Consider the following 60,948-nt stretch of genomic DNA (forward strand, 5'->3'; position numbering starts at 1 on the left):
TGATTTATTACCGTTTCGACTGGCTTGCTTCCCTTTCTGTTTTCTATAAGAGTTGGACAGGATGTGGCACTACACTTTGATATTGATCTGAGCTGATTGTTTATGTATCCATCTCCCGTCAAGCCTAGGAAATTTCTACCAAATCCAGCAGTGAAAGCATGAGGAATTTGGCAGAGAAAAAAGGAAGCTGCCACCACACTAAATTTCAAATGCCAGGTCAAACTTTGAAATATCTATGTAAAGTGACAAAAATACAGTACATTTCCTAATGTTGTCAGTATGACTAACTTTTACATCAGATGCCCCCTCAGTTATTTTCAGCATGGTTTGAAATGAATTAGTCTGTTAGATTGATTTGATGTGTCATTATAATTTCTGCATAAATGCAAACATGTAATTTAAAATATAATTGGTTCCTTACCTGCAGTGCACACCCCCATGTCCAGGAAAATCCCAACAGATAATACAAAGAAGCCAAACAGCATCCTGATCCCGATTTGCATCCTACAAGTTATATATAAAAAAAAACAAATCACATGGATGAACTTTAAAACATATATTAAGACCTTTCTTTGTACAAATGTAAATAAATCAAATTTTAAATAGTGCCACCAACAATCACTGAGCAGAGTACATATGATGGATGTCCGTACTACCCGACAAGAGTCCAAGATGTGGCTGCAGGATTGACACGTCAGACTTCAGACAGACCTCAGTGAGCTCAATTGTGATGCAGTATGAGCTCAAGTTTTTCAGATTCAAATGTGTTAAGACAGCCAGCAAAGATTTTTGTGGGTGGAGAAAGTCGAAGAATTTTGAAGGGGTGGGAAGAAGCAGCATGAGGTGCCAACATATAGCTTCCATCGTGGAACAAAATGTGGACTTTTATATTAAAAATGATTTTGAAGAATATCTCAATAATATGAATAATATTATCTTGTTACAGAACAGTCACATTAAATTTATACTGCAGTGAAGCTGAGTATTAAGTTTTATGATATTTACATTACATGTTGACTATGTGAAGCTCCTGAAGCTGGAAGCAGCCGACAAACACTAGAAAGCTATACATAAAGTTTATTTAGAAAAAAGGCATTATTAAAGTGTTGCAACTAGTGCAATGAATTACATATACATGAATAAATGATATAGACTAAAAGAATGGATAATGTTCCTTTGGAGGTGTAAGGGCCAGCTCAGTATAAGAGGGTTAATGAACTGTAACATCAGTGTCTGCAGCATGACAGCACTCTCTGCTCTTTAGTTGGACTTTAAAAAGAAATATCAGACCTCAGAATTAAATAACTGGATACAGATTTTGTTAGGCCCTGACAGTTATGGAAGTAAATCTGTCATCTGACTTTGAAATTAAAAAGCCATTGAATTTCTAGCACTGAAAATGTATCCATAGAAGTTATGTAGCTGAATGTTTGGATTCTGAAATTAAATCTTTATTTTTCAATGTTCAAAAAATTCAAGGCGAAAAAATTAAACATTAAAAATGTTGTCCAAATTCAGGTGCAAAATACAATGTATGCAATTCAATGTTAAAAAAAATCCAAGTTAAAAAATCCAAAGTGCAAAGTTTAATGTATAAAATTCAGTGTTGTCAGAGGAGGAAACACACCGCCGCCAGACGCTCGCAGCTGCCCGGGTACTGTCATCAGTGGGAGCCGTTATTCCCCTAACAGCAGCAGCTGTGCTCAGCCTCTCTTGTCAAATTCACAAGCATGTTACTGATGATTTTCAAGCTGCATCTCATCTCATCATCTACTGTGGCGGATATGATTTTGCACAATGCATTACAACCACGTTACAAAAATAAATTGCCACTTGAGCTCACACAGGGATCAGTGCAGGTTACGTATTAATAAACTACGTCAGCATCCAGGTAACAGTTTGTATTGGGTTGATCTGAAACAACTGGTTACCTTGATCTCATCTTATCATCATCGGCTCTTTGCTAAGAGTGAAGGGAACCAATTTGTACTTGAGAGCCGTTCTTTGTAACATTGCCCAAATTTTGCCTGCCCTAGATCAGCAGCGCCGGGTAAACGCTCACATGAGCACTTTGTGACACCTCCTCCTGTGGCTGTGAGAGCTGTTATACTGCAAACAGACCAAACACGCTTCTATTTACACTTTATCCAACATGTGAGACAGGCAGGAATGTGTGCACAATGTCTGATTGAGTTTCGCACATAAATAGTTAACCCAACCTTTTAAAAAAAGTATTGAATAAGAACGATGAGACGTTTTTTGAAAGGCTCTTGGAGAGGAATGGAGCAATGAGATGAGGCTCCAAGCAAAGAGTCATAATTCCCATAACTTGCACTTTGGATCGGTCTTATCCACATGACAGTGTATGTTTTGATGAATTATCTAATTTTCTAATGCAAACCAAATAGCAAGCATAATGACAAGGCATACTAACAAGCTTGTTCAGTCCATTAACTTTCATTTTTATTGGACCATTAACAATGTAGAGAACAAATAGGCTATATGGATGCAGGTTAAAACCAAAACAAAATAGAGAGAAATGTCAGGATCCCTGTCCTGTCAGGCCTCTCCCTCTTCCTTTTGTGTGGGTTTGCCTCCCTCTGTCTGTTTTTCCCTGTTTGTGTCTTTCCCATATGTTTATCTGTCGGAGATGGTAGGCGTGGTTTCGGCCAGCTGTGGCACATTCCCTCATCAGCACCTGCTGGTTAAAAAGCCGGATGTGGCTCACATTCAGCGCCAGACCTGCTTTCCTGTCTGAACCCTCGCCTGCTTGTCTACCACCCGTTCATGTTTTTCCCCTGATCCCCGCGTTGCTACTTCTTCACCTGCACCTGGACCTCATTTTGTTTTTCCCCGTTCCCTGGACACTGTTTGTTTGTTGTTTTGTGATTAAACACTCATTTACGTTTGGCAACAGAAATGGTTTCTATAGTGAGAGAGACTGAATTAGTTGAAGTGTGTGTTCAGCAAAAACTTTAAAGCTCCTGTAGTGAAACTATCGACATAAACAAGTGAGTCAGTGATCAGCTCATTAGTTTGAGCTAGATCATGAAAGCGATAATATATTTAAATTCCACAAAAGTCTGCTGGCATTGTGAAAATGTAGTATGTCAGCATTCTCCATCAAACCAGAAGAAACCGATCAGTTAGCTAAACTTCAAATGTACATTAAAGGAAGGAAATAAAAAGCTGGATGAGCTTCTGGATGAAACCCAGATAAAACAGAAGTTATTGTACTTGGCCCCGAAGGCCTCCGAAACTCAATAGCTAAAGACATTGTTACTCTGGATGATGTTGTGGTGTCCTCCAGCACCACAGTAAGGAATCTGGGTGTTATTTTTGATCAGGATATGTCCTTCGATTCTCACATAAAACTAACAACAAGGACTGCATATTTTCACCTGCGTAATATTACGAAAATTAGGAACTTTGTGTCTCAGAAAGATGCAGAAACTAATCCATGCATTTGTTACTTCTAGGCTGGACTACTGCAACTCCTTATTATCAGGCTGCTCCGATAAGTCTGTTAAGAGTCTCCAGTTGGAGCAGCAGCTCGTGTACAAACTAAAACAAATCGAAGAGAACATATTTCTCCTTCAGCTACCAAGCTCCTCTCCTGTGGAACCGACTCCCAAGTGTTGTTCGGGAGGCAGACACTGTCCCCATATTTAAGAGTAAACTTAAAACTTTCCTCTTTGATAAAGCTTACAGCTAGGGCTAACGAGCCCTTAGCAATGTTGTTATTTTTAAGCTGATGTTGTTCTGCTTAATTATGCTGCTATAGGCCTAGTCTGCCGGGGGATAATAGTTTCCCTGATACACTGAGCTTCTCTCCTCTCTGTCTGTATCATTCATGTGTAACCAGATGGTTTATATTCTGTATACATTATAGTTATCTGGTGTCCCTCAGTCTGTTTATTTCACAACATTCATTACGATCGCGGCAGGCGTGCAACACACCCCTTACCGCAGTGACGTGCAGTGAGGCTTGGGGCTGGGGAGGCACTGACTCACAAGTCAGATTTACAAACATACAGTAGGATGCCAATAGGATAGGATGAGAGAATAGGAGAGAATAGGAGCGAATAGGATGCTGAAAACCATTTTAAAACACAGCATTTTCCCTGTGGATTTATGTCAAATCAATAAGATGTAAATATTACACACAGACGTATGCTTTTATTTCATAAAAGTGTCCTCAACCATCATATTGGAAACATACACAGACATGGGAACAAGCACGCGCCATTTGCACGCGCTCAATCCAGTTTGTGAGTGATTGCGCAATCTGGAGGGAGGCTAGGCTGCCCATGCCTCACCTCTCGTCTCTGAAGAGACTGTTTATTTAAGATTACTGTTTATTTAACAGAATTTTCTGCAATTTTTACTATAAAAATGGTCAAAATACATTAAGAACCACACCAAAATCATAGTCCAGAGGACAAATATTAATACTTGTGTTATTTTAGTATTTCGTTTCTTTTTCCTCTAATGATGACAGCAGTCAGGGGAGGCTGTGCGGGGCGGTTTATACTGATGTGTGCGGGACTCAGGTAACCAGTGCTATAAGCTAAATACTATTGTGTCTGCTAGTGTGGTTAGATGTTGTCACTAACAGTTGACTTTGTTTTCTTTTAAAGCTTGTCTGGTGTTAGGCTGCTGTTTGCCCTGCCTTGCTTCTTACTACTCTTCTTTCTTTGTTTGCCTTGCCTTGCTAATTGGGAAACAGTTGTTCCGTCTTCGTATTGACGCTCTCTTAATCTCTGAAGTGTAGTTGAGTTCACTTGTGCTCCGCCCCAATCTACACGTCAGTGGGGGTGGGAGGGGTTACTACAGCAACTATAGTGGAGGACCTGCCACATTTATACCTCTTTTTTTTCCCCTTCCGTTTTGATTTGCAGTGATTTGTGAAAAAATATATTGTTTTGTTTCTTGTTTCTTTTGAATTATTTGAGTGCAGGGACCTCTGCCAGAGCTAGCCGTGGTGTACTGCCTTATACTTACTGACTGAACCACTGTATTGGTGTAGGTGGAACATCACTTGTTAGAGATTAAAGAAAATAATTATATAAATGTTTTAGACATAACTTGATAAATTAAATTGTTTCATTGTGAGTAATAAAGGTTGTTAATTATTGTACATCGTGCCTGTATTCATTTGTGTAGGAACCTGTGTATGGGTGGTTTTTGGGAAACCCTCAGAGAAATTAAGTTAAAGGAGTATACTCTTTAGGTGCAAGTCCTAAGGTGGCATCGTCGGTGTTGTATTGATTCTCTAGATCTGCCACTCACAGTTCAACTGGTATCGTCACACATGACTCATCAATGCATGTTACTAATTCAACTTCTAACCACCTATCTTTTGAATGGAGGACAACCCGCTCTTCCTCTGAGCACCCTTCTCTAATGTTAAGTCCCCTTATCATAAACATAGACATAACTACTGTATATCATGTTGTTTTATATATGCACTTGACTGAAAGATTACAGGCCGGTGGCACTGACCTCTCACATTATCACGGTCATGGAGAGACTGGTCCTGGCACACCTCAAACCGCTGGTATGTCCATCGCAAGACACACTGCAGTTTGCACATCAGCCCCATGTTGGGGTTGATGATGCAATTATCTACCTGCTCCAGCACCCTTAACATGATCCAGCCCAGACTGCTGAAGGCCAAACTGGAGAACACGCAGGTTGCGGCTCCCCTCATCACTTGGCAGACCGCAGTTTGTGAGATTACGTAACTGTGTGTCTGGTCGTTTGATCAGTAACATCGGGGCCCCCCAGGGAACTGTACTGTCCCCCTTCCTCTTCACCGCATACACATCTGACTTTCAGTACTGCACTCAGTCTTGTCATCTGCAGAAATTCTCTGATGACACGGCCATTGTGGGGTGCGTTGTGGGTGCGGGGGGGCAGAGTACAGGGTCCTGGTTGACCGCTTTGTGAAGTGGTGTGGGAAGGATGTGGACTTAGTGGACTCTTATAAGTACCAGGGTGTCACACTGGACAAAAAAACTGGACTGGTCCACCAACATACAAGCCATCTACAAGAAGGGCCTGAGCCGGCTTTACTTCCTGAGGAGGCTCAGGTCCTTTAATTCCGGCAACGAGATCCTGCAGATGTTCTATCAGTCTGTGGATGCAAGCACCATCTTCTTTGCTGCGTTGTCCTGGAGCGAGGGCATTAAGGCAAAGGACACCAACAGACTGAACAAACTGATTAGGATGGCAGAGTCTGTTGTTGACTCCCTTGTCACCCTGGAGGAGGTGGTGGAGGAAAGTATGCTGGCAAACTGCTAGCAATCATGGAGAATCCCTTTCACCCCCTCCACAAGACACTGGAGTCTTGCACATTGCATTCTTGCACATTCTCTGTCCACATATTCATAGTATAGTATTTATGGTATGCATACAGTGTTTAGTTATGGTTTTTGGTATCAGTATGTATATAATACACTCATATAACCATCAAACCATTAGTATCTTATTTTAACCATCATCCTGCCCCTGCACCTTACTATTTATCTATCTTGCCTTATCGCGTGATTATGTCTAAGTGCCCATGTTCCGTTCTGTTTTTACTTATTTCTTATACCCACATATTCTTATTTTTGTCTTATTTTTATTCTATTGTATTGTATCCTATTCAGTTGTACCAGATTGCTGCAACAAAATAATTTCCCTTCGGAATGAATAAAGGAATTATCTATCTACATAGCATATACAGTATATATAGTAAAGGGCCTTTGGGTTTTGTTAAACTAGAACTATTTACAAGGAAAATAATGAATTTCTGCAGAAATTACAAGCAATATAATTTAACAGCTACAGAGTTTACGGATAAATCAAATATAACGTGTGAATGGGACTCATTACGCTATTTCTAAAATCCATTCTAATTGTATGCAAATGTAAAAAAAATAAACTAACGTGCGCATGAGCATTGTATTACGATTGTCTATGTGGTTATTACATTTGGACAATCGTTTGAATCACAATGTTTCCTTAGAGATATCAGGTGTAAAACAGGTAGAATATGGATAAAATAAACGAAGACGAGACCATAAGGCGCGCAATACATGTCTCGTTGTTTTTGTCACCGCTTCCTCCTGTCGTCCTCCCCACAGTGAGTCCGGTGAACTCGCTTTATCCCAGTGACCAATCATAAACAAAAGCGCGGTAGGCGCGAGGTGAAGCGGCGACATACAATTGGCTGAGGTGTTTTTTTCCAAAGGGGCGTTATTTTTCATGTCATCTTGACTGAATATTTTGCCTCATCCAAGGGACATTAAATGTGATATCTTCGGGATTTTGCTTCCCTCAAATCTGGAACCGGCATCGTTTGAAAGGTTCAAACCACCACTACGAAACCGGGTCGAGTTCGTGTGTTTGAGCGAAGTCACGGCGGAGAACTGGGGCGCTGAAAATGACGCTGTCGCTCATGAAATCACCGGCGAGCTAAGCTAATGGGGCTAGCATGTCCGCTTTGGGCTATAGTCTGTCACTAGCTGACATTTAGCGCTAGGTGCAGTTATTTTGTTGGGCACTCGCACTGCAGAGGACGATTTCACAAGGTAAACCACTCTGATACGTTTAGCACTTTCCGCGTTGCTTAGGAAACCTGCCGTTGCGTTGCTTAGGAAACCTGTCCTTCTGTTTTTCGACTTGTGTGTGTCCTGTCCGACCGAGTAACGTTATCGCAATCTTTTTTGCAGGGGTCTGGAGTACAAAAGCAGCAGCCGAAACAGTGCGGTTTCGTGCTCTAATGTATACATGCAAGTAATGTATGCGTTTAGGCACGTTGCATATAGTGCGTCTGCTTTTTGGTTACTGTTGGCATGGGTAATTGGGTTTGCTAATCAACTTGCAATCCAAACGTTGTCTCTGCTGTTGTGCGCTTAAAATGGCTGACAGATGTTAGATACTCGGGTTGGTATTTAGCGCTCTTCAACCTAACTACGCACAGCAACAGGGAAAAAATAGAGGATACTGGTATTTGATTGGGCTAAGGGGAAAGAGGGACCGTTACAGACTCCTGATTGGACCAATGAAGAGAGAGGTGAGGTGCACGCAAGCAGGGGGCTGTAGTTGTGTTTGTGCAGCAAGAGTACTTGAGGTAACATCCTGTGTTTTCATTACAACAGCACCACAGTTGACCCCTTTTTACCTCGTAACTGTTTTGTCTGCGATTTGAAAAAACAACACAAAAACAAAGATACTTCGAATCTCTCAAAACTGCAAAATAAGATGACATCCTTTTTTATTGGCGGCAGTAAAGGTGTATAATCAGGGTTAGACCAAATACATTAGTCAGACAGATAGAATACTAAACGTAAAAGTACTATTAATTATTCATGGTTATAATAATATTTTATAATTAATTGTTTATGAGATTTTAACCAGTGGTAATTTAGATTTTTTTTTAAATCAAGAAAATATTAAAACATCAATAAAAAGCAGCCTTGATGTGCCTGTGAATGTTCTCATTTGTCCAAGTCATCGTTATCCCCAAAGAAATTTCAGTCAAAAGCAACTGGACTTGGTTATTTGTCTAGGAAGACGTTTCAGCTCGTATCCAAGAGGCTTCATCAGTTCATGTACACATCTGACCAGGCTGGGACTGGTCCAACTACCTGGTGTGAGATCCAGGTATTTAACCTCTCACAAGGCCGATGATGTCACTGGAACCCTTTGTGCTCCAGGTGCCACATATCTGAACCAATGGCTCGGTGTTATTTTGAAGGATCTCAAAGCCTTGTTCTCTACCTCCTTCATGTATATATTAGCCACAATAGGGGATACTGGTGAACTCATGGCACAGCTGGGTTTTGTCTGTAAAACGTGCCATTAAACCAGAAATATGTGGTGTTCAGGCACAAATCCAGAAGTTGGCAAATGTGGTCTGGTTTGAGATTTGTTCGGTTTTGTAAGGAGTTGTCCTGTGTGAGCCGCTCTCTTACTGTGACCAGAGCCTCCATGGTTGGAATACGGGTGAACAAGGAAGTCACGTCATAGGATACAATGGTTTCATCTGGATCCATTTTTTAAGTCTCGGACTTTGTTCACAAAGTCTATGGAGTTTTGAAAAGGGTGTGGGGTGTTGCTCACCAGTGGTGCCAGGATATTGGCTAAATATCCTAAATATGGTTAGACAAGTTCACCAGAGAAGAAGTCAAGGACAACAGTTTGCCTTTCATAGACTGTGACGTCCATATGGAGAATGACAGGAGCCTCCACATTGGGGTATACAGAAAACCCACTCACACAGATCAGTATCTACTGTTTGACTCCCACCACCCCCTGGAACACAAGCTTTGAGTTATCAGAACACTGCAACACAGAGCTGATAACGTACCCACCAGCTCACAGGCCAAAGGGGAAGAACGCAAGCACCTGAGAGGCGCCCTCACAACTTGTGGTTACCCCAGCTGGACCTTTGTGAAGACTGCAGCTGCTTCCAGAAAGAAAATCAAAGTGGTTGAAAAAGAAAACAAAAGATACAACATAGTCATTCCGTATGTGGCTGGGGTATCAGCGAAACCCAGGATGATCTTCAACAAATGCTGCATCCCTGTGTATTTCAAACCCAGTAACACACTCAGATAGAGACTAGTACATACCAAGGACAGAACACCACACACCCACAAAAGAAATCTGGTTTATGCTGTCCAATCCAACGAGGAATGCAAAGATCTCTACATTGGAGAAACAAAACAACCACTACATAAACGCATGGTCCAACACAGGAGAGCTAACTCCTCAGGCCTGGACTCTGCTGCCCATTTACATCTCAAGGAGAACGCCCACTCCTTGAGGACAACAATGTCCACATCCTGGACAGAGAGGACAGATGGTTTGAAAGAGGAGTCAAAGAAGCCATCTTTGCAAAAGTAGAGAAACCATCGCTAAAGAGAGGAGGAGGTCTGAGACACCACTTATTTCCAATTTACAATGCAGCCCTTTCATCCCCTCCCAGGAGATTCAACAATCTAACCTCAAAGAACAACTGTTCACAAAGGGCTTCCTGTGACTCCAACGACTGTTGTCAAGACTCAATAGAGCACTAACAAAGTCGAAACCTACTTCCCACCAACGGGTTCCAGTGACATCATCGGTCTTGTGAAAGGTTAAATACCTGGATCTCCACACCAGATAGTTGGACCAGTCCCAGCCTGGTCAGTTGCGTACATGAACTGATGAAGCCTCTTGGATGAGAGGTGAAACGTCTTCCTAGACGAATAACCAAGTCCAGTTGCTTGCTACTGAAATTGCTTTGGGGAGCCTTAATGTGATATTTGGGAGCCCACATCTGCAGCAAAAGTCCTACAGCTGGATAAAGCCTATGATACTTTATATTGACCATTCAATTAGTGGGTAAATGGTAATATCCTTAAAACTTTTAATGGAATTACATAGACTTAGACTTCTCTTTATTGATCCCTTTGGGATGACTCCCGCAAGGAAATTGAATTTCCAGCAGCTTACAAAAACACATGGGAGGTATAAAAAATACAGTGTAGGAAAACTAATAAACTCTTAGCTAAATAAATACAGAAAGTATAAGAAAACAGTAAAAAAGAAACTAAAGAATACAGGTAAAAAAAAAACAATGTATAAGAATAAATATGTACGACTATATGACAGAAATGAGCAGTAAGAATTAACTTTTGCAAAAAGAAAAGTGTTCAGGTGTGTAAGAGCGGATTATTAATTGCACAGAGGACACTGGTGACCACAGTCTGGTAAAACATCCACAGCAGTTTGCTGCAGATGTTGAAGGACTGCAGTCTCCTCAGGAAGTACAACCTGCTTTGTGTCTTCCTGTACAGGTGGCTGGTGTATGTTGTCCAGTCCAGTTTATTGTCTAGTCCCAGCCCGAGTCCACCGCCTCCACCTCAGCTCCCTTTAGCAGGACTGCAGGACTGGTCGGGGTCTTGGTCTGGACCTCCCAAAATCAATGACCAGCTCCTTCGTCTTGGAGGTGTTGAACTGTAGGTGGTTAGTGTGGCACCAGAGAGCAAATTCCCCCACCAGACTCCGATACTCCTCCTTTCTGTCACCCCCTGTATATGACACAGCTCTGAGTTGTAGCAGAAAACTTTTTTTCGGGCCTGCTGCTTTCCTGGGCCGGAGCTTCATCAGCTGTCCTCTGACCTGGTGTGTGGTGATGTGAGGTGGGGATTGTGGAGGGGGGGAGATGGCCACAGTGGGGGTGGGGGTGAAAAGCGCTGATTAAACCTGTTGAAGAAGTCATTCAGCTGGTCCATCCTCTCTATTGTCCCCCCTGTAGCTCTGGTCTTTATGTTGTGACCTGTGATGGTCCTCACACCTTCCCAGACCTCCCTCATGTTGTTCTCCCTCAGCTTCTCCTCCACCTTTCTCCTGTAGCTGTCCTCAGCTTCCCTAAGAGTGTTTCACCTCCTGCTATGCCGCAAGGAAATTGAATTTCCAGCAGCTTACAAAAACACATGGGTGGTATGAAAAATACAGTGTAGGAAAACTGATAAACTCTTAGCTAAATAAATACAGAAAGTATAAGAAAACAGTAAAAAAGAAACTAAAGAATACAGGTAAAAAAAAAACAATGTATAAGAATAAATATGTACGACTATATGACAGAAATGAGCAGTAAGAATTAACTTTTGCAAAAAGAAAAGTGTTCAGGTGTGTAAGAGCGGATTATTAATTGCACAGAGGACACTGGTGACCACAGTCTGGTAAAACATCCACAGCAGTTTGCTGCAGATGTTGAAGGACTGCAGTCTCCTCAGGAAGTACAACCTGCTTTGTGTCTTCCTGTACAGGTGGCTGGTGTATGTTGTCCAGTCCAGTTTATTGTCTAGTCCCAGCCCGAGTCCACCGCCTCCACCTCAGCTCCCTTTAGCAGGACTGCAGGACTGGTCGGGGTCTTGGTCTGGACCTCCCAAAATCAATGACCAGCTCCTTCGTCTTGGAGGTGTTGAACTGTAGGTGGTTAGTGTGGCACCAGAGAGCAAATTCCCCCACCAGACTCCGATACTCCTCCTTTCTGTCACCCCCTGTATATGACACAGCTCTGAGTTGTAGCAGAAAACTTTTTTTCGGGCCTGCTGCTTTCCTGGGCCGGAGCTTCATCAGCTGTCCTCTGACCTGGTGTGTGGTGATGTGAGGTGGGGATTGTGGAGGGGGGGAGATGGCCACAGTGGGGGTGGGGGTGAAAAGCGCTGATTAAACCTGTTGAAGAAGTCATTCAGCTGGTCCATCCTCTCTATTGTCCCCCCTGTAGCTCTGGTCTTTATGTTGTGACCTGTGATGGTCCTCACACCTTCCCAGACCTCCCTCATGTTGTTCTCCCTCAGCTTCTCCTCCACCTTTCTCCTGTAGCTGTCCTCAGCTTCCCTAAGAGTGTTTCACCTCCTGCTATGCCGCAAGGAAATTGAATTTCCAGCAGCTTACAAAAACACATGGGTGGTATGAAAAATACAGTGTAGGAAAACTGATAAACTCTTAGCTAAATAAATACAGAAAGTATAAGAAAACAGTAAAAAAGAAACTAAAGAATACAGGTAAAAAAACACAGAAAATTAAATCATAAGTTAAATGTAGAGGAAATGTATAAGAATAAATATGTACGACTATATGACAGAAATGAGCAGTAAGAATTAACTTTTGCAAAAAGAAAAGTGTTCAGGTGTGTAAGAGCGGATTATTAATTGCACAGTGAGTGGCTCCCACTCTTTCCCTTCTGTCCCCTTTTTTTCCTCCTCCCCCCGAGTGAAGAGTTGTAGAGGATGACGGCCTGAGGGATATCCTCTGGATGCTGATGACGGTGTGCAGGGGGTGGCTGGCATTGTCCATAATGTCCAGCAGATTGTCCAGTGACCTCTCTGCCACCGTCACCAGTGAGTCCAGTTTCATGCTGACCACAGAGCCGGCCCACCTGATCAGTTTATCCAGTCTGGAGATGTCCTTCTTGGATATGCTGCCCCCCCCCCCCCCCCGGCACACCACAGTGTAGAAGAGGACACTGGTGACCACAGACTGGTAAAACATCCACAGCAGTTTGCTGCAGATGTTGAAGGACTGCAGTCTCCTCAGGAAGTACAACCTGCTTTGTGTCTTCCTGTACAGGTGGCTGGTGTATGTTGTCCAGTCCAGTTTATTGTCTAGTCCCAGCCCGAGTCCACCGCCTCCACCTCAGCTCCCTTTAGCAGGACTGCAGGACTGGTCGGGGTCTTGGTCTGGACCTCCCAAAATCAATGACCAGCTCCTTCGTCTTGGAGGTGTTGAACTGTAGGTGGTTAGTGTGGCACCAGAGAGCAAATTCCCCCACCAGACTCCGATACTCCTCCTTTCTGTCACCCCCTGTATATGACACAGCTCTGAGTTGTAGCAGAAAACCAAGGTGTACAGGGTGAAGAGAAGAGGGGCCAGCCGTGTGGCCTGAGGGGCTCCAGTGCTGTGGTCTGTCAGTGAGGTAGTCTCTGACCCATTCCACCAGATAGGGGTCCATTCCCATCCTGTTCAGTTTGTCCTGAAGTATAGGGGGCTAGATGGTACTAAAGGCACTGGAGAAGTCCAAGAAGAGAATCCTCGCTGTGGCGCTTCCCTTATCCAGATGGGAGTGGACTCAAACGCAAACTGCAGGCGGTACTGGGCGTGTTGTACCTGGGGTCTGAGGAGACTGGGGAAGAGCCGCTCCAACGTCTTTATCAGGTGTGAAGTGAGTGCCACCAGTCGGAAGTAATGCAGCTCGCTGGGCCTGTTCTTCTTGGGAACTGGAACAATGCAGGGTGCCTTCCAGAGGGTAGGCACTTTCCCTAGCTGCAGGCTAAGGTTAAAGATTTGTTGTAGTGGTTCCCCCAGTTCTGCAGCGCAGGTCTTCAGTAGTCTCTGACACATTTTATCCGGGCCTGCTGCTTTCTTGGGCCGGAGCTTCATCAGCTGTCCTCTGACCTGGTGTGTGGTGATGTGAGGTGGGGATTGTGGAGGGGGGGAGATGGCCACAGTGGGGGTGGGGGTGAAAAGCGCTGATTAAACCTGTTGAAGAAGTCATTCAGCTGGTCCATCCTCTCTATTGTCCCCCCTGTAGCTCTGGTCTTTATGTTGTGACCTGTGATGGTCCTCACACCTTCCCAGACCTCCCTCATGTTGTTCTCCCTCAGCTTCTCCTCCACCTTTCTCCTGTAGCTGTCCTCATCTTCCCTAAGAGTGTTTCACCTCCTGCTATGCTGCCTTCATGGCCTCCCTGTCCCTGCTCTTGAAGGCAGCCTTCTTCTTGTTGAGAACAGCCTTAACTTCCTGCGTTACCCATGGCTTGTTATTAGGGTAACAGTGGACAGTCTTGACTGGGGAGACCACGTCTGCAAAGAAGTTCAGGTACTCCGTCAGACAATGTGTCATCCCCTCTATGTCCTCACCGTGCGGGTTGATCAGCACATCCCAGATTGTGGTGTTGTAACAGTCTCTCAGGGCACTTTCCATCTCAGAGGACCACCACCTGATGGTTCGAGTTGTCACCAGCTGTTTTGGAACAGGGGCGTATACAGTGGCTGTAGGTGTTGTTTCTGGTGGGACAGTCTACAACCTGGTGAAAAGTAGTAAAGTCCCCAGAGATGATCATGAATGCCTCAGGGGGCTGTGTCTGCAGCCTTGCAGTGACTGAGTGGATCTTGTCACAGGCAGTGGCTTCGTCCGACATCTGCAGCAAACTGCTGTGGATGTTTTACCAGTCTTTGGTCACCAGTGTCCTCTTCTACACTGTGGTGTGCCGGGGGGGGGGCAGCATATCCAAGAAGGACATCTCCAGACTGGATAAACTGATCAGGTGGGCCGGCTCTGTGGTCAGCATGAAACTGGACTCACTGGTGACGGTGGCAGAGAGGTCACTGGACAATCTGCTGGACATTATGGACAATGCCAGCCACCCCCTGCACACCGTCATCAGCATCCAGAGGATATCCCTCAGGCCGTCATCCTCTACAACTCTTCACTCGGGGGGAGGAGGAAAAAAAGGGGACAGAAGGGAACGAGTGGGAGCCACTCACTGTGCAATTAATAATCCGCTCTTACACACCTGAACACTTTTCTTTTTGCAAAAGTTAATTCTTACTGCTCATTTCTGTCATATAGTCGTACATATTTATTCTTATACATTTCCTCTACATTTAACTTATGATTTAATTTTCTGTGTTTTTTTACCTGTATTCTTTAGTTTCTTTTTTACTGTTTTCTTATACTTTCTGTATTTATTTAGCTAAGAGTTTATCAGTTTTCCTACACTGTATTTTTCATACCACCCATGTGTTTTTGTAAGCTGCTGGAAATTCAATTTCCTTGCGGCATAGCAGGAGGTGAAACACTCTTAGGGAAGCCTAGGACAGCTACAGGAGAAAGGTGGAGGAGAAGCTGAGGGAGAACAACATGAGGGAGGTCTGGGAAGGTGTGAGGACCATCACAGGTCACAACATAAAGACCAGAGCTCTCGGAGAGATGTAAACACAGACGGTAAACACGTGACTGAACTGCCTCGGCAGATAACAGGCCGTAGGCTAGCTGCTCGAGGTCCCGGCAACATGAGACTTTCTTTACTGAGATATGTCCTGGGTTACATTAGCGGTTGTTCACATACTTGATGAGTCCCCCACCTTTGCTTTTTCTGCTCGCTTCTGTGTGTCTCTGTGTCAGCTCTCACGGCAGTGAATCCCAAGACGTCCGCGTTAGCATCCGTTACGAGGTGGTTTAACCACATCTCCATAAAGATGAACAAGCTGCTCTCACAGTAGATCCACTGGTTGTTCAGCGTGGACAGCTCGTCGATCTTGTTCGGCAACGAGTTCACATTCCCCATGATTACGGAGAGAATCAATGCCTTGTAGCGCCTCCGATTCTACGCTCGCTCAGCCTTTAGCTTCGCCCCAGCCTTGCATCCCCTGGGTCTCCTCCTCAGCTCCGCCAGGACGGGTGTTGTATCCCTGCTCGTCCCTATGTGCATATAGCCAGCAGTTCCTCTCTTGAGTAATTGAGAAAACTGGCTCTTTGTTGCATTTTAAAGTTAGAAATATCCATAGGATATATAAAACACAGAATCTCTTCACAAGAAGAGTAAAAAAGTAGAAAGAAATAAGGTAAAAGAGCTAAAAACCGTCTCCTACAGCGCTAGTGCAAAGTGTCCTGTGGACTACATATATTTTCAAATAAAATAGCACAATAATACTACCAACAGTGACAATTAATGTTAATTTATAAATCAACATTTACTGCAAGTTTCACTCGTGGTGTGATGATAACATGGTATCAAAATAGTAAGCCTATCTCAGTAAGAGCTTAGATTTAAGTGACTTGAGACCATGGTTACATGGTATAAAGTAAAAGCAACACAATAACAGCTACTGCAAATCTAATAGATAATTACACAAAGTAGAAAGTGTTGACACACATTGCACTAAATTTTTTTTTTCCCTTTTGTATTTGTTAGGAAGCTGGTGTAAACTCCGATGCGGAAGGTGAGGAGGTGGGAATGTGAGACAGTTGTTAGCGGATTTAACATGGGTAGGGGCCGAGGCAGAGGGAGAGGAAGGGGCAGGGGATCATCTGGCCAGCTGCGGTCCCCCTCGCCCTACAGACTGCAGCTCTCTCCATCCAGGGAGACTTTAACGTACGCTCAGGCACAGAAAATAGTGGAAGTAGATCTTGAAGGAAGGCTCCATCGGATAAACATCACAGATCCTCTGCCAGTTATCACCGAGGATGAGATGATGGCCCAGGACATTGCTGAGTGCAACAGCAACAAGGAGAACAGTGAACAAACGCAGAGTAAAACCAGAACGTGGAGAAAACCCTCAAACAGTAAAAGTAGGAGGAGTGGTAAAAACACATCTCACCAACGGTCTGGCTCCCATCAGCACACAGGACCTACCAATTCCCTCCAGCAACCATCCCACCTGATCCCTTTGCCTGAGCCCATCTTTCGTGTGTTGAGTTCAGTTTGCCCCTCAGAGGCGCTTGCTCTCCCAAAAGCCTACTATCGTTACATAGAAAAGACAATGGAGGAACAGGACAGTGTGGCTGAGTACGACATGGATGAGGAGGACCTCGCCTGGCTGGAGATGGTTAACCAAAAGCGTGTGTCTGACGGCCATGCCTCCGTATCTGCAGACACTTTTGAGCTGCTGATCGACCGCCTAGAGAGGGAATCCATCCTGGAGTCCCGCAGCCAGGCTCTGTCCCAGAGTGCTGTTGACGAGGATGCTTTCTGCTGCGTCTGCCTGGATGACGAATGTCTGAACAGTAATGTCATCCTGTTCTGTGACATCTGCAATCTGGCCGTCCACCAGGAGTGTTACGGTGTGCCCTATGTACCTGAGGGTCAGTGGCTGTGTCGCTGCTGCCTGCAGTCCCCCTCCCGTCCTGTAGACTGTGTGCTCTGTCCTAACCGAGGAGGTGCCTTCAAACAGACAAGTGATGGACGTTGGGCCCATGTTGTCTGTGCCATATGGATCCCAGAGGTGTGCTTTGCCAACACAGTATTTTTGGAGCCTGTTGAGGGGGTCAAGAACATTCCTCCTGCTCGCTGGAAGCTCACCTGCTACTTGTGTAAGCAGAAAGGCAGAGGAGCATCCATTCAGTGCCACAAAGCCAACTGTTACAGGGCCTTTCATGTCACCTGTGCCCAGAAGGCCGGCCTTTTTATGAAGATAGACCCAGTTCGGGAGACAGGTGTCAACGGTACCACCTTCTCTGTGAAGAAGACTGCTTTCTGTGAGCATCATTCTCCAGTAGGGTCTCGGCGGGAGGGGTCTGGAGATGAGTCGGTTGAAGGGAGACTGGTGGGGGGCAGGGGAAACCGTGGTCAAAGGTCTTACACTCAAAGCTCCCCACCACCACCACCACCAAACAAGAAAACTACCAAGGGCCAGAAGAAGAAGAACATGAAGGGGTCTGGTGGGTCGACACGTCGCTCAACTGTGCCCGTGCTGCTCGTGCCTCAGATCCCCTCTCACAGGTGTGATATTTGCATACTGTCCATATTAACATACCCAGCATGGCTTATTAATTTACTGTAGGGTCTGCCGCCTTATAAGAGGTTATTAGTGCCGTTGAAGGGTTTACTGCTACTTAAAATTACCTTACCTTAAGGTCGTAAGTTAATGTTGTTATAATGACCAGAAATACTGCCAAATGTGTTTTAATCTTTAGCTGTTACATCTCCACAGGCTGAACAAGATCTGCACAGGAGTTGAAGTCCAGAGGAAGAATCAGTTCATGCAGAGACTTCATAACTACTGGTTACTGAAGCGACAGTCACGAAATGGAATGCCTTTAATACGCCGACTTCATTCCCATCTACAGGCGCACAGGACTGCAGAGCAGGTGAGAAGAGAGATCATTTACAGTCTGTCCTCTGATAAGAAATCACCACTATTAAAACTGGCATCCACATTGCTTTTGAGTAAATCTGTGTGGTGGAGCATTATAAATTATTAACACCAGCACATTTAGAGTATCAGGCCTTCACCAAACAATAAAGTCTGTTCAGGACAGAGTCATCCAAGTCACTGGAATCAAACCAAACTTCACACCATATTTGTATTCTCACACACTGAAATCGAAACATAAGCCCAGACATTACACTTGCAACGGCTGATTTAAATAGATGGCAGGCTTCCACACAACCCTTCACAGCTCTGTGATCTTTGCTGTAGACCTCTCACTGCTGCAGAGGGCAACCGTTTGTAAAAACATATGGATATTTCTATTAATCTGTTGCTCATTCATATATGGTGGCAGGGGATGCCTTAAGTTGTTTTTAAAGGTGTTTAAACCATAAAGTGTAGATGAAACTACTCATCAATACTCCTCCATCGGTTCTTTATTAATTACTTTAAAATATATATTATTATTATTATTATTATTATTATTAATAAAAAAAACACTAAACAAGATCCAGTTTTATTTATATTTTACATATAGCTAAATGTTAGAACAACAATGATGTTTACAGCAAAATCGATATATACACTCAATAATATTTCACTGGAATCTAGGGCTGGACCCAAATATTCAACTATTGGCATACTCGTTTATTGGCCAGATATTAGATTTTCAATTTTGTTTTACAGGTTTTTGTTAGAATAACAGAATCCTTTAATTAATGGTTTTAATTAAGCCAAAACATGTGTTTCCATTTCAGCTCAGTATAAGAGTCATTCCTGTTTCCTGCATTATGTTGTCATTTACAATCGCTTTTCTCTCCTCTCCTCATTCTGGGGATGGGTGCACAGTAGGGCGCTGCAACTCAGCACTCTGTAAAGTTGTTTTTATTGCAACATTAGCCGCTCTGTTTCAACAATGTTAGGCTTAAAAAAATGTTTAAATTTTTTGCTTGTTCCCCTTTGTGTTCAGAGGGAGCCTGATGAGAAACTGTGTGCTGCAAGAGAGGAGCTACGCTACTGGCAAAAGTTGAGGCAAGACCTGGAAAGAGCCAGGCTTTTGGTTGAACTCATCCGCAAGAGAGAGCGGCTAAAGAGAGAACAGGTGCGTTACAGAGGAAATGTCAGGCAAGCTATAGTGTTAATATTCTTATCTATTAGAGCTCAAACAGTTACTCAAGTAGTTTTAATAGTAGATTAGTTGTTTTTCAAGAAGAATTGCCTGAAATACAGCTTGTAATATTTGCACATTTTTTTGTCATCTTTGATATACTTCTCAGTCATGTTTGACATATGGACCTGTTGATCAGACTAAGCACACAATTTAAATACCTTGGGCTCTGAGAAATTGTGATGGGTGTTAATCATTTAAGAGAAAATAATAAGCAGATACATCGTTCACAATTTACGTAGTATTGATTTGAATCCTGTAGAGTGACCTTGTGTTTCTGCTCCTCTCCCCTGTCCTTTTATGTCATCACTCCTCAGATGAAAATTCAGCAGGCTGCTCTTGAGTTGAAGTTGACCCCTGCATTGGTGCTTCTGCGATCCACCTTGGACCAACTGCAGGAGAAGGACACAGCAAAAATATTCTCTCAACCCGTCAATCTATCAGAGGTCGGTGCAGTTAGAGAACAATCGGCTTAAAATAAACACTTTATGTCAAGCAGCATATTTACTTTAGCGGTGACTAAACTAACGGTCTTATTTTCATGATTCACTGAGGTCCCAGATTACCTAGAGTTTATTTCCCAACCCATGGACTTCTCCACCATGTGTACCAAACTGGAGGGACATGCCTACTGCTCCATCTCAGACCTGGAGAAGGACTTTAATCTCATGATCTCCAACTGCCTCAAGTACAACTCCAAGGACACCATGTTTCACAAGACAGCCTTACAACTGCGGGAGGTGGGTGGAGCCATTCTCCGCCACGCCCACAGGCAGTCCCAGAGTATCGGCCTGGACCCTAGCACCGGCATGCATCTCCCAGAGTCTCCAAACAAACATGGCTTCTACAACTGTACGTGGGATGACGGTGAGTTGATAACGGGAACTAGCTGCCTCTCTGTGATCATAATGTTCATGCCTCATCTGTTCATATGTTTCTCCTTATGCTCTCTACAGTCGACTCTCTCTTGGACCCAGAAAACAGACTGCACTTAACAACAGACGAACAGCTAAAGGCCTTACTGGACAAACTGGACATGGTGGCGTCCATGCGCACCAGTGGTGGTCGAACCAAGCGCATTAGGCTGCTGCGCCGAGAGATCAACACTCTCAGGCAGAAGATGAACCAGCAGCAGCAGCAAAACACTCTGTCTGTGAATGGCAAGGAGGATGAAGGGAAAGAGGAAGAAGAGGAGGAGAAGGAAAAGAAAAAGAAGACAAATATTAATAAAGGACGTTTGAAAGCAGTGTCAAATTCTGGGACAGGTAAAAAAAAAAAATCTATCCTTTATATATATATTTTCTGCCATTCTGCTTTAACTTATAATAACAATGTAGCCAGTAATGGCACTGTTAAAACATTATACAAGTTTTTATGATAGAAAAGCAGAAAATCCTCACATAGGAGAAGCTGCAGCCAGTGAATGTTTTGAGATCATAAGATTCACTGACTTAAATAAATGTATCTTTGATCCAGATGACTCTCCACCTGAGTTAGAACTTACCGGCCCGGTATCATCGCCGCTGCCAGGAGACGCTCCTCTTGAACCCCCTGTCTTGGGCATCGTACCTGGAGGGCGAAGGTCTCCCGGACGCTCCTACAAGCGTCAGAGGTCATCCCGCAGTGGAAGCAAGAGTCAAGGTGAAGATGAAGCTGAAGTGGGTGAAACGGCATCTTCACAACAGGAGGCTGTTCACGAGGTTACTCCGCTAGGAACACCCCCGACTCTGCCTTTGGTTGGAGTTGGCCGTCGTACGTCTGTTTTGTTTAAAAAAGCTAAAAATGGGGCACGAATGGTAAAAAACAAGTCCCCACCACAACAGAATGGGAAAACATCTGAGGGTAAAACCAACGGGTTGGACCACCCAAATTTACCCAGTGTGACCAACATCACCACCTTACCTCCCACTCCAAACGCTTCCCCTACTCCTCCCTCTCCTTCCTCACACCACCTTAGGTCCAGAGGCCCCAGCTCAGAAGGTGAAGCAGACAAACTCCCTCTACCACACAGAGGAGGTAAGGAAAAAATAAATCACTGTATCACAATGAGAGATTCTAGAAAGTCCATGTTTGTCACTATTTAATTTGTGGTCTCCCTAGGCCTGACAAATGGAAAGCACACCTCTACAGACCATGATGATGATGATGATGATGATGACGACGACCAAAAGCTAAAGTGAGTATGGCGTCACAGAGGCAATGGGCCCCATACAAGAACCACTTATACAAAGAGATAGAGGTGTAACGAGCTCTCGTCCAAAGGATCCAACACTAAGAGATAATCATCCACCACTTTACGCTGAAGTCAAGGTAAGAAAATAAATGTAACGTTACTGAGCTGGACCAAAACAGTTTAAACTCGACTGGAGTAGTTCACAATGTGTTTCGGTTTTTCCTTCTGAATCTTGCGGGGATATATAGTAGTTACCTGGATGTAACGCCAGTTCTATGAGTATATATAGAACCCTCTATTTTTAATATAAAGTAAGCTTATATGTTTTATGTGAAGGATGTGACCAAAGTAATGTTTGTGTCTTCCTCCTTCTGTAGTGTCCAATAATAAATTAATAATGATAGACTTATAATCATGAAAATGGTAATATTTCATTGTGACAATAATTCTGATATCAAAATCTCATAGTGTGACATCCCTAGCTGTGTGAAAATCTTTTTTGTGAATTAAACTTTCACACAGGGTGTGTAACAGGTCACTTTTGTATATGGCAATCGAGGGCCATTATGCGAATGATCAAATCTCAGTTTGTCATGAACAGGTGGCATTCACCAGGCTGAAACAAGCTATTTATGACAAGTTTGTGCAGCCGAGAGAGTTTGATGAATCCAACTTGAACATTTGTACAAGCATGCTTCATAGAGGAAAGTAAGAGGTTTAGCCTAAGAATAAACATGTTCTTGTATGAGGCCCATTGACTTTTAAAGTGTTTGCCATTGAATTGTAGCTATAGTCTTGCCATAAATTGTGACTTAAAAATACCCAACCTCTTGTTCTTCTCTCTTTCCTTGTTTACAGCTTTAGTGTCTCCCCACCCAAGCGAAGTCGTGGTAAACCTGCATTGGCAAAAGTTGCGGGCAGTGAGAACGGAGACATCTGTGGGTCTGGTCTGTATGATGCGAAGGCAATCAGAATACAGTAAAATGCTTCAGGTTTTGTGTATTTTATTGGATGCTCAATGTAAGACTCTGCACACAAGTTTTTATGAGCAATAAAGTTTGGACTTTGGAAGAGGTGTCCTGAATACAAATTAATTGGATGTATTGGAATATCCTGTTCACAGGACAGTCTACACTTCTGTCTTTAGATAGTGAGACTGAGCTCAGACCTCTGGACCTAGTTTGGGCCAAATGCAGAGGATATCCATCATACCCAGCCATGGTGAGGATGTTTTTGCACTTTTTGGTGTGTATACTAAGGGCGCACTAACACTTGGCTCAGATGATCCGTGCCATGCATTAACATGATTGTCCCCCCTCCCTCTTCCCCGAGGCCCAGGCCCGCTTGCACTCACATTACTTGAAATGATCTAAACCCTGGCTCGATTGCTTATTGCCATCACCCCTGTGATGTGTGTTTTTGTTGTCAAACTGTTTTTGAATATTTTCAGCTGACCAAATCTGCACGCTCCACCTCCGCGAACCCTTCGCGGTATCTTTTGAAATGTCTGTCGCAGGGAACAGTCGTATATAAATAGTCTCAGGATTGCCGTCAGTGCTCGTACGTGTGCATCCGTGCTTTACTAAAGCCCACCTTTCTTAAACCGAAAGCAGCTGGGGAGAGTGTCATGCCTAGGCGCGGAACAGTTGTTGACTTTAGCTGTCATTCGTGCTTGGGCTCGGTACGAATGGCAAGTGTGAGTGCGCCCTAAGTCTCAGAGCTGACATAAAGAGAAAGGCCTCATTACATCCCATAGAAGGGCGTGATCATTCAATCAAAAATAACTCCAGTAATTCATTGTTACAGATTGTTGACCCAGACATGCCCCAAGAAGGGCTTCTTCACAACGGCATCCCCATTCCAGTGCCTCCCATGGAGGTGCTCAAACTGGGCGAATGGAGAGAAACGGAAGAAGGCCAAAAGCTCTTCTTAGTGCTCTTCTTTGACACTAAAAGAACTTGGTAAGATTCAGACATGCGGCTATAAACGTCATGCTCAATTTTAAAACAATCTGGAGCAGTTTTGTCACTTTGAAAATCGTGTCTCCTGGTTTTTAGGCAATGGCTCCCTCGGAACAAACTGCTGTCGATGGGTTTGGACGACACTGTAGACAAACTGCGCTTAATGGAAGGCAAGAAACCCAGTGTTCGCAAGTCTGTACACACTGCATACGACCGGGCCATGGTTCATTTAAACCATGTGAGAGGAAATGTAAACTTCACTCCCTCCAATTTTATATAAAATTTTAGTCTGGTTATATATATATATGATGCTTCATCAATTCTCTTAAAAAGTTTGGAAAGTAAGACAACAGTTGGTGGCATTTGAAGGTTTTCTGCCTAAAACTGTTGCTGAGATTTATAAAAATGGAGAGGAATAAGTGCTTAAAGACATTTTCCTAGATGAATTTGTTCATTTATTCATGTAATTTTTGTAAAAGATTTTACACAACCACTGTTGCTGTGTTCATATAAAGTATTTATTTTAGGCCAAAGTGAGTCAAGACTTAGATGAAAAAAGTGTAAATATTAAACCGTCAAAGGGATCGTCTTGATTCAAAACCATTTAGATTGTATTTGCCATTGAAATGTCACTGTGTTTAATGAAGTGTGCAAGTCCCACTTAATGTTCACGTCATATCTGGACTCCACAGACGTTTGATTTTACTTTTTTTGCCATCAAAAAATAACCTTACAAGTGGTGGAGCATAACCGTTTCACTCACAGAAAAGTGTGTACCCATTTTCGATAACGATTCTGATAATTGCTCAGTTGATACAACAAGATATAGCCTGGTTTCGCCAGACTAATTCTCAAATGCAGTCTACTATATCTACAACCAATCAGAGCAACAAAACAACACAGTGCTGAGCAACACGCAAGTTAGGGGGGTGCTTGGTCCGTTTTCAAGCAGGAAAAAAAATGTCGTCCAACTTCCTGAAATGGTTGCGCCGCCGAGTTTGAGCCTGGTGCGTTGCACTGGATGGAATTACAGGACGTTGACCCTCCTATGTGTTATTATCGCAAACCCACCCCCATATGACAGATGGTTGTGTTTAATTCTGCAAGGGCCTGCTGGAAATCCAGACGTATCTGCCAGAGCAAATGAAACATGAGCTTGGAGAGTCGTCTGGTTTTCAGGCTAAACAAGATGCCTGTCAAAGAACTATTTGAAATGAATGAAATACTGATATTAGCTACTCGTGCAAACGTTCTTTATCTTTTAGCCCAGCTATGACGCGTTGCAGGTGGGACTTTAGAGGTTTTTACTTATTTTTCCATATTGTGAAACTGTATTATGATACTAGAATGTTGGAGTACCTGGTGCAGCTACTTGGTTAGTGAGATGTGAAGCCACTACAAAAGATGAAGCTGATTATTTTGTGGTTATGACAAAGTCTACTGCGGTCTCTCACTGAAGAACTTGCCATTTGCAGATCTGGCTGAAATGACTTGAAAAGCACAATCGGTCTATTTAAAAAAGAAAACTTGTAGGACCGATGACTCCTGGAGCCATATATGTGGCAAGAGATTGTGTGTTTGTACAGTATATATGAATACAGACTCAGTGTAGTAAAGGTGCATGTGTATAGTTTTGTAAATATGTAAATGTATGTTTATATTGGCTTACATGAAGTAATTTAAGGAATGCAAAAATCAAATTTAGATTTTAATTTATAATTTGTGGCAGTCGAGAGTGTTATTTAAAAAGTAAAATATTTAAAAGATTGATGTATGATGCTAAGTAGCTCTTTGTAATCGTGATGGTATTCACCAACATGTCAGAATATATTCTCTAGAAGTGAGGTGGCACAAGACCTGATCTCTGTAGGCAGAAGTCACCACACTAGTCTACAAGAGTCCATTCTTTTCTTCGGTGGCACAGGAGATTTTTGATCTTGTCATTTGAATTGTACTGCAAGATCTATTATCTCCCTGGGACAATATTTTCTCACACAAGAATAAATGCCGTTTGAAACAACTGCCTGTGTGTGTCTATGTCTATAAACGTTCACCTGCTTAACTCAGTACGTTGTATTATCGATAGTATATTACACATAAAGTGACCAAACTGACCAATCTAGGCAGCGGTAGACCAGCAACTCTCATGTTCCACGGGGTAAAATGACTGGTTTTGTGAATGGAGTCTGGTGGCTTTGACGAGAGCATTAAACTGCTTTAGTTACTCCGCATAAACTTAAACAGGCCCGAGCTTTTGTTTGTTTTTTACCGGCACTTACAGTGTGTTCATCATTACATGTTCTGTATAAAATCTTCACAGCGCATCAGTTTGAGAGTTGGCTGTCGCTTCAGCTGGGGATGTTAAAGGGCTATCGGGCAGCAATATGAGTTGGTGAAGATATTCTAAATATAGCGTAGACCTAACTTATAGATTTGCTTTATGTGAGCTTATTTTAGGTGGCTCAAAAACATTTAGCTGCTGCCCATTTAGCTTTCGTACCGGTCCTCCTGCTTGCTTCTCCAAACTGTGGATGTGCCAACCGCCATCTTCTGTATTACACTGATTATGGCTATGCATCTCATCCAAACTATTCCTTTAAAGTGGCTTTGTCTGTCACATCAGGGACAAGCTCCTCCACATTTTAAAGAAGGAGTGATTATCGGCAAACTAAATATTGCAGGCCCCAAATCATTTAATGATGCAACATTTCAATCAACGTCTTCAAGTTCTTCACCTGACAAAGACCTTGAAGATCGAAGGTTGGAAGTGTGCATTCTGCTTCATCCACACTTGACATCAGCACAACTGCCTGACCCATTTAAACGGCGTGCAGTGTGGCTGAAAAAAAAAATTCACGGCAAGTTCTTAAGTCCTGAATATCTTGTGTTACAGCGAGGGAGATACTGAAAACATAAAGCACTACTAACCAGTGTTTTAGCACACATCACAGTCTGGTCTCTAAACATTATCACAACGACTCTGAAGTTGTACACAGCAAAAAGGCACAGATCTAAGACATTATGTCATTAAGAATATCAATTACATAGTGTAATGGTTGATTTTATGCATCCCTTAATTATAAAATATTATAATACATTATAATGTTCTTGGATGCTTTCTGGAAAGAACAATGCAATAAATTACTAATTATAGTATAGATCCTTGAAAGAAAACCACGTAAATATTAATTCATTTACATTTGGAAACTTTATTCTTCCTATTTGTTGAACTAAATGCTCATTTGTAGACAATTTTCCTGTAATTGCATGTTCAGCTCACCTGCTATACACTTGCTAAGGGACTCAAGGTTAAACAAGCAATTAACTGGAAGTCTACCCACTATCTATTTTTTCTATAATTAGGACCAAATATAAAAAGTCCCAGAAACGTGTCAACTTATTACAGAAATACTAGCCCCTGCAAAATCAAGTCTTACTTCCTGTAACATTAATTAGTCATGTTCTGGTTGATAATAAATTAAGCTATCTTGACTTAATCGGGACAAGGGTAGATTTGTGCAACCTGGGATTTATCTCGTAATACTATAGACATACTCTTAAGACTTGAATTGACAAGAAATTCTTCAAAAGGACACAAAGATGAGGCTACTGTTTATAGAGCATCTTTACAAAACTATTATCCAAAAAGATCCGTTGCCTGAAGTCACATTAAGTGTTGACTGATAATGCATGAGCTCAGTGGCATCTTCTTAGCTTAACTAGATGACAATGAAAACACTAACAGTGACGAGGATGATCATGTGAAGTATTCAGGTGCAACAGGCTGGGATTTCCTACTTGTTTTCTGCACAAAATGTAACATTAATGAAACCTGATCATTTTAATTTGAATAGAAACATCAGTTGGATATGAAGCAACATCATGTTTTCAAGTTCTGTCAGGGATGTTCAACCTAATCCAAAGAGGTTCATGACCCTCTGTGACACATAGTGGCCCATCCCTGTTCTGGCAGTTCCAGTTGTTGTTATTCCAGTTTATATTGAGCCCAAATACACATCATACTTTCATTTGTTGCATATCCTGTTTTGACACAATTGGGATGCTTTTGTTTCATTAAATGATTCTTGTTTAAGAACTAGTCTGAAAAAAGGTAGTTTAAGTTAATTTCACTCCTCATACTGCGATGACTAGTTACAGCATATGAATGAACTGTCATCTGTGCGATACATTCCGTGAGGAAAATTCCTCTGTTGTTGCAGTAATAAAACAATATAAAACATTTAAATATCATTGCTATTATTTCTAACCCAGTTCAATTAAAATGCTGTTTTTGCCCTGTCTGTTTTCTGATTGAAAGCAGTGATGCAATGACATGCTCTCTTGTTAAGGTAAAGAAGTAATACTAACTTGAAAGAGTTTGTTCCTTCATAAATAGTGTAAGACTTTTGTAGTGTTTGATTCCAGTAGTCAATGTTTGTCAAGTCCAACAAGTGTCAAAAGAGGGTTCAAAAATATTTTGGAACCAGTGTACAAACTATTGTTGAATGAGGTGGAGCAACTATTGCAGCGCTAAGAAAGTCCTATAGAAGAGATAAGAAGCCGTTATCTGTGGCGTCTTGCTGGTCAGATTTCCCACCTCGAGAGCTCTTGCTGGGGTTTGGGGTGGTTGAATACTTTGGAGGGTATCTGATGAAGAGACGGTCCTCCTCCTTTTTAATCCACCTTAGAAGCTTTGTGATAGCAGTAATAGCACAGGCCTTTGTCACCAGAGGACTGAAGCAGGTGTACAGCTCAAATTTACTTGTGACCTACAGCAGAGAGGAAAATGGAAATTTTAGATGAAACAATCCATCACTGTCCACATGATAAGAATATTTTTACATCTGGGGAAAAACTCTTATGCATGTATTTACAGGTTTTAATCAAAGGAAAGTCCACAAAAAAATAGACAAACTCCTTTCCTATGCCAATGGATGAGTATGCCTTTTTTTCTGGTGTTCAACATCATGAACGTGACCGTAAACAAAGCAGCATGGAGGCCAGTGTCTTTTACCTATTCAGTCTCTCTTTCAAACTTGGCGCTGACCAATTTGGAATGGTGTCCAAGCGCTGGCTTGGGCAGAGATGGATGGAATTTGTGGCTGAGATGACAAATAGACGGAAGTGACGTGTGTCATAGCAACGCGCCAGAAAAGGGTGGAAAATTTCCGTGTTCACCAGGGTGTCATGTTTCCATCACTGCTGATCAGAGCAGGAGCTGATAAACACCTGCAACTACTGCGGAGGCATTTGTCCTCGGAATAAATGCACATTGTAATGTTTCCAAATAAAGACAAAATTCAGATGTTAATGGGTGTTTTTAACAGGTTTTTTGTCCCGTGGGAAAGGCGATTTGATACTCTCATATCTGTTCATTAAATATGAAGCTACAGCCAGCTATCTAAGCTTAGCATAAAGACGGGAAACTGCTACCCTGGCACTGCCCAAAAGGTAAAAAAAAATAAACCTCACTAATAAACAGGCTATCACTGTGCTCACCAGCCAATAAATAGTCCAGCACATAACTTCCAGTAAAACTACAACAGCTAAATGTTGCCTCTTGTTTCCTGTCTTTATGCAAAGCTAAGATAACCGTCTCATGGACAGATAAGAGGGTGACATCAATTGTCTCATCTAAATTTCTGTAAGAAAGAAAACAAGTGTATTTCCAAAAATGTTTCCAATAAAAATCCTTAGAATATATTCAGACACTCATGTCAAAGATAAGTGAACAATAAAGAATAAACAATAAATAAACAATAAAAGACATTTTCAGAAGTTGTATATAGTGACGGTGATAATGTATCCATAAACACAGCTACATACCCAAGCTAGCAGGGTTTCCCTCTCAGCGACGTGGTAGATAAGCTTGAGGGGTCGTGAGGTGCTGTGGATGCGGCTGTGCATATAACGATAAAGATCCAGCAGTCTCATTTTCTCCTCTTCACTGCTGTACGGGGCCTCCATCTCTGGGCTGCATGCAGCAATAAATTGTAGAGCAAAGGTTACAAACAGAAAAGGGATAAAGTTTCCACCAAGCAAAGATATAGTGACAAAACAAAAGGGCTATAGTGCTGAATTTTTTCATCATTATAACTATTGATTTTTGGTACTGATAAGACAAAGTTGAACAGCCTAACGAAGCATTCTTTTTGCTCTTTGTAACATTATTCTGAACTGAGCCATGTAAATCAAATTATTACGGTTATATAAAGTGCAGAGCTGTGGTTATTTGGCTTTGATTGGTTGCTGGCGTATGTAATAAAACACCTAGTGCTTTCAGTTCAGCTCATTAAGAGAGATATGTGGAGTGAATTGGCAGAATTAGTGGAAAACCATTTGAATTTCTTACTATTTCAATTTCTCTGTGCCCTTGACGCTCATTTCAAAGACCCTTCTCAATGGGAAACTTTCATTTGTAAACACCAACCATATGTATTTTATTCTTAAAGAAAATGAGCTTTCATATTTTCTCCTACACGAGGTATTTACACTTCATGAAATGCATAAATAACGTCAGATACACGACCACACACACCTGGTGAACTGAGTGAGCTGGCGGTAGTTGTCTGGCACGTCAAAGGGCTTGTACATGAAGTGTCTGAGGTCTGAGACGCCCACTTGGCTCACACTGTAAGATTGGACTTTGTCAATAAGGCTCAGGGAGTTCTGAGCCATCATGGCCTCCTCTATCTTCCTCTTGCACTCAGCTACAGCGTAGAAAGCCTCCTTGTCTGTCGACAGCAGCAGCAAGCAAACAGTGCATTCTGGAGGGTCCAGGTAAGAAATGTATGCATAAAAGTAACAGTCAGGATTAAAGAGGGGGAGGCAGATGGGAGTCCAGATCTCCCCCGCTTGAAAGGCAGAGGATGCTCCGATGAGGTTGAGCAGGAGGTGGACATCAGCAGGTTCCAGCCTGGTGTCCTCGATTACTGTCTTTTCTTGGACAATGGTGAGGAGCTGGTTCTTGGCAATGAGGATGGAGAAAACCAGATTTGGGGTGATCGCTTTCTGCAGGATCTGGCTGAGAGAGTCCCTGAGAGAGGAGGCTAAGGGCAAGCAGTGTACTGCTGCTAGCAGGAAGCTGGGGTCAGAATCCACCAGGTTGAGAAGACCGTCCAGGATCTTCTCAGAGCCGGTAAGGAGTCTCCTCAGGTCATAGTTTTTCTTGTGTTCAAAGATGCGAGATATGCTGGCCTGGGTGAGCATGCTGATGATCTGATAGTACACATAGAGGAGCTCTCCGCGCAGCTGCTGCTCAGTCTGACGACTGCTAGAGACGCACACCAGCACTAGGGGCCCTTTCTGTAAGAACACCACGGTGTGCTCAGCTGATGGAAGGAAGAAAAGACATCAGTAAACATTAAGGATAGCCTAATAGTTTCTAAAATGCAGAACTTTAAGTAACTTTGCTTATTTGGTGATTTTTATTTCTAATAGTTTTTCTAGTAGTAATTTCTAAGTGTCAGTTAAATGAGTGTAAATAATGTTTCTAACAATGTCCCCCCATGAACGACAGCTCGAAAGTGTAAGAGGAATTTCCAAAATAAAATCTTGTACTAAATACAATGTGAAAGTAAATCAATTCTGCCCTCTCCTTGCTCATTATCTGTCAATAGCGCAGCACTTTTTATCAATTGGTAATAATCGACTTGTCCTCTATGGAAAGCCAGAGCTGTGGCCACATTTACTGGCCGCTCCTACGCACAATCCTCTGTGAACACTTGCTCTCACTTATGTATATAGAAAATTACGTGTTACAAAAGTTATGCGAAAAAAGGAAAATCACACCTATGCTCTTACCTGAATAGACTGAGCGGATGATATTATCTCCACTTTGAACAAAGGAAACCAGCGCCATCATGACTCCCATTGTAGATGAAAGAGCCTCTTCACTGCCGTATCGGGAATAGATGGGTTTGCCTGCTTCACTCAGCACAAAAACATGCTTCCTGTGCTGCCGCCAGCTCTCAGCTGTCACATCCTCATCACGATGAGACATGAAAGCAGGATATTCCTGGGTGCCTGCCTCCGACAAGGGAGATGACCTTCCTTTCACACCTAGCCCTTGCTCCTCCAGCTTGGCCTTGGCCAGCATTGTAACGACAAACTCCCCAGTGTCACTTCGGTCATTGTCAACAGCAGCATCCTCGGTTCCTCTGTCAGATGGCTGAGTGGACACACTGTTCTGACACTCAGAGTTTTCTGTCTCCTCAGTCTCTAGCTTTGTTACCTGGTTAGAATGGGGCTCTGCATCCAGACTCTTCTCGTCCGCTGAAACATCTGACAGGCCTAGATCTGCAGGCTCCTCTTTGTTAACAGTGGCGCTGATATTTCTCTCCACCGGATCAGGAAACATGTGATTCCCCAAAAGGGAGAGGGAAGTCGCCAAAGTGTCAGCTAAATATGAAATCAACAATTGAATTATGAAACGAATGATACAAATTAAAACGTGAGCTAAAATAATTTGAAAATGAAAGATAAAATAATTTACCAGGTGGATTGCTCTCACAGGGTGGATCACAGATCTTCACTCCCTGTGACCCTCCTTCTTGATGATTGTCTCTCTCCATGATATCATGCCAGTCACTGGAGATAAAAAAAACAAAACCTTCTACGTATAACCAAACAATTCGGAATAAGCAGCTTTATTAAGTCATTTTATCCAGTGGTTGTAGCTGGACCTTGCATACATCCCAGTCTCTTATGAATAGGAGCACTCATACTGAACCAGTCACATGGTTACAGAGGAAAACTGGTTACAGAGAATTACAACTCCAAGATACCAAACACACTCGGGAATTTAACGGTCACAGCAACTCCCAGCAGCCTGGTTTATGTCCCCCTGCAGATAAACGGCAGAGGAAAGTACCTGTTTGACCGCCAGAACCGGCGAACTAGCGTGTGCTAAATGACAGCTTAACTTACTTAAAAGCTTATGTTAGCTCGTCTGCTAACTGGCTCACCGTCAGGAAAGCTTACTTTGCCATTCTGATAGTTATTTCATAGTGAATTCCGATGGAATTGGACTGTGATTACATGGCTAACATTGCCTGCTAGCAAGCGACACACAGATCAATTTCATCATGGCCTTGGCTTAACAGGGTGCATGCGATCAACCGTGGTTAAGCTACGATTAGACATGTAAAGACAAGGAATACAACTTACCAGTTTGTACCCTCGAAACGTTGGGTTGAATGTGTAATTGGCTACATCAACTTTCATCCACAGCCCCGGCTCCAAACAAGCTGTCAGGAATGAGAAGCAGAAAACAAATTCTCCTCTTACGACAGCAGACATCCGGAATCTCTGATGACAAGCCAGACTGACCAATCAGGAGACTCGGTGGCGAGTGCTAGCCCCGCCCCCAGGCTACGTAAAAAAACACACACACACACACACACACACACACACACACACACACACACACACACACACACACACGCATAGCTATATGTACTGTATATACTGTACGTTTTTAACCGTGGCGGACTAAACATCACTTACGCCTCAATAAATAAATGTATATATAAATAAAAGAATAAATAAATAAATATATGCTTTACATTTATAACTACATATTTGTTCACCTACATTTATTTATTCATATATTTCTGTGTCCATATGTTTTTTCAGTCGCTAACAAGCGTTTGTCCAACATTTTCAAAAATCTAAACACAATTTGCATCGTATCGGGCTTTTGAGGCCACACCATTCACACACTTCATGTCGTTTTCACACAATATGATGTCAGTGAACACATTTCCACAATGCTTACATTTTCTTACCTCCCAACAGAATTATGGATTGTTTTTGTATTATTTACGAATGTTAATGCACAACATCCCACAACAGCAAAACCAATACTCCAAACCTGAGATACAGTATGAAAGACATCTGCTTCTCCAATGAAACAAAAATATAAATATATCTATGCTGATAATAAACAAACAATTAATAATTGACACAGCTGACAGTGATGTTTTTGGAAACAGACAAACACTGTAATGTCTGGACATGGAAGAGCAAGGGGCCCAGTGAGAGATGCATTGAGAGGAGCAGGTGCAGTGAGAGGAGCAGGGACAGTGAGAGGACTAGGTGCAGTGAGAGGTGCAGTGAGAGGAGCAGATGCAGTGAGAGGAGCAGGGGCAGTCAGAGGAGTAGGTGCAGCAGGGGAAGTCAGAGGAGTAGGTGCAGTAAGAGGAGCAGGAGCAGTGAGAGATGGTGTGAGAGGAGCAGAAGCAGTGAGAGATGCAGTGAGAGGAGCAGGAGCAGTGAGATATGCAGTGAGAGGAGCAGGAGCAGCAAGAGGAGCATGCGCAGTGAGAGAAGTAGGAGCAGTGAGAGATGCAGTGAGAGGAGCAGGAGCAGTGAGAGAAGTAGGAGCAGTGAGAGATGCAGTGAGAGGAGCAGGAGCAGTGACAGATGCAGTGAGAGTAGCAGATGCAGTGAGAGGAGCAGGCGCAGTGAGAGGAGTAGGAGCAGTGAGAGACGCAGTGAGAGGAGCAGATGCAGTGAGAGGAGAAGGAGCAGCAAGAGGAGCAGGCGCAGTGAGAGAAGTAGGAGCAGTTAAAGATGCAGCGAGAGTGCAGTGAGAGATCCATGAGAGGAGCAGATGCAGTGAGAGATGCAGTGAGAGGAGCAGGTGCAGTGAGAGAAGTAGGAGCAGTGAGAGATGCAGTGAGAGGAGCAGGTGCAGTGTGAGAAGTAGGAGCAGTGAGAGATGCAATGAGAGGAGCAGGTGCAGTGAGAGAAGTCGGAGCAGTGAGAGATGCAGTGAGAGGAGCAGGAGCAGTGACAGATGCAGTGAGAGTAGCAGATGCAGTGAGAGAAGTCGGAGCAGTGAGAGATGCAGTGAGAGGAGCAGGTGCAGTGAGAGAAGTCGGAGCAGTAAGAGATGCACTGAGAGGAGCAGGAGCAGTGACAGATGCAGTGACAGATGCAGTGAGAGTAGCAGATGCTGTGAGAGGAACAGGTGCAGTGAGAGAAGTAGGAGCAGTGAGAGATGCAGTGAGAGGAGCAAGAGCATTGACAAATGCAGTGAGAGGAGCAGATGCAGTGAGAGGAGCAGGCGCAGTGAGAGGAGTAGGAGCAGTGAGAGATGCAGTGAGGGGAGAAGGAGCAGCAAGAGGAGCAGGCGCAGTGAGAAGAGTAGGAGCATTGAGAGATGCAGCGAGAGGAGCAGGAGCAGTGAGGGATGCGGTGAGAGTAGCAGATGCAGTGAGAGGAGCAGGCGCAGTGAGAAGAGTAGGAGCAGTGAGAGATGCAGTGAGAGGAGCAGATGCAGTGAGAGGAGCAGGAGCAGTGAGAGATGCAGTGAAAGTAGCAGATGCAGTGAGAGGATCAGGTGCAGTGAGTAAAGTAGGAGCAGTTAGAGGAGCAGATGCAGTGATAGGAGCAGAAGCAGTTAGAGGAGCAGGAGCAGTGAGAGATGCAGTGAGAGTAGTAGATGCGCTGAGAGGAGCAGGCACAGTGAGAGGAGTAGGAGCAGTGAGAGGAGCAGGAGCAGTGAGAGATGCAGTGAGAGTAGCAGATGCAGTGAGAGGAGCAGATGCAGTGAGGGGCTTAGGAGCAGCGGGTGATGCAGTGAGAGGAGCAGGTGCAGTGAGAGGAGAGATGCCGTGAAAGAAGCAGGTGCAGTGAGAGATGCAATGAGAGGAGCAGATGCAGAGAGAGGAGCAGGAGCAGTGAGAGATGCAGTGAGAGGAGCAGGTGCAGTGAGAGGTGCAGGGGCAGTGAGTGGAGCAGGAGCAGTGTGAGATGCAGTGAGAGGAGTGGATGCAGTGAGAGGTGAAGGGGCAGTGAGGGGTGCAAGAGGAGCAGGTGCAGTGAGAGATGTAGGAGCAGTGAGAGATGCCGTGAGAGAAGCAGGTGCAGTGAGAGATGCAATGAGAGGAGCAGATGCAGAGAGAGGAGCAGGAGCAGTGAGAGATGCAGTGAGAGGAGCAGGTGCAGTGAGAGGTGCAGGGGCAGTGAGTGGAGCAGGAGCAGTGTGAGATGCAGTGAGAGGAGTGGATGCAGTGAGAGGTGAAGGGGCAGTGAGGGGTGCAAGAGGAGCAGGTGCAGTGAGAGATGCAGTGAGAGATGTAGGAGCAGTGAGCGATGCAGTGAGAGGAGCAGGAGCAGTGAGAGATACAGTGAGAGGAGCAGGCCCAAGGAGAGGGCAAGGTAGAGGTGAAAGAATGCGTGGTGGTCACATTTCACAGGTGGCAAGAACAGTACAGTCAGTAATGAAATTCGTGCCGCTATCATTGACCCTGTAATCAACCACAGTCTTTCACTAAGAGAGGCTGGTGAAAGAGTGAAGCCCAATTTGAGGTGGTCAACGATGCCTCCATTATATGCATCTTTCAACAAACCAACAGGTAAGTATTGCATTTTACATGGATTGTTTCTATTCTCACTTAACATGTCAATAAGGCCATACAGTAATGCATATGTTGATTTTTTTTTTTTGTCCCTCTAAAGAATGCAACGTTTTCCCCCCTTTGGGGGAAGAGGAAAGCTCCTCAGTAATGATCAAGAGCTTGCCAGTGTAGAAATGGTTGTTGCAAATAATGCAATAAAACTGCATGAAATTCAAACTAGAATTGTGGAGGACCATGACATATTTGACAATATTAATAACATCAGCCTCACAACCATTACGCGGACCTTGTCCAAACACAGAGTGCAGATGAAGCAGCTCTACACTTTTCCCTTAAAGAGGGACAGTGAGAGAGTCAAGGAGCTATGACGACAATATATCCAGGTAGTACTGTATATTCAATTCAATGTCCAGTTCTATAAACTTTGCACTTTGCACATAGGTAACCTACACAGTAATAGGTTACAGTACAGTATTGTATACAGTAATGATATTTACCTAAACTTTGTTTCACAGAGTTATGGAATTGGAGGCCAACCAGGCCCCTCATGAATTCAAATACATAGATGAAGCAGCAATCTGGCCCAAAGGCGCTGACTTGGACAAAATGTCATTGGAAAAAGGGTCACAGTTAAAGGCCACAGGTTGGACCCTACAATACTGAGTGCCTCTTTGCCTTTTTCAATGATCTCCACCAGCGCCTGGTTTCAGAGCAGGATCAGGGGGGTGACAACATGAGGACCTTTGTGATCACCTGTATTTATTTACACATTAATTTATGCATTTCTGTATTCATTTTATTTATTCCTGTATTTAATTACACATTAATTTATGCATTTCTGTATTCATTTTATTTATTCCTGTATTTATTTACACATTCATTTATGCATTTCTGTATTCATTTTATTTATTCCTGTATTTATTTACACATTCATTTATGCATTTCTGTATTTATTTTATTTATTCCTGTATTTATTTACACATTCATTTATGCATTTCTGTATTTATTTTATTTATTCCTGTATTTATTTACACATTCATTTATGCATTTCTGTATTCATTTTATTTATTCCTGTATTTATTTACACATTCATTTATGCATTTCTGTATTTATTTTATTTATTCCTGTATTTATTTACACATTCATTTATGCATTTCTGTATTTATTTTATTTATTCCTGTATTTATTTACACATTCATTTATGCATTTCTGTATTCATTTTATTTATTCCTGTATTTATTTACACATTCATTTATGCATTTCTGTATTCATTTTATTTATTCCTGTATTTATTTACACATTTTTTTTATATAAAATTCGGGGATACGCTGCGTAACGTAACCTACGTCATGACGTCAGATTCTTCAACCCTCGCCACTGACGCACAACGGTAGAGATGGCGACCAGGATGTCACACAGTACCTAGCCACAGCGATGTTTTTGACATTATCCGTCGGATGAAGAGTTCACCCTTTTCGGCTACACATAAGCTAGATAACCGGACGATATGGAGGAACCCTGGGACTTTGAGTTTATGTCCCGCATCGCCGACAGCTGCTTGTCCTTCCTATCCGAGTTTGTGGACGACTGGCTCGCTAACGATATGAGGGTCTGCATATTCAAAATCTTACTCAGCTGGTTAATTTTCAGTCTCATCGCGATCCACTTTGCATGGAAAGTCTTCGGGAATACAGTGAACGATATGTATTATCTCCAAGGTGAGTTTCCCTCGGCACCATCTCTGTGTTATCACCTGTTGTGACTAACGGCAGCTCGGTTTGCTTCACCTCTTGTCCGTTGGTGTTGACTCGCAGGGACTGGGCAGAACGGGGGCACTCCTGATGCAGCATCTCACCTGAGTGACTGGTAGGTGTTTACATGTATACTTTGTTGTTTCCGAGCATCCATGTTGCTTCACCCAGGTATATTATCCTCCTCACACGTGTCTGGTGCTCTAAACGCGGTATTTGGGGTCCCAGGCACCGTGCACCTTCAGTGCAAAAGCAGGTTTTAGGATCTTTGCCTAGGATTGATTGAGGATCTAATTATTAGGAGAAATAGAAAAGTTGAATGGACACAGTGTGATTATGTTCTCTCAATTGAAGCTGTAACCTGTATTGCCAACTAAACTTGGTGACGTAAAAAGTGTATAATATGTATAGTCAGTGGTGGAAGAAGTACTCAGCGCTTTTACTTAAATAGAAGTAGTAATACCTCACTGTAGAAATACATATATTCAAAATGTTACTTTGGTAAAAGTACAAAAGTATCAGCATTGAAATGCGCTTAAAGCACAGACAGTAAAAGTACTAATTTTGTAGAATGGCCCATTGCAGAATATTATTATATTATAATGCAAATATCACTTTAATATTGCAGCTGGTAAAGGTAGGGTTCATTTTATTTACATTATATATTGCTGTGTAGCTTAATCTGTATCTAAAACCATATATGTTATTTAATTTGTTAATACTATTGTGTGCAAAGTAACTTGTAACCCAAGTTGCCAAATAAATGTTGTAAAGCAAAAAGTACAATATTTATTTTATCCTCAAAATTGTACTTAAAGTGAAATTCCAGCGTAAAATCATCTCAGGGTCTTTTTCAGCAAATAAGCCATAGCTAACAGCCAAATGCAGCTATGATTGATTAGCTCGGGGCAGCACGGTGAAGGCATTAACACGTCTTTTTTAACCAATAATACTGCTCATGATAACACTAAAGAGTCCTTACACATAAACAAAGCACCAACAATGTAGTTAGTGACGCCAGAATTTATTAAAAGAGTGTTTTGAAGACTTACCTACTGGCCCGGTACCAGCTCATCTCGTAGTAAAGTCCAATCAAGTGGATTATCAAAGTCAATCCGAAAAGAAGGAGCCCATTGGTGCTTTGTTTTATGTGTAGGGACTCTTCTCATGCTGCTGCAGAGGTTTGGTGTTATTTTGAGCAATATTAGGGGTTAAAAAAGACGTTTTATTCCCCGTGCTGCCCCAAGCTAATCTGTGTTATTACATTAATCACTGTCAGCGACTCTCCGGAATTTCCCCCGTTAATAGTTGTTCCACAAAAAAAATGTCTTGATGGCTTATTTAAGGAGTGTATTTGCCGAAAAGACTCTGGGATAATTTTACGTCAGAATTGCACTTTAAGTGCAGTACTTGAGTAAATGTACTTTACTTTCCACCTCTGCTTATAGTAATAATAATAATAATAACAATAATAATAATAATAATAATAAAATTGCATTCATGTTGGTGCTTTTTTAAATTGTTTTCTTAATAATGCAATTCTGTGATTCTTCAGGGAAAGCAAAGCAGGGGATGCCCCGAAGACTCATCGAGATTGAGAGGACAATGGTTTTGGACTTTGGTCTTTATCCAAGTGAGAGGTGGACTATGTGATAAGACAATGAATGCACCTTAAATGTTCCTGATAATAAAGCATCTTCAGTGCATTCAAGATGCATGCACCTAATGGCAACTGCCCCTGGGAAACATCTGTTACCATATCAGTGAGACAACAGTGTCACACTGATATAGTGCTGTGAGATATTTATTTTGGTCACTGATATAAAAGGAGCATTGTGTGCACTTAATGGGATATAAAGTGTGCTTGTTTATAGATTACTCTCCCCCTTCGATTCATGTTTCATTCATTTTTTTTATAATCATTAACTCACAGCGAACTCCTGTATCAAAGTGAAAACAAATATCCGCAAATTGACCAAATTAAGTTCAAATATAAAATACAAATTAACTGATGAAGCAAGCACATTCACCCTGTTTATGACATGAAGATCGCCCCTGTCACTCAAAAATGCTTGAGCAGGTTTGCAAAGAATGAGTTAAATGATTACAATATTCAGATTTGCAAAGCTGAAATCAACCTCTCCATATTGGCTCGATTCAACGCCCTAATTTCTGCCAAAGTTCTTGAAGATTAATAATTTTATATTTATGGTCATCAATTTATTTCATTTTGACATTGTGTTGAAAAGCATAGTATCTGTAATTTACTGTGAAATAAAAAAAAAACATTCAAAGGGCTTTGAATGTTTTGTATGCAATGACTGAGTCATACTGTTATAATGGTAAAGACAAGTCAAGAGGACTTGTGTATTTATAGAAATGTGTAAACATGTACACAGTCCCTGTCAAATGAAATAAACAATAAAATCATCTGCATATTTTAGATACCTTGATGTACCTGAAGCTGGGAGACTGCGCAAGTTTTATTTAAATGAGTTGTGTTTGGAAAGACTGAACACATTGACGCCTCTATTAACCAGATTTTTTAGTGATTCAAGATAACAAACTGTTTGTCCCCGGCGAATACCTTAAAGCTGATAAAACTAGTGACATTTATTTTATTTTTTTTATTCCTCTCCTATTTTGTACTTTGTGCTTCTAATTTGATATAGCTTGCTGTCATGTAGATTTACAAATAATTTAACAGGAATGGGACGAAACTGTGTAGAGTTGAAAGGGAAAAAAAGGTACTACAATGCCAAGTCAGAAAAAGACTCATTAAGTCCTTTATTCATCTAGAAATCATTTTATTTTGTGTGCTTTGGAATTATTTTATGTTAATGGGAATTGGTGGAATAATGAGCATATGAACGTCCATCACATTGGTGCAGGTTAGGCCAGGTACAAGTAAGCGCTGCCCAGCAGAAAGACGTGTAAAAAAAGTGAAAGAATCATTGTTGGTAAGGAAGTCGTCGATATCCAGCCCCTGTGCTTGTGCCTCTTCATACAACCTCCCATCAGTGACGGCCCCTGCTGCGTCGGTGGGTCCATCCTGACCGTCAGTTCCACCGCTCAGGAAGACAGGACCATTAGGCGGGAGCTTCAGGCCTCTCAGTTCCACTCCCACTCGCAGAGCCAACTCCTGGTTTCGACCACCTCGACCCTTGCCTGTCAGCTCCACGGTGGGCTCACCTCCGGCTAACAGACACGTGGAACCCCATCCTTCTGTGCGGCCTTCACCCAAGACCTGCATGGTGCGACAGAGGTCCCAGCTCTCCACGCCTACTTCGGGCCCCAGCCTCAGCAGCTCAGCGGCAATCCCTGGAGGAGGCTCCTCTCGAGAACAGGCAAAGCGGGCCAGAAGGCCGTAAAGTCTGGAGACTGACCTTACATCACCGCACACTCCTGGTGCCAACACGACAGGGCGGAAACCTAACTCTCGAGCGCGGAGACCGGCACTCTTGAGGGCAATGCTGTTGGAGCCAATCACGGCGTTGAGAACGTGTCCTGATGTATTGGATTCATCTTTATTCTCCCTCCACCTAGGACTTGGTCTTCCAAGGACATCCTTTACTGAGGCTGGTAGACAGTTCAACAGCTTGTAATGTTCAAGGACTGACAAAACTTCTTCAGGCCACACCTCACTCCACACTGTGGGGCCGCTGGCTATCAAGTCCACGGGGTCCCCGATTACATCGGACAATATCAGTGAAACCACCTGTGAAGTGAAGTGATTACAGGAGTCATCAAAGCACAATGCTGGAATGAGTTCTCCACAATAACAAAAAAAAAAAAAGCAGATTAAAGAAAAGGATGTTACCTGGGCAGGGTGAGCATAATGTGCAAGCCCTCCACCCTTTAAGAAAGACAGGGCGCGTCGCACAGTGTTAAGCTCTTGAATAGTGGCACCAGCACCTGCAAGTTTTCGGGTAACCTCCTGTTTCTCTTGCAATGAGATTGGTGGGATGGGTGCAGGTAAAAGTGCAGAGCCTCCACCTAGACACAGTTTCACCACCTTTTATTTAGAGATTTACATTTCAAGGTATGATTTTGTAAAGAAAAAGCAACACAAGGATTTATTTTATTTACCTGAAATCAGTACAAGAAGCAGGTCTTTCTCTGTCAGTTCACTGGCTAACTGCTTGATCCCTTCGGCTGCCGTCTGGGCATCAGCGTCAGGCAAGTTGTGTTTAGCTCCCTCCATTACTCTGACGCGACTGTTTTCTTTTAACAAGAGACGGCTGTGATGAAGTGAGAAATGTTGTTATGTGGCTTAATACTTGCTTAATACTTAAAGTTGTTTACGACTTGAAGGCTTTTGCTTACTCTTTTCCATGCTGCCGTAATGTCTGCTGGATCCCGTGTGGCACACTTATTATTCCTTTCACTAAATGATCCCCCAGAATCCTCTCAGCCTCAGCAGCCATACCCAGCACAGCCTTCCCAAAGCCCACCAAGTGCAGGTTGTGTTTGAGTGTAAATTTGTGACCATTGATTATGACCGAGTCCCCCTTGCGCTCTATGCTCTGCCGGACCACCGTGTCTGGCTGCACAGCGTCCACTGCAGCTGCAAACACCATGCGTGCCCGTGAGTCCATTGACATTTTTTTGCACAACGTAGGTTTTCTCCTGCCAACGAGGGTCAGAAAAGGCTGAGGCCGAACCAGGGAAAGAAGTCGGGCCATGGACAGTTCAGTGGGTCTAAGCAGAAATTGCCTGAGGGATTAAAAATTCATAGTTTATAAAGAAGGTTTTCACAAAGGATGCATTCAAAAAAAAAAAAAAGACCACATAGATATAATATAAACAATGTGCAGCAGGGAAAAGATTAGTATTTTTTCAGCTGAAGGCCACTTTTACTTGGAAAAATCAGAAGGTTCATGGCAGATTGAGCAAGTCATCATTGCACACACTAACCTCCAAAGAACAAATATTTCTGTAATTCTAAGTGGAAGCATGGAGAACTGAAAATCTTTAGGCATTTATGATGTTTTTGTTAGTGTCAAAGGTCATTGTTGAACTGGATGGTGTAGTGGATACTGAATAAGATGATACAAAGGTCAGGTAGTTGCACAGCTTCAATTACTAACAAGGTGCATTGAAGATTGTAATGCAATACTTCACGTTACTAAGTTGTTTCACTGATTGCACTAGTGTATGGTGCTATGGTTGTATACCAATTTTACTCACATAAATAAATAACTTGATCATGTGTTGCCTTTTAGATTCCTTTTAAAAGGCTTAAAAGAATAGCTTTTGTGTTTAAATGAAACAAAACATTACATAGTTGTTATCATCCTAAGCCAGATACACATTCCGCAATCAAACGGTGCTTTCTTAAGACTCATGCAGCTGCCTACCTGTGAAGGTTGTAAACGGGATATAAAGCCTGTGGATTCCTGTGGAAGCCAGTTATGTGCGCTCCAGCCCAACAGTCAGGCAGTGCAGCAGAAATCTGACCAGAGACTGACTGGAGTTGTGTACCTTGTGTGTAATGATTGACTTGAATGGACCACAGGACACATCAAACCCCTGATCACCCAGCTGTGCATTAGTCTCTGTAGCTCTTTATTTCCCCCCTTCAACACTGAGTGAACAAAAAAAGAGTAGTATCTGACAGACTTTGGAGCCATTCATGCTGCAGCATAGTTCAAAGGGTACACAACCTTAAAGTAGTTTACACTGACTTTACGTGCAAACTAGAATTTTTGGGTCATAAATCATAAATACGTCATAGAGTGTGGTCTATACCTACTCTGTAAAGTGTCCTGAAATAACTTTTGTTATGATTTGGCACTATAAATAAAATTGAATTGAATAGAATAGTCGCAAGTGTTGTTTTCTCCGAGCTGTTACATTACATTTCATTTAGCTGACACTTTTGTCCAAAGCAACTTCCAATAAGTGCATTCAACAATTAGGGAACAAACCAGAAGAGCAAGTTATTAAGTAAGTGCGGTAGCTTCAAATAAGCCAATCTATAGAGTGCTACATATAAGTGCTTTTTTTTTTGTGCTTTTTTTAATCTTCTAAGCCAAGGTGCAGTCTAAAGAGATGCATTTTTAGCCTGCGGCGGAAGACGTGTAGATTTTCTGCCTTCTGAATGTAGATGGGGAGCTCATTCCACCATTTGGGAGCCAGGACGGCAAACAGTCGTGACTCTGTGTTCCTCTCAGTGAGGGAGTGGCAAGCCGATTTGCCGATGCAGAGCGGAGAGGGCAGCCTGGCAGGTAAGGTTTAATCATGTCCTGGATGTAAGCTGGGCCTGATTCGTTAGTAGCACGATAAGGAAGTGCTAGTATATACACACTCAACAAAAATATAAACGCAACACTTTTGTTTTTGCTCCCATTTTTCATGAGATGGACTTAAAGATCTAAAATTCATACCAGATACACAATATTACCATTTCTCTCAAACATAGTTCACAAATCTGTCTAAATGTGTGATAGTGAGCATTTCTGCATTTCTGATTAGTGCACAGGTGTGCCTTAGACTGTCCACAATAAAAGGCCACCCTGAAATGTACAGTACATTTTTTTGCTTTATTGGGGGTCTGGGGACTCAGAACCAGTCAGTATCTGGTGTGACCACCATTTGCCTCATGCAGTGCAACACATCTCCTTCGCATAGAGTTTATCAGATTGTCAATTGTGGCCTGTGGAATATTGGTCCACTCCTCTTCAATGGCTGTGCGAAGTTGCTGGATATTAGTTGGAACTGGTACACGCTGTCGTATACGCCGGTCAAGAGCATCCCAAACATGCTCAATGGGTGACATGTCCGGTGAGTATGCTGGCCATGCAAGAACTGGGACATTTTCAGCTTCCAAGAATTGTGTACAGATCCTTGCAACATGGGGCCGTGCATTATCTTGCTGAAACATGAGGTGATGTTCATGGATATATTGCACAACAATGGGCCTCAGGATCTCATCAAGGTATCTCTGTGCATTCAGAATGCCATCAATAAAATGCACCTGTGTTCTTCATCCATAACAGATTCCTGCCCATACCATAACCCCACCACCACCATGGGCCACTCGATCCACAACATTGCCATCAGCAAAGTGCTCACCCACACGACGCCACACATGTTGTCTGCCATCTGCCCTGAACAATGTAAACCGAGATTCATTCGTGAAGAGAACACCTCTCCAACGTGCCAGAAGCCATCGAATGTGAGCATTCGCCCACTCAAGTCTGTTACGGCGACGAGCTGGAGTCAGGTCAAGACCCCGATGAGGACGACGAGCATGCAGTTGAGCTTCCCTGAGACGGTTTCTGACAGTTTGTGCAGAAATTTTTTGGTTATGCAAACCAATTGTTTCAGCAGCTGTCAATGCTTGTGGCATCTGTGGCATTTTGCTGTGAGACAAAACTGCACATTTCAGGGTGGCCTTTTATTGTGGACAGTCTAAGGCACACCTGTGCACTAATCATTATGTCAGATCAGCATCTGGATGTGGCACACCTGTGAGGTAGGATGGATTATCTCAGCAAAGCAGAAATGCTCACTATCACACATTTAGACAGATTTGTGAATGTTTGAGAGAAATGGTAATATTGTGTATCTGGAATGAATTTTAGATCTTTAAGTCCATCTCATGAAAAATGGGAGCAAAAACAAAAGTGTTGCGTATTTTTGTTGAGTGTATATATATATATATATATATATATATATATATATATATATATATATTACAACAGAACGAAAGAAAAGCGTGACAGCATTTCATTACGTTTTAAAGATGAAGAAATAAAAAAAGAGTAGATGTAAAAAACTGTAATTTAACAGATCAACACAATGCCCACTGGAGTAGGATGATTTACATTAGTCAACTATTGGTGGTTTTGCCATTTAGTTATACTTTGTCATACCCTTTAACATCTCTGGTTGTATGAGGCCATTATGGGCAATGTTTCAAATCGATGAGCAGGACTGCTTTCTAGCAATATATGGATTTGTCACGAATCCCCGGCCATGAGGTCTGTTTGGGTGTTTTTGTTATGTCTTGTGGTGTTTGTCACTTTCCTGACAGTGCTCGGGGGCGTGTCCTTCTTTGGCTGCTCACACACCTGGCTGAGGTCACCCACACACCTGCTCCTCATCAATCCCCTGCAGTACTTAAGGAGCAGCCACACATGCAGTGAACGCCGGATCGTTGTGAAGTATTATGTATGCTACCGCATTTTCCAGCCACTTTTTGGTCGTTGCTACTGTTGGTTGTCTGTCTGCCTCAGCCTGCTGGAGCTGCCCTCTTACAATCCGTGTCTGCAACTAACCGTGTCTCTCTGCCTCAGGAATCATTCCAGGATGTCAGCCCGGGAGCCCAGTCCGCTTAGCTCCGCCGCCTGTGAGCCAGCCACTCTCTGGACCTTCCACACCTCTGGGATCAGAACCTCGCCTGCCAGCTTCTCTGTTCTTCACTATTAGATGAGTCAAAAACAGACTGCCTCATCTGGTTATTTTATTAACAACTTGTCAGTTAATTTCCAGAAAATGTATTATATCATGATGTGTAGGCCGAGTGATAAACCCCCCCCCCCCCCCAAACATATACCAACATAGAAGTTTTTTTTTTCCCTACCACCTCCTTACAGTTTGCAAAATCAAAAAGAAACACATTTGAAACAGTTGTTTGCTATTTATGGCTACATGAAATAAAAACACAGATATTATTTTTCAAGGCAGTCAGGCATGTCCGCGTTGTTATGGTTTCCATGTTTTCTCTCACCAATCAGGAGCTGTTTTTTGGGGGTTTTCGTGACTCAGAAAGTAGAAATGAAACAGTCATCAAAGGATTATTACAGTTTTTGGTGTGTCTTAAAAGCTTGAATTCACAGTTAGACGTGTGTGATTGTTTAAAACCAAAATTATCTATGTTTCAACTCTCAGCTAAAGTTTTAACTATTCAAACAAGGAGCAAAAAAAAGAGCCAGTATCGATGCGTCATAAATATGTCAAATACTCTGTCTGGTTTGTTCACTCATTTCAAGAATGAAGACCTAAAGCTATAGTGGTGGAATGTAGCTACGCACATTTACTTAAGTACTGCAGTTAAAGAGCAATTTGAGGTGCTGGTACTTTACTTATAAAGTATATAAAATTCAATGCACTTAATACAGCTGCTCTTCTTCAATTCAGAGGAGGGCTGCGTTCAATAATGTTGTTGAAGTTAACTTACATGTAGGCTGTGTTGTAATAGGGTGCGCCACACAATATCAAGACAATTTTAAATGGAGATCAAGCAGGGCAATTATAGACCATTCACACAGCTGTTGATGTGTTGAGTTGTTACTAAAATTTAATCATAAGAATTATCATAACATTTACTTTCTGTTATTTTCTTGCTTCATAGGCCTACAGACCTTTTCAACGGAATTCCATTGCTAGGCAACAGCCTTTGTCCTTGTTAACTTCCTGACAGCTGATGTCGTTCACATCCACTGCAACAGGAATCAAACTTGGACACATTAAAATTGTTTAGGTTTACAACTTTGGAAAGGTCTATAGGCCTACGTCTGTGAGGAATAATGTCCCAAGGTCAAAGCGGTTAATCGACTGTTCCCCCAAACTGACTGAACCATGGTCACCGTCCTGAATATATAATTTTTTTATTTTTTTATTATTGTGATGCAAATGCTTTTGTCTATTATAAGTCTGATTTTGCTGCCTAATAAATGTCATATCCATAAGTGTCAGTTCACAAACCGAAGAGACAATTATTTGTTTTATGGTTTAGATGAAGGAATTGAAACAATGTGTGTATCTAATTTAGTTCATAGAAAAGAAAAAAACATTAAGGTGCATTTTCTTTTTCTGTTTACTTTTTAATTAGTTTAGTTCGATTTGTGTGTTTTCATTATTCTTTACGAGGTGATAATCTCCATCTGTTTTTTTATTTTGTTTTTTCCCCCCGTTGCTTCTTTATTAAGTGTCTGATGCTGATGCCTCACGACACTGTCTGCGATGTCTTTTTAAATAAAGAGAAGGGAGGAGCAAACCACCTAAACAAATGCCCCCTGACATTCAACAGAAACACACGGGCTGCTCAGATAAAGTGGTTTCCTACCTCAGACTTTCCTTTCTGTGAGGACTGAACTCCTGCTGTGATTTTCTTCTTCACTTCTGATGCTGTGTCCATTTTGCTGCCTTGGGCAAAAACTGGAAGCTGACAGAAAAATAGAACAGGGAAACAAATGTGACAGAAAGGGCTGGGTTTTCTTCTTCTTCTTCTGATGCTATTATTATTATTATTATTATTATTATTATTGTTGTTGTTGTTGTTGTTGTTGTTGCTTCTTCTTCTGCTGCTGCTGTTGCTGCTTCTTCTTCTACTGCTGTTATTGCTGCTGCTGGTTCTGCTTCTTCTTCTTCTTCTGCTGCTGCTGCTGTTATAGACATAGACATAAAGAGTAGACGCCTCTTCTTCTTCTTTGTGGTTTTACGGCAGCCGGCAACCAAAAGTTGCATTGCTGCCACCTATGGGACTAGTACCTTAGTGCTCTATATTCTATTATACAGCCCAGTGTCTTTTAAGAATCTGAAAAAACTGCTTTTTCCCCTCCTGCTTGATCCCACTTCCAAAATACCTTTAAGAGAAACTTCATTTAATCCAATTTCTTGCAATTCTCTAAGAAGGTCTTGTCTCTGGCGATCATGTTTTCTGCAAGACATCAAAACATGTTGTACTGTTTCAGGTTCCAGACAGGAACACAAGCCACTCTGGTGTTTCCCTAAAATAAACAAGGTGCTGTTCAGATATGTGTGCCCAATTCTCAATCTAGAAATAGTAACCTGTTCCTTCCGTCTTAACCCCCCTCTTTTGCAGATGTTAACTGAATCAGTTACCCTACTAGATAATGAGAACAGGTGCCTGCCTTTGTGTTCTTGCTCCCAGAGCTGCTGCCATTTTAAAATGGTTTCCTGCCAAACTATACTTTTACCCTCTGCCTTTGATAAATGTATGTTGATATCTACAGTTTCCTTAAGAGCAGCTTCCTTGGCCAACTTATCAACCTTTTCATTTGTCGCAATACCGACATGAGCTGGGACCCATAGAAACGATATTTCTACCCCTCTCCTTTTCACATCTCTTATGGCCAGAAGAATGTCATATACTATATCTTGCCGACTCTTTGACGATCCTCTCCCAACACTATTGATCGCTGACACAGAGTCACTGCATATCAACACCTTATGGTTCTGGATCTGCTCTGTCCATTGCACTGCCATCAGGATTGCATATAATTCCACAGTGAACACGCTTAGGAAATTTGAGGTTCTCTTCAAAGCTTGAGCATTCCATCCCTGCACAATAAATGCTGCTCCTGTAACGCCTGTTTCTGGATCCTTTGAGCCATCAGTGAAAATTAATATGTGATCTTGATATTGTTCTATTACATGACACTGGAAGTGATGCACCAAATTTGATTCAGGATTATGTGATTTAATCTCGAGTACCTCTAAGTCGATCTTTGGTACCTCCAGTTCCCATAAAGGTACTGATGGCCACAGTACTCCTGTACAAAAGTTTTTATCATATATGGACATTTCCTGTGCCACTGCCTTCCCGGTCCATCCAAAACATGGGAATCTTGCCACCTCTCTCTCCCAGCTTTCCTGTATTGTTATTTTAACTGGGTGGTCATCCCTTTGACCCATCAAGCTGACCCAATAGTTAGCCTGAAGCTGCTTTCTCCTTAGACAGAGTGGCATTTCTCCTGTTTCTACCTGCAAAGAGCATACTGGAGAGGATCGCACCGCTCCTGTACATATTCTCAGTGCCATAGCTTGGACTTTATCTAATCCAGCTAAAACTGATTTGGCTGCAGATCCATAAACCAAACACCCATATTCAATTCTTGCTCTGATTAAATAAACATAAATTTGCTTCAAAGAAGATATATCTGCTCCCCATACTGTTCCAGCAAGACATCTCATTAAATTCATTACTTTTTTACATTTATCTACTAATTTTGATACATGGTCCCTCCATGTAAGTCCTGCATCAAAAAACACACCAAGAAATTTAAAACTTTTAACCCTCTCCAAATTCCTACCATACAGCTCCAGTTTTATATTTTCATCTATTTTCTTTTGAGTAAAAAACACAACCTTAGTCTTCTCAATAGAGAATCTAAAGCCCCATTTCCTTCCCCAGTTCTCCACTAGTGTTAGAGCTTCCTGTACCTTCTTCAGGGTGTACTTTATATTTTTCCCCCTTTTCCATAAGCTACCATCGTCTGCAAATAATGATTTTCCAATACCTGGCTGAACATTAGCGAAAATGTCATTAATCATGATGTTGAACAGTAATGGACTAATCACACTTCCTTGCGGTGTCCCGTTTTCTACCAAGCACCTTCTAGATGTTTCTTTCCCTATTTTCACCTGAATACTTCTATTATTTAAAAAGTCCATTACCCAGTTAAACATATTTCCTCCAATTCCTAACATATGCATTTTGATTAAAAGGCCCTCTACCCATAGCATATCATACGCTTTTTCCACATCTAAAAATACTGCCACAACAGTCTCTTTCTTTACCTGTGCTTTTCTGATTTCGTCCTCAAGACATATGACTGAATCAATAGTACTTCTCCCCTTTCTAAAACCACTCTGACAACTAGTCATACCCCCCCTCTCTTCAATAAAGTGCATTATCCTTCCATTCACCAACCTTTCCATTAATTTACCTAAGTGAGAAGTTAGAGCTATTGGCCTATAATTAGCTGGATTACTAGCATCCTTTCCTGGTTTTCTTATTGGAACAATAACTGCCTCCTTCCATCCTGTAGGGATCTTTCCTTCTTCCCATACTTTATTAAATAAATTTAAAACCTTCTGAATTCCTGTTTCACTTAAATGTCTTAACATGCAATAACAGATTTCATCTTTACCAGGAGCAGAGTTCTTACACTTATCCAAAGCATTTCTTAACTCTCTCAGTGTGAATGGAACATTATATTTATCCTCTGTTTTGTCTTTCTTTTGAATAATCTCAGTATATAGACTCCTTGTTTCTTCCCTACCCCTTCTTTCTTCTTCTGATAAATTACTTGAACTATGTACCTTACTCAGTGTGTTCACCATCATGTCTGCTTTCTCTAGATTTGATATAGCCAACTGTTCTCCATCTGACAGGATTGGATAATTCCATTCTCTTCTATTACCTTCCATTTTCTTGATCATTCCCCATACATCATTTATATTAATAGCACTTCCAATTGAGGTACAATAATCTCTCCAGTATGTTCTTTTTCTTTGCCTTATAGACCTTCTCACTACTGCCTGTGCTTGTTTATAATCAATCAGATGTTGAAAGTTATGAGTTCTTTTTAGCCTTCTAAATGCTCTGTTCCTTTCCCAAACTGCCTCTTCACATTTAGCATCCCACCATGGAACCACTTTTCTTACTAATTTTCCTGAACTTTTTGGTATTGAAGCCAGTGCAGCCATATAAATACTGTGTCGTAACTCACTTTCATTTCTTTCAACATCATTTGTTTCTTGGATTGAACTAATGTACAAATCACTTTCTTCCTTAAATTTCTTCCACTCTGCTTTTTTGAAAATCCACCTTCCATGGCGATCTTCTGAGCTCAACCTTACATCAATATCCAGTTTACATAGAATTGGATAGTGATCACTTCCAATAGTGCCTTTTCCGTGCACTTCCCATTCACATTTTGGAGCCATTCTACTGGACAGAATTGTGAGGTCTAGTACAGACTCTTTACCAGTTCTAATATCAATCCTAGTGCCTCTACCATCATTCAAACAAACTAAGTTCCTATCATTCATTAAATCTTCAATTACCTGCCCATTGTTGTCCGTCTTCCCCCCTCCCCACAGTGTATTATGGGCATTAAAATCTCCACACCATACAACATTATCTCTATCCTGACCTTCTATTTTCTCTAGTTCATTTAATGCTAGCTTTTTACAAGGGTTATAATAATGAATCACTACTATTTTCTTTTTATCTGCCCATACTTCCACTACCAAATATTCTTGTTCCTTCCCTGTACCCAACACCCTATAGGGAACACCCTTCCTTACAAAGGTAGCACATCCCCCACCACTTTCTTGTTCTCTGTCGTGTCTGATGACAGTATAGTCAGATATAACAAAATCAAATCTAGGTTTTAACCATGTTTCTTGAACACACATTATTTCTGGTTTTATACTCCTACTATCTATAAACTTTTTAAAATCTTGACCATTTGCCAACAGACTCCTTGCGTTCCATTGTAAAATTAACATATCATCCTTTCCCTACTTCCTGGTTTGAGTGCACAGCAAGACAGTCCCTTACTTCTTCCCATTTTAAGTCTATCATGCCCAAATGTTGAGTTGCTGCCTTTGTAATGATTTGAATCCTTTCAGTTTTAGATTTAACCTCAGCTGTTGCATTGATTACTCCAGCAATAAAGATAACCAAGTCCCTCTTTTCCTCCCTCTGCTTTTCCTCCTTCTCTCTGAATTGTTCTTGCCTCTGTATCCACACATTTCCTGTCGGTGTTTCCCCTCTATCATTACCTTCATTCTTATTCTTTGTTTGTTCCACTCTTTTAACTGCTTCGGCATAAGAAACTCTATCCTTCCTTTTCACACTCTGAATCTCAGTCTCCTTTCTCATTACTTCGCACCCCCAGTAGGCCGCACTGTGTCCCCCTCCACAATTACAGCATTTAGGTCTTACCCCCTCTCCACATTCTCCATAGTCATGCTCCCCACCACATTTCGCACATCTTTTTGTCCCTTTACACAGTTTAGCTACATGACCAAACTTCTGGCACTTGTAGCATCTTATTGGCTTATGAGTGAACTCTCTTACCCTGTACCTCATGAATCCAAAGTATAGCTCAGTGGGCAACTCTTTTATACTAAACTGTATCAGAACTGATTCAGATTCTTTTTTCTCAGCTCCCTTGGTTAAGCGCTTTGCACTCTGAACTGCATCACACTTTATTTTTAAGTTCTTTACCAGCTCTTTCATCTCAATTGCCAACGGAATCCCATAAATCACTCCTTTACTCCCTTGTTCACCCACTTTTACCACCTTTACTACCACTGCTCTCCCAATAGCTTGCAGCTTTAGAGCTCTTCCAATCTTCTCTTCAGAGTTGCATCCTATTAACAAATTTCCATCATTTAGAATTCTAGCGTATTTTACCTCGCCAACCTGATTCTTAATTATTTTTGTCAGTTTTATTGGATCTAAATTCTTCACTCCTGGCTCTTCAAACCTCACCACGACATTCAATTTATCCTCACTCTCTTTCACTTCCCTAGTCCGTTTTGCTTTATTTATCCTACTTGTCTGCCAGTGCCCATCGTCTTGATCCACTTCATCCATACTGCAACAACTATCTTCCTGATTTTCTGCCATGGTAGAGAATATGTACAAGCGTATCGTATACCGGACCTATACAGGTCGTCGGCCGATACTCTCGCAAAATACTCTCTCCACTAAATCTACTCTACTTCTACCTATCCTTGAAAAATTATTGTGACTTTTATTTATACAAACAAAGCAAAGCAATGCAAACTTCTTATAATCGCCGAACTCAAACGCATACACCGCTCCTCCCGGAAGTCTGCTACGTTCTCCGTCGAGTAGACGCCTCATCGAACGTTGGGCCTATTGGCGCTGACGAGCGGTGGGGCCGCCATCTTGGACCGGTCGCCCGCTCCACTCAGTGTAAGGACAGGACACGGTTCAGCGTGTTTTAATATTCATAGTGGGATTAACAGTAATATAATATTCTGATATATGATATATGTGATGTATGATAGGTGTTTTACAAACACTATAAATATAAACACAACAATAGAAATCATTTATAGAGTATTAATAGGCTGTATTTCATACATGAATACATAAATCTCTCTCTCACTCACTCTCTTTCTCTCTCTCTCACACACACACATACACACACTCAGAGAAAATTAAAATACATATAAATCAAGAGTATCTTTATATGTCTATGGCTGTTATTGCTGCTGCTGCCTCTTCTTCTTCTGCTGTTATTGCTGCTGCTGCTGCCTCTTCTTCTTCTGCTTTTATTGCTGCTGCTGCCTCTTCTTCTTCTGCTGTTATTGCTGCTGCTGCCTCTTCTTCTTCTGCTGTTATTGCTGCTGCTGCCTCTTCTTCTTCTGCTTTTATTGCTGCTGCTGCCTCTTCTTCTTCTGCTGTTATTGCTGCTGCTGCCTCTTCTTCTTCTGCTGTTATTGCTGCTGCTGCCTCTTCTTCTTCTACTGTTATTGCTGCTGCCTCTTCTTCTTCTGCTGCTGTTATTGCTGCTGCTTCTTCTTCTTCTGCTGCTGCCTCTTCTTCTTCTGCGGCTGCTTCTTCTTCTTCTCTGGATTCCTGGCAGATTGCAAATAACTTTTAGGCGCATTACCGCTGACAAGTGGTGTAGAGTGTGAATTAAATAACATAACTTATATTAATAAAACCAAACAAAGATAAATACAAATAAAATACTAATCATATAAAAACAACATACATCTATCCAAACAAATGAGTTACCCTGGGAATTATTTTGTAGAATATATATTTAATTAAACTACCTTTTCTTTTCTGAGTCGTTCATTAATTTGCCTTACTTCTCCCTCATACCGCTCACAGTGTATATGCCTGTTTTATGTTTGCTGTTTATAAAAAAGTGAGCTGTTTAGACCAGTATGTCCAAATCAATTCTCTTCTTTTCTGTTCTTACACTGCTTTCTTTTAAGCAGATCATAGATGACCAATACTATTGAGGACTAAACATGACTCAAGACTTAATAAATGCATAGATAAATGTATAAATAAATACAGGAATAAATGAATAGAAAATGCTGGATTAAATAAATAAATAAATGCTGAAATAAATAAACCCATGAATACATTTATAAATAAATACATAAAATAATAAATAAATGCTTTACATGTATCTAACCATTTTTGTTCATCTAGATGTATTTATTTCTGGATTTATGTGTCCATTCGTTAATGACGTAGGGGGTCCCATGTATTTATTTAATTCACTATTTATTTATTCATTTATTTCTGCATTTGTTTATTTATTTCTGCATTCATGTATTTATATACATGTATACATTTATTCCAGCATGTATTTATTCATAGATGTTTTCATGCATGTATTGATTTATTCGTTTATTCCAGCATTTACTTCTGTATTTATTGCTATGCCATGATATTGTAAACGAATTTCTTTTCAATAAAGAAAAAAACAACTATCGCGATATTGCGTGGTTCCCTGACCATGCGCGTGTCCGATGTTGAAATCGCGTCCCCGTGGTAACGAAGGCGGTGCTTTTCCCTCCTTCAGAGGAATCACAGGCGGGCTTTCGTATATGGTTTTTGACCTAACTTCTGTAAAAAACAAAAAGAAAAGGCGCTTTTCGCACAGTTGTAGTTCACGTATATAAACCCTGACTTTCACAGGCGACAACTGTCGGCAGATATACGGTAAACGGAGGCCGTGCTCCCCTCGGACACAGACGGAGGCCGCCATGAAGCTGACGGACAATGTGCTGCGGAGCTTCAGAGTCGCTAAAGTGTTCCGAGAAAACTCTGACAAAATCAACTGTTTCGACTTCAGCTCGAACGGAGAAACGATTATATCCAGCAGCGACGACGACTCCTTAGTCTTGTACGACTGCCAGGAGGGAAAGTAAGAATGGTTTTACTTTCATCTTGCCCTTATTGTTGTTGTCGATAAAGCTAACATGCTACATGATATGCTCCCGGGCCTGCTGCACCGCGATCATACTCAGCAGCTAGAAGTGTTACAGTTGTGTGTTTGTGCATCGTTTCTGTAAATGTGCACCATGCGTGTTTAAAAACACATGCAATATTCACTCTGGCACTGTGTCTGTTAGTGTCCTAGGTTAAATTAGGTAGTAAGGTATATGATAACTGGCCAATGTATTTTTACAAGTAGACTTTAATCTGTTTAAATGTTGCAACCAAATAATAGCGACAATAGTGATTGTTAGTGGTGGTGGAACAGGGCTGCTACTAACTCGTCAATTATAATTGATTCATATGTACTTTTAAATTAGTCTGCCCCAACAAAGCCCAAGTGCATTAACTATGAAAAAATGCAAAAATAAATGGCTTTTAAGTTTGTTTACTGTCCCATCAAATGAAAAGTTGGCACATTAATGATGAATAATGGTTGCCATTTAATGCCACCTGGGCTTTGTAGGGCAGCATAGGCATGGTTAGTTGATGCACGTATAGTGAATCCTAAACCTTTTTTTTTTTTTTTACATTTGTACCATTCACTAATCACCTGAGTCAAAAAAAGAAAACATTTGCAGATTCCAGTTTCTCAACTGTGAACATTTGCTGCTTTTTTCATTTTGTATGAATGCAAATCTGAGGGGTTTGGGCTGGGAAAAACAAGCAATTTTATATACCAAAAATCCAAAGCAATGAAAAGTTTACAAGTTAAAAAAACAAACGCTCATCATGTAATGCGCTAACAGTATTTGAGCTCTCTTAGTATTCAGAACATAAATATTTAAAGTAAAAGCGAGTATCTGTGCTGTGAGACTGTAACTTGGATGTGTTCTGTATTTGTGTAATAATGACAACAAGATTATTTTTATGCTTGGTGTTAATATCATTCAGTGAATCAAATGCTTAGTCACTCTCTTTTCTCATCACATTATCTGATTTATGGCAGACCCAAGAGGACGCTCTACAGCAAAAAGTATGGCGTGGATCTGATCAGGTACACACATGCTGCAAACACTGTGGTCTACAGCTCCAACAAAATCGACGGTATGTTGATAACTGATATTATTGCAGAATTCCTCTACAATTCAAATATCCATTTGTTTTTTAACTGTAATGAATGATAATGTAATATGTGTGCTCTTTAAAATTGGTTATTAATAATTCATCAAACAAGTTGAACTATTTGTTGTGCACTTATTTGAGCTAAAGCGGTTTTATGTCCAGAGGAGTAGATTGCTTCACTGTAATGCAGGAGAAGACTATAAGCTTAAATCACATTAGTATTTATTTTTGTTATATTGGTTATATACTGTGTGCGTTTTACTGGTTGGACTGATGTGTGTAGGATACCACACGTCTATGGGCCGCTGCTGGATCGTGGGACACACTACTCACTCTGGTCTGAGGTAGTTGTTTGTACAGTTTGAGGGTCTGTGATTCTGCCCCATACAGGAGCTAACTGTACAAGTGACTGCCTTGCCCACGGTTGAGTCAACTCATCAGACCTGCCTGGGATCAACTTCACATTTGGACATCAGCCTTGTTTCTCTCTGATTCTGATAACGTCTGATGTATTACATGGTCATTTTGTTATTGTTCCGATTCTTTCTAGATACTATCCGGTACCTTTCCCTTCATGACAACAAATACATCCGCTATTTCCCTGGACATAACAAACGGTGAGGGCTGGATTTATGTGGACTGCCTGTACCTTGAGTTTATGTAAAGTGTTGAGTTGGAAGTTCCTCTGTTCTCATGTTTTCCTCTGTTTTGTTTTACCCAGAGTGACGTCCCTCTCCATGTCTCCTGTAGACGACACATTTATTTCTGGTTCATTAGATAAAACAATCAGACTATGGGATTTGCGGTCACCTAACTGCCAGGTGAATATCTTATTTTTATATAATTTGTTGAGCATCTTCTAATAGGTAATATGAAATTCTAAAAGAGGGACGAAGCTGATATTGACCTTCTCTTGTCGTCAATTGTAGGGATTGATGCACCTGCAGGGGAAGCCAGTGTGCTCCTTTGATCCAGAGGGTCTTATTTTTGCTGCAGGAATAAATTCAGAGATGGTTAAACTTTATGATCTACGGTCGTTTGACAAGGTAAGAAGTGTTTGTGAAAGAGACAATTCCTGATGTATGTGTGTCTAATATGTCATATAAATAAAACATTACTGAAACCTCTTGTCAACAGGGTCCTTTTGCAACCTTCAAGCTGCCGTATGACCGGACATGCGAGTGGACGGGACTCAAGTTTAGCAATGATGGAAAACTCATTCTTCTTTCTACGAACGGCGGAGCCCTTCGAGTCTTAGATGCTTTTAAGGGTGCTGTTCTCCATTCCTTTGGGGTAAGAGACAACTCAATGACACTCAAAGTACTTCATAAGGAAACATATTCCACATCTAAATCACACAGGCCGGTGTGTCAGTGAAATCACACTTGTCAGTGACCCATGAGAGGAGTGAGGCTAGTTTGTTTTTATGTTTTAAAAAAAAAGGAGGCTCTGGAAACTACCTAACAAATTGTTCACTGTTGCATTACTAACATGCACAAGATAATTGCTCATGGATGCTGTCAATCATTCACCCACAGGGCTACAACAACAGTAAAGGTGTAACACTGGAGGGGTCATTCACGCCGGATTCTCAGTTTGTAATGATCGGTAAGTTCCTCAGTGTTGAAAATAGATTCATGCATTATTTCATGCAAAGGGCTCCATGAAAATCATAAAAAGCCCCCAAGTCAATTTTCGACAGTAGCATCTTTTTCATCTCACAGGTTTTATTTAAAGTGGTTTCATAAATTTGTATCATTGAACTTAGTAGTCTATAATAGAGTGATTATAGCCTCATATCTCATACACGGAAAAACTCCTTTCCATTGGTAGAATACAGTCGCGACACAGCGGTGAGGCTGCTGTTGCCTTCTCTGACATGTTTTAAATCAGCCCTCAGTGTTGCCGCTCTGTCATAATATATTTTCTCCACCCTTGTTGCCGTTGTTTGTCGTGGCGGTGGCTTGTACACAGGCTCGATAAAAGTAATCCGCTTGCCAAATCCTCCGCCTTCCACAAAACTTAATGGCAGCAAAAAACAGGAGGTTAATTTGTGGCAATTATAATAATTAATAATAATTCGTGTAAATGCAGACAGTGTCCTCATCTCCGCACACAGACAGCGCTGTGAGAGACTGTTGCTTCTCCCTCAGCTTGATCCCCCCAACGCTCTTGAAATCACTTTAAAAACACAAAACGGAACCAATGCATAACTGGAAACACCGAGCCCATCTAAGTATTCTGCAGGAAGATGAGTTATAAGAATAATAAAAGATGCTTTGTGGTGTTACAGTAGGTCAATCTATGAAATTCGCTCCTTCTTTTGAAAAATAAAGGCATATATTTGTGATTGTCCAAATGCAACAGGCTCTGAAGACGGAAAGATCCACGTGTGGAATGCAGAAAGCGGCATGAAGGTGGCTTTATTAGACGGGAAGCACACAGGACCGATTACCTGCCTGCAGTTCAACCCCAAGTTTATGACGTTTGCAAGTGCCTGCTCCAACATGGTGAGTGTGGTAGGCGGCGTGAACGTGGACTGAAGCAGTTTCTGTAGAGATTACTTTTGAAGCTGCATCAGGTAGTTTAACATGTCGTTTAAGTTTATGTTATAGTCTTGTCAAACAGTTTCGATTAAGGCTGTGTGGTAATTCAATATGATAATTTATTGTCTTTCGTAAAAATAAATTGTATTCTGATGAAATCCTATATCGAGGTATTGTGATACACATTTACACTGTCTAAATGGACAAGAACAGTAACTCAGACACGCCCAGATATATATCATCTAAACTATATTAAAATTGTATATATTTTCTATCACAATGTCGAAAAACTGGCGTCTGAACTGCGTTAAGGCAATGTTGACGTCATTTGGTCAACACTTGTTTTGATCATTGCACACTGTGTTCATTTGCTACTGAAGTTGTAAAGTGAGAAACTACTCATTGTTCATTTGTCAAGTATTTAATTCACACAGAAGTAAACAATTATGCTTTACCATGTGGTTATTTAATATAGACTATTTATTTAATTGCCAGAAAACATGCTATATTGTTATGCAGTTATGAAATTACCTGTGTTGGGATACAAGATTTTTGGCCACAGCCTCAGTTTTAACACTTGTTTCCTGCAGTATCGATACAGAGGTACCAGCTGCTCTTTCTGATACATACACACACACACACACACCACTCTTTTGCAAACTTAGCCCCGTCCTCTCATTCACTCACAGTGCTGTCTTCTCGTCACTCGTCTCATTCACTCCAGTTGAATATCATACCTTGTTATGGTGTTAGCCCATTAAATGTGATGTCACATTGATTTTTTCCTGTGGGAACGAGTATCGATAAATTTTAAGGTATTGTATCAGAGTAAGAAATTCCAGTATTGTGACAACACCACACGTTTATGTAAAGTGATGTCACTAAACTGAGCATTTCATGGATTGTCATGGTCTCTGTCACATTATTACACTTTTGTTATTATGTTTTTTCACCCTTGATGCACACATGACTCCGATCTAAAACTGTATACATGTGATACAGTTGCGTGTGAGTGACTGAACTTGTCATGTTGTTCAGTTCAGAGTTCAATTAATTTTCCGCTGTCTGCAGACAGGAAAATACAAACCAAGATGACGTGAAAGTATATTAGATATACTGTCTTCTTTTGGTTAAGAAATAAACTGAAACCTCATCTTTTATGAACAACACACAAACACACATAAAAAACACCAGCACACAGAAAGTGGTTCCAATGTGACAAAACATTTTGAATGTTTTCTTGTCTTTCAGGCTTTCTGGCTCCCGACCATCGATGACTGATGATGACAGAGTGAAGGCCAAAGTGAACAGCAGGGGAAGTGTGGCCTATTCATTTGTAAATAAGTAATTTTTAGGAATAGATCGTTTGTCTATTCTTTTTATATTTCTATTTAACATTAAACTGTTTCTTGGTAAAATGCTGTTTTTTATGTTATTATTGTGTATTGTTGGGTGTACATGCATATTACACAAGGCATTGAAAGTGTTCCAAGTAATGTTTATCTGAATCAACCAACATTTTATTTCAACATACGTAATGAATGAATCCATTCAAACCTACTGAAATGTCTTTTATACTTTTGTCCTGATTCATTTTGGTATCATTTGAGAAGGTCAGTTTAAAATGTCCGAAACCTCAGTTTGATATAGTACATTTTTATACAGCATCTTTTCTATATTAATCATATTTATGTACTGGGTTTATCCAAAGTCTTGACAGTTTGGAAAATACT

The 60,948-nt window shown here is 41.7% G+C and overlaps 6 protein-coding genes across 11 annotated transcripts in view; 3 read left to right on the plus strand and 3 right to left on the minus strand.

The window, feature by feature from the left end:
• Positions 1-485, minus strand: part of grik6 (glutamate receptor, ionotropic, kainate 6) — a gene marked incomplete at its 5' end in the record, with an annotated part of 4,655 nt that extends 4,170 nt beyond the window's left edge. The window contains one exon of the mRNA XM_083938954.1: positions 422-485. Within this exon, the coding sequence (XP_083795080.1) occupies positions 422-485 (64 nt within the window). The remainder of the gene's footprint in view (positions 1-421) is intronic.
• Positions 486-7,278: 6,793 nt separating this feature from the next.
• Positions 7,279-25,732, plus strand: brpf3a (bromodomain and PHD finger containing, 3a). Of its 3 annotated transcripts, none has more exons than XM_083938780.1 (13): positions 7,279-8,065; positions 16,463-17,989; positions 18,201-18,357; positions 19,390-19,521; positions 19,905-20,033; positions 20,142-20,454; positions 20,544-20,852; positions 21,064-21,603; positions 21,688-21,763; positions 22,619-22,707; positions 22,884-22,981; positions 23,567-23,721; positions 23,818-25,732. In XM_083938780.1, exons 2-13 carry the CDS (start codon positions 16,482-16,484, stop codon positions 23,999-24,001), a joined length of 3,690 nt encoding a protein of 1,229 aa, XP_083794906.1. In that variant the 5' UTR covers positions 7,279-8,065; positions 16,463-16,481; the 3' UTR covers positions 24,002-25,732. The 3 variants fall into 3 exon arrangements, with proteins under 3 accessions (XP_083794906.1, XP_083794905.1, XP_083794907.1); XM_083938779.1 differs by having other exon boundaries at positions 7,279-7,580; XM_083938781.1 differs by having other exon boundaries at positions 7,279-7,580; positions 22,908-22,981.
• A 1,293-nt stretch (positions 25,733-27,025) lies between these two features.
• On the minus strand, positions 27,026-32,970 carry mon1bb (MON1 secretory trafficking family member Bb). Its single transcript, XM_083939403.1, has 6 exons — positions 32,890-32,970; positions 32,216-32,310; positions 31,525-32,121; positions 30,260-31,052; positions 29,548-29,695; positions 27,026-28,490 (listed from the first exon to the last, which is right to left on the minus strand). The coding sequence occupies exons 2-6, from the start codon at positions 32,292-32,294 to the stop codon at positions 28,263-28,265; spliced, it is 1,845 nt and encodes a 614-aa protein (XP_083795529.1). The 5' UTR covers positions 32,295-32,310; positions 32,890-32,970; the 3' UTR covers positions 27,026-28,262.
• A 4,520-nt stretch (positions 32,971-37,490) lies between these two features.
• tcta (T cell leukemia translocation altered) lies at positions 37,491-40,237 on the plus strand. The gene is made up of 3 exons (XM_083938715.1): positions 37,491-37,807; positions 37,904-37,955; positions 39,396-40,237. Exons 1-3 carry the CDS (start codon positions 37,597-37,599, stop codon positions 39,436-39,438), a joined length of 306 nt encoding a protein of 101 aa, XP_083794841.1. The 5' UTR covers positions 37,491-37,596; the 3' UTR covers positions 39,439-40,237.
• Positions 40,238-40,667: 430 nt separating this feature from the next.
• glyctk (glycerate kinase) lies at positions 40,668-48,203 on the minus strand (the record flags this gene model as incomplete). Of its 4 annotated transcripts, none has more annotated exons than XM_083938510.1 (6): positions 47,916-48,203; positions 46,126-46,269; positions 42,167-42,556; positions 41,930-42,081; positions 41,661-41,836; positions 40,668-41,558 (listed from the first exon to the last, which is right to left on the minus strand). In XM_083938510.1, exons 3-6 carry the CDS (start codon positions 42,523-42,525, stop codon positions 40,668-40,670), a joined length of 1,578 nt encoding a protein of 525 aa, XP_083794636.1. In that variant the 5' UTR covers positions 42,526-42,556; positions 46,126-46,269; positions 47,916-48,203. The 4 variants fall into 4 exon arrangements, with proteins under 4 accessions (XP_083794636.1, XP_083794637.1, XP_083794638.1 ...); XM_083938511.1 differs by having other exon boundaries at positions 46,126-46,292; XM_083938512.1 differs by lacking the exon at positions 46,126-46,269.
• Positions 48,204-55,167: 6,964 nt separating this feature from the next.
• On the plus strand, positions 55,168-60,627 carry wdr82 (WD repeat domain 82). Its single transcript, XM_083938678.1, has 9 exons — positions 55,168-55,533; positions 56,554-56,651; positions 57,220-57,286; positions 57,391-57,490; positions 57,599-57,715; positions 57,807-57,962; positions 58,208-58,277; positions 59,037-59,179; positions 60,467-60,627. Exons 1-9 carry the CDS (start codon positions 55,373-55,375, stop codon positions 60,494-60,496), a joined length of 942 nt encoding a protein of 313 aa, XP_083794804.1. The 5' UTR covers positions 55,168-55,372; the 3' UTR covers positions 60,497-60,627.
• The last annotated feature ends 321 nt before the right edge of the window (positions 60,628-60,948 follow it).

This window comes from Echiichthys vipera (genome assembly GCF_963691815.1).
Source record: "Echiichthys vipera genome assembly, chromosome: X".
NCBI lineage: Eukaryota > Metazoa > Chordata > Actinopteri > Perciformes > Trachinidae > Echiichthys > Echiichthys vipera.

Coding starts and splice junctions, on each gene's coding strand:
- wdr82 (XM_083938678.1), top strand. CDS start 55,373: ATGAAGCTGACGGACAATGTGCTGCGGAGCTTCAGAGTCGCTAAAGTG. Junction 55,534..56,553: donor TACGACTGCCAGGAGGGAAA/GTAAGAATGGTT, acceptor GATTTATGGCAG/ACCCAAGAGGACGCTCTACA. Junction 57,287..57,390: donor TTCCCTGGACATAACAAACG/GTGAGGGCTGGA, acceptor TGTTTTACCCAG/AGTGACGTCCCTCTCCATGT.
- brpf3a (XM_083938780.1), top strand. CDS start 16,482: ATGCGGAAGGTGAGGAGGTGGGAATGTGAGACAGTTGTTAGCGGATTT. Junction 19,522..19,904: donor AGCGGCTAAAGAGAGAACAG/GTGCGTTACAGA, acceptor ATCACTCCTCAG/ATGAAAATTCAGCAGGCTGC. Junction 22,708..22,883: donor CGGAGACATCTGTGGGTCTG/GTCTGTATGATG, acceptor TCCTGTTCACAG/GACAGTCTACACTTCTGTCT.
- tcta (XM_083938715.1), top strand. CDS start 37,597: ATGGAGGAACCCTGGGACTTTGAGTTTATGTCCCGCATCGCCGACAGC. Junction 37,808..37,903: donor CGATATGTATTATCTCCAAG/GTGAGTTTCCCT, acceptor GTTGACTCGCAG/GGACTGGGCAGAACGGGGGC. Junction 37,956..39,395: donor GCATCTCACCTGAGTGACTG/GTAGGTGTTTAC, acceptor GTGATTCTTCAG/GGAAAGCAAAGCAGGGGATG.
- mon1bb (XM_083939403.1), bottom strand. CDS start 32,294: ATGGAGAGAGACAATCATCAAGAAGGAGGGTCACAGGGAGTGAAGATC. Junction 29,696..30,259: donor CAGCTCACTCAGTTCACCAG/GTGTGTGTGGTC, acceptor TGCTGCATGCAG/CCCAGAGATGGAGGCCCCGT. Junction 28,491..29,547: donor GGGAAACCCTGCTAGCTTGG/GTATGTAGCTGT, acceptor TCTCTGCTGTAG/GTCACAAGTAAATTTGAGCT.